The sequence below is a fragment of the Mastomys coucha genome, unplaced genomic scaffold (assembly GCF_008632895.1).
Source record: "Mastomys coucha isolate ucsf_1 unplaced genomic scaffold, UCSF_Mcou_1 pScaffold15, whole genome shotgun sequence".
Lineage (NCBI taxonomy): Eukaryota > Metazoa > Chordata > Mammalia > Rodentia > Muridae > Mastomys > Mastomys coucha.
Window position 1 is genome coordinate 11,823,228 of NW_022196897.1, and position 66,675 is coordinate 11,889,902.

The 66,675-nt window shown below is 41.2% G+C and overlaps 4 protein-coding genes across 7 annotated transcripts; 3 read left to right on the forward strand and 1 right to left on the reverse strand.

Moving 5' to 3' along the window:
- Positions 1-1,607: 1,607 nt before the first annotated feature.
- On the forward strand, positions 1,608-8,795 carry LOC116089781 (interleukin-37-like). Its single transcript, XM_031369224.1, has 6 exons — positions 1,608-1,651; positions 4,657-4,749; positions 5,975-6,031; positions 7,289-7,408; positions 7,779-7,921; positions 8,435-8,795. Exons 2-6 carry the CDS (start codon positions 4,665-4,667, stop codon positions 8,666-8,668), a joined length of 639 nt encoding a protein of 212 aa, XP_031225084.1. The 5' UTR covers positions 1,608-1,651; positions 4,657-4,664; the 3' UTR covers positions 8,669-8,795.
- Positions 8,796-28,104: 19,309 nt separating this feature from the next.
- On the reverse strand, positions 28,105-35,588 carry Il36b (interleukin 36 beta). Of its 3 annotated transcripts, none has more exons than XM_031373306.1 (5): positions 35,441-35,588; positions 34,345-34,430; positions 33,714-33,821; positions 30,154-30,293; positions 28,105-29,345 (listed from the first exon to the last, which is right to left on the reverse strand). In XM_031373306.1, exons 2-5 carry the CDS (start codon positions 34,421-34,423, stop codon positions 29,133-29,135), a joined length of 540 nt encoding a protein of 179 aa, XP_031229166.1. In that variant the 5' UTR covers positions 34,424-34,430; positions 35,441-35,588; the 3' UTR covers positions 28,105-29,132. The 3 variants fall into 3 exon arrangements, with proteins under 3 accessions (XP_031229166.1, XP_031229167.1, XP_031229165.1); XM_031373307.1 differs by having other exon boundaries at positions 34,345-34,426; positions 35,348-35,588; XM_031373305.1 differs by having other exon boundaries at positions 35,348-35,588.
- Positions 35,589-42,947: 7,359 nt separating this feature from the next.
- On the forward strand, positions 42,948-48,183 carry Il36rn (interleukin 36 receptor antagonist). 2 transcript variants are annotated; one of them, XM_031373309.1, is made up of 6 exons: positions 42,948-43,131; positions 43,257-43,381; positions 43,485-43,537; positions 45,638-45,723; positions 46,808-46,935; positions 47,146-48,183. In XM_031373309.1, exons 3-6 carry the CDS (start codon positions 43,506-43,508, stop codon positions 47,368-47,370), a joined length of 471 nt encoding a protein of 156 aa, XP_031229169.1. In that variant the 5' UTR covers positions 42,948-43,131; positions 43,257-43,381; positions 43,485-43,505; the 3' UTR covers positions 47,371-48,183. The 2 variants fall into 2 exon arrangements, with proteins under 2 accessions (XP_031229169.1, XP_031229168.1); XM_031373308.1 differs by lacking the exon at positions 43,257-43,381.
- A 4,635-nt stretch (positions 48,184-52,818) lies between these two features.
- Positions 52,819-59,975, forward strand: Il1f10 (interleukin 1 family member 10). The gene is made up of 5 exons (XM_031373310.1): positions 52,819-52,876; positions 57,286-57,345; positions 58,864-58,949; positions 59,275-59,402; positions 59,669-59,975. Exons 2-5 carry the CDS (start codon positions 57,314-57,316, stop codon positions 59,879-59,881), a joined length of 459 nt encoding a protein of 152 aa, XP_031229170.1. The 5' UTR covers positions 52,819-52,876; positions 57,286-57,313; the 3' UTR covers positions 59,882-59,975.
- Positions 59,976-66,675: the final 6,700 nt, after the last annotated feature.

Consider the following 66,675-nt stretch of genomic DNA (forward strand, 5'->3'; position numbering starts at 1 on the left):
TCAGTAGCCACTGTTGGCTCAAACTTCTAGAGTCTGAATGGACAGTTTATTTTAAGGATATTTAAGTATAATACAATTTGGAAAAAAATTTTCCTATTGTAACACAATCCTGTGCATACAAAAATGGCATAATTACACTGAAATTCTTTTCAACCATTGGACCGAGCACAGGGTTCCCAATGGAGGAGCTAGAGAAAGGACCCAAGGAGTTCAAGGGGTTTGCAGCCCCATAGGAGGAACAAAAATATGAACCAACCAGTACCCCCAGAGTTCCCAGGGACTAAGTCACCAACCAAAGAGTACATGTGGAGGGACCCATGGCTCCAGCCACATATGTAGCAGAGGATGGCCTTGTCGTACATCAATGGGAGGAGAGGACCTTGGTTCTGTGAAGCTCGATACCCCAGTGTCCCTACCAGGACTAGGAAGTGTGTGTGGATAGGCTGGTGAGCAGAGGAGGGGGAAAGGGGAAGGGGATTTTGGTGGAGGAAAACAGGAAAAGGGATAATATTTGAAATGTAAATAAAGAAAATATCTAATAAAAAATTCTTTTCAAAGTACATGTGCCGTCTTCCATAAAGATGAGTTCTGTAGGTAGACTACATGTGCCATCTTTAGGGACTGGGGGAGGATCTGGTATGGTATTGGTCATACAGATAGCACAAAGGTCATTAGGCTATTAATCAATTCCAGTACTGTTTATAAGGGTCTTGGGGAGGGAGCAAGGGTCTGGCTCTATAGAAAGCACAGAGGTCACTGAGACTATTAACCACCTCCATTCCCAGCCTTCTGGGAAGAAGACACGTTATACATAGCTCTTCCTTTGAAGAGACAACCTTGCATGTTTTAATTTGCTGGTTTTCATAGTGCTTATCTGTGGACACATGAACCACGATACCCCCAATAATCACCAACCCTTTGTATGATGTTAGGGGACCACAAAATTTCAATGGTTTCATTGAATGAATATTTATATCTGGTGATCAGCAGAAATTGATGTATTATGGGGCAAGTATTAATGATCTGGATTTGAACTTCAAGTCTTAACCATGGGGAGAGTTCTCAATTTCAGTTTCTTTACCTATAAAAGCACAATAAAAACTCTGCCTCTATGTTCTTTGAAGTCTCGCGATAAAAATTTGTTGACTCATTTATGCCAAAGGTTTTAAATTATTGTAGTGGCTATTCCTGGTTGTCAACTTGACTATATCTGAAATGAACTACAATCCAGAATTAGAAGGCTCACCTGTGGCCCTAATCTGGAGGCTGAGAGATACAAGTTTCTGACCTGAATCTTGGCATGGAGATCTTGAGGCATAGTGGCTATGAATCCCAGAAGATTAAGATAGGAAGATCTATGAGTTCAAGATCATCTGGGATTAAAGGTGTGGTGCCATAGTAGCTATGAATCCTAGAAGATTAAGATTGGAAGATCTAGTAGTTCAAGCAAGGTCATCTGGGATTAAAGGTGTGGTGGCACACATCTTTAATCTGGGCCACACCTTTTCCTGGAGACCTATATAAGGACATTGGAAGAAGGAAGTCTGGCTCTGCTTCACCTGCTTGCCTTGTGAGACTGAGCAACTGCTGGATCCTTGGGCTGCTGCTGACCATTGTTGGGAGTTGATTGTTGGGAGTTGGACTACAGACTGTAAGTCATCAATAAATTCCTTTACTACATAGAGACTACCATAAGTTCTGTGACTCTAGAGAACCCTGACTAATATAATTATTTATTTATTTTTATAATAAAATGAAATATGGTAATATAAAACCAAACCAAAATACATTGGAATTGGATGAGACAAACCCGCAGAAGGAAAAGAGCCCCAGGATCAGAGACCTACTTCTTCAAACACTCATAGCCAGAAATTATCAGAGTGTGAGAAACCTTGGAACTTTTAGCCCTAATTGGGATATTTCTATCAAATCCTTTCTCTTGGGGCTCAGGAACTGCATAAAAGAGGAAGCAAAAGAGTATAAGTGCTAGAGGGGATGAAGGATACCAAGAAAACAAAACCTTCTAAATCAATATGAACAAGCTCATATGAACTCATAAAGACTGAATCGGCCTATCCAGTGTATGAATGAGTCTGCACCAGGTCCTCTGCATTTATTTTATGGCTTCCAGTTTAGTGTTTTTTATGGGATTCCTAAGGCACTGATCCATGAATATTATTCATTTTTTTATTATAGAAATAGTGGTACAAAGTTTGCCACTATTGGCCTAGTGTATCTTGCAGGCAGGACACCATTTTATATGAGAGGATTTGTGTCTGGCTTGGTATCTATATTTCTTTTTTGGTAGCATGAAGAGTACCTTCTGGTACCAAAGACACTAGAATGTAAGGGCACTAGTTGAACTTTTCCGTGTTCAATGAGTTGTATAGGTGTTATCTTTAGCAATGGGGCCTTGCTGTCATTTTGTGAAGAGCAGCCTATAGTACTGTCAACAACCTGGATTACTTAAGGTTTCCCACAGGACTCAACAACTCAATATGGTTATATACAACCCAATTCCAGCACTACAAACTTCATTTGGTGGCAAGACATGGGCATCTGGGACTCTTGTCTCTCCCACTATTTGGCAATTTCATTTAAATCATTTTTGTATGTGTATATGGTTCAGAAAGCTTCTACTGTATTAGATTACATAGATTTCCCCACAAATGGCCCTTAATATTAGCTGTTATTAATGTACTCCCTCTTCTATTTCCCTTCTCCTCCCCACCTGAAACTCCAGTTCCAGCCTCACCACCATCTATCCCTAATCATCTATCCTATTTCCTCTTCCTAACAAGATCTATCTGCACACCCTAGTTTCTAAGTCTATACCTAACCTCTTGTTTTATAGACTGTAGAATGGTTATCATTGATGTAACAGCTAACATTCACACATAAAGCAAATGTGTAGCATATTTTTCATATTTGGCATTCTAGGTCTGGGTTACCTCACTGTAGTTGTATCCATTTATCTGTAATTTTCATGATTTCATTTTTTAAAATGGCTGAGTACTGCTCTGTGGTATGAATGTACATTTTCTTTATCCATTCATCTGTTGAGGAACATCTAGGTTGTTTCTAGTTTCTGGCTATTAGGAATAAAGCAGCAATAAACATGGTTAAACAAATGTTTCTGGGATAGAATGAAGCATCTTTTGGGGTATATGTCCCAGAATAAGATATAGCTGGATCTTGGGTAGATTAATTCCCATTTTCCTTGGGAACCACCACATTGGTGGTGGTCCATACTGACTGTTCAAGTTTGCAGCCCTACCAGTAGTGGATGAGCATCCCCTTATTCTATATTCTCTCCAGCATGAGCTGTCACTTGGGTTATTGATCTTAGACATTCTAACAGGTGTAAGATGAAATTTCAAAATGTTTTTCATTTTTATTTCCCTGATGGCTAAGGGTGCCAAACATTTCTTTAAGTGTTTCTCAGTCATTTGAGCTTTCTCTTTGAAAATTCTGTTTGGATCTGTACCCATTTGTTAATTGGGTTATTTGTTTCCTTGATATCTAGTTTTTTGAGTTATGTATATATTTTGGATATTAGCCCTCTTTTGGATGTCTAGGCTGCTGCTTTGTTCAAATGACAATGTCCTTTTGCCATACAGAAGCTTTCCAGTTTCATGAGGTCTCACTTATTAATTGTTCATCTTATGTTCAGATTGTTTCTTATGTTCAGAAAGTCTTTTCCTGTGCCAATGAATTCAAGTCTATTCCTCAGTTTCTCTTCTATCATGTTCACTGTATCTGATTTTATGTTGAGGATTTTGATCTATTTGAGTTTTGTGCAGGGAATTATGTATGGATCTATTCTACGTTCACCCTGTTTGACCAGCATCATTTTTTGAAGATATCTTTTTCCAGTGTATATTTCTGGCATCTTTATTTTAAAAATCAGGATTCTATAGGTGTGTGGATTTATATCTCTGTGTCCAATTAGATTCTATTGATCAATGTTTCTGTTTGTGTGCCAATACTATGCTCCCTCCCCATGCTGTACTAGAACTTGAAATTAGGTATAGTGATACCTCCAGCAATTCTGTTTATTTTTCACAGTTGCCAAGGGAATTTTTAATCTTCAACAATTTAATATGTACTATTTAGCTCCAAAGAAGTGAGATCCTGGACACCCACAACACTGGTATGATTATGAGCCTGATCTTTTCCAGGTCACTAGTAGTTGAGTCTTTTAGAGCCTTGCTACCTATCCAATCTGCCCTCTGATCTAGCAGCAGCAGTAGCAGCAGCAGCAGCAGTATGAATCTGTTAAAAAAAAAAAAGATTTCAGGACAGTTAATGGGAATTGACTCAGCTCCTGTGTTCAGGAAGACCCCCACATCATTCCTAGAAAATGAGCTCACATGAGAAAAACAAAATAATAAATGTCCAAAAATAAAGATTTATTTTTTTAAAAGATCCATAACTACCTTTTAAAGTAAAACTAAACTAGAATTGCATTATGAATTGGAACAAATCTGCCCTTTTGACATTAAGGCAACATTTCAAAGTGGAGACAAGGCTATCTCCTGCAGGTATTAGAGATGTGAGACTAGGCTTCCTAGGGTTGAAAGCTTCTATAATTAAATTCCTCCTATGTATGTTGGTCCTGCCTCCCTTTACCTCCCCAACTGTGTTCACTCTCAGCACAGACAATGTCATCTCCAGATAGCTGCCCAGACGTGAAAATATATCCTAAGTGCTCCAGAGACCCGGTTGAATTCCATACAGAGCCAGAAGGTAAGAAACCTCTTTAAACCCACCTCTGACCTTAAAACATAGTCTCCAAACACAGGGGATCATACTTAATTCTGCTTGCAGAAGCCACACACTTTCTCTGACCAACCTGTGAAACATCTGAGCTGCAAGAATTCCTCCAAGATGTTAGGTAGCAAGGATAGTGATGGAGATATACATACTACATACAGTTCAGGACTTTAAGTGTGTTGTCAGCAAATCATAGGATGATGATGATGATGATGATGATGATGATGATGATGATGATGATGATGATGATGATGATGATGGTGGTGGTGGTGGTGGTGGTGGTGGTGGTGGTGGTGGTGGTGGTGGTGGTGGTGATGATGATTATTATTATTACATTGTATTAATTGGTCAGAACCTCAGGTGGCATGGTGCATATGTAGAGGGCAGAGGACAACGTTTGGGAATCAGTTCTCTCCTTCTATTAAATACAGGGATCAAATTCAGGTCACCAGACTTGGCAGCAAGTACATTTACCCACTGAGATATATTGCTGGCCCTGTAGACAAAGTTTAGATACACATGTTCAGATGAAACTTGCAAAGCATTGCTTTTCCAGTGAACGGTTTGGCAGCTAACAAAACTTTAAAACAAACAAGCAAGCAAGCAAACAAACAAACAAACATATTATCAAAGCATATTACCTTTCAGACAAGAGGGATCTGACTAGGCCAGCAAATTATACATTTTCTTGTAATTGGAAAAATATTTTTAAATCTTTACTTTTTTTATCTTTTATGTGCAGGAGTGTTTTGGTTGCATATACACTGGTGTTCTGTGTATGCGGTGCCAGTGAAGGCCAGAAAGGGAATTTGATGCCCCTGGTATTGGAGTTAACAGCAATATTGAGTCTCTACATGGCTCCTGGGGATTGAACTCAGGTCTAATGGAAGAAAAAACAGTACTCTTTCCACCCCCAATTTTTATGATTCTTGTCAAAATATTTTAAAGAAAATGTATGTGAGAATTCCTGCTATAACATGATCTTCCTTCACATTATTGAAACTGAACCTTCCAAAATTAATGGATATAAAAATCTTTTAAAAAGCATTTACATATTAAAAACCTTCTACATATGTGCATATTAAACATGATTTGGAATCTGTAGACATTAGGAATGAAATAATTCCATAGTACAGTTAACTACAAACTTACCAGCTAATGGAACTGATTTGCTAATTTGTTTTCTTTGATTCAACAGCAAAATGCTCTCTGCTGTCAGATTCCAGCTGCGATTCTGTGGCTTTCAACCACTCAGGTGATCTTCAGAGGGATCCTGGGTCACAGGGAGGGGGTTGTTTAGCCTTCTCAACAAAGTAAGCAATTCTGTTCTGATGACATCTAAGGAACAAGTGGTGGGGCAACCAACCTTTCCTTTGCAACTTCAAAATATTAACATTTCAGAAAAAATGAATCCTGGAAGTTAGTGCAGGACTCTGCGCCCTCATGAGAGGACAGATTTCAGTAAGTGTTTATTGAAGAAGTACAGAGCAGATGGCAAACAGTACAAATCACAGGGTAGGCAGGATATGGGCAAAAAACAGGAAGGAGAGGACAAATTGGGAGTGCCAGCTGAAGGCATCATGTTTATGAGACAAGGGATAGCCCACATGTGCATGTTTGTATATATATATATGATAAATAATTATGTTTGATATAATTGTGCATATAATATATTTGCATATATTATACAACTGCTCAGCTATTACCCTCTCATCTGCTATTCTAAGTCAACTCAGTCCCATATTTGCCTCTTAATCATCCCTCATGTAAAATCTGACCTCAGTCACTCAGAGTCAAATCATCTGGTCTAATAGAGATGGTAACAAATTCCCAGTCCACAGTAAAGTCATATTCAGATGAATCCTCAGCCACAGCCACAGCTGGACCCGCCCACATAGAAAGCCTTAATAGGTGCAGGTATCTTCCTCAGGCAACCCCCCATCTCTGCTTCTTTTCATTGAGTTGCTGCTCCTGACTGCCTCCTGCCTCAGCCTATTACGCCAACCCTTCTTCCCTGTCCTTCTATTGACCTCAATCAGTACAGTGGGCACCTAACATGACAGAGGTCCGTGGCATGACAGCATTGCTGAAGGCATAGGCCCACAGGGACAGGATTCAGACAAGCAAATTATTAATACCACACTACTTAGAATAATCATGAGACTTTAAAGCTCCTTTATTCTTCATATCAACCTTATGAAAGATTGTTACCTTATATAATCCCCATTTTATTGGTCTGAAAAGTGGTATTTGGAGAAATGTAGTAACTTTTTATCTTGTGAATGACTGAAGAGAAAATTATCCCTGAGTCAGCATGGTCTCAGCACTCCAAAGTGTCCAGAGTTCCTGCATCAGTGAGCTAGGGTAAAACAAACAAACAAACAAACAAGTAAACAATCAAACAAACAAAAAACCAAGAGGACTATATGTTGTCTGAGCCTGCAGCATTAAGCAAATTTGTTGTTGAACTCAGACTGGTTCATTATTTTTAACCTCTGTTACTGTTTTCCAGGTCCAAGAATTAACCCCGTTGCCCCAAATAAGCATTTTATTCGTGATACAAACCAGCAGATTCTAGTTCTGGAAGGCACCAGCCTTGTGGCAGTTCCAGACAAGCTCAGCAAACATGGAGGTGACCCTCAAATTTTCCTTACCCAATGGAGATGATATGGTATCCACCCCCTGAGCCTTGGAGAGGGGGCTGCTTGACTCCTCCTCCTAAAAAAAAAAAAAAAAAAAAGGAGTTCTGAACTAGTGATAAGCACGGATGAGTGAGATAGGAGAGGGAACCAGGTATATCTGCAGCCAAAAGAAGTCTCTGTAGATAGGGGAGTGATCCAAACCAGAGATGGAGAGAGGGCAAATTCTGAGAATCAGTGTGAGTGCGCAAGCTTAACAAGCTTTCTGTGTTTGAAACTTCAACAGAAAAAGGAAGAAAGTAACAGAAGAAGGAGGGAAGAGAAGTTTTTAATTCTAAAGCTGATCCCGTTTTCTATTTCCAGAGACCTTTTATGTGTCAACTTTACCCAAAAAAAAAGCCAGTGGCTCAAAGGCAAATCACATTGTTTTGGCTGTATCTCAGGGAAAACTCTATCTCTGCTGTGATAGAGTCAAAGAGCCAAAGCGTCCCTCATTAGAATTAAAGGTAAGAACCAAGGAGATCTACCCTGTCCTTCAGCTCAGGGAAGTAGAAATCTTTAGTGCTAAGACTGATAGCCTAAGATAACCTTAATCTTTGCATATCCTTCCCTGTCCCCCCACAAAGAAGCCCGGTCATGGGTTAGCATTCTCAGTAACAGCAATAAAAACTCAAGACAATCACATTCTAAAAAGAACAAGATTTTGTTCACTGTCTTGGCCAATTAACCCTAATGTTTTGGAGCCTATGGTAGTATATTACAGTGGAAGGACATGGAGGTAAGGGGGATGCAGACTGCTCACTTAATGGCTAGGATGCAAAAGAGGAAGACAGGGATGAGGTCCCACAATTCCCTTTGAGGGTGCACTAGTTAACAACTAAACCCCTGTTTTTAATATTCTCATCACCTCCCAATAGTCCCAAGGTGAGGACCAAGGCTTTGACATACAGGCCTTTGGGGAACATTTCTAGATACAACTGTAGTAGCTACTAACGGATTCCCCTTTGTATTTCAAAAAGAAAATTAAAGAACTGAGTTCATTGAGCCACGAGAAGCTCCTGACCTTCACCTTCCTGAAGGAAAATGCTGGCTCCTACTTCACACTGGAATCAGCTGCTAATCGTGGGTACTTTGTCTACACCTCCAGTGTACCCAGGCAACCTGTTGGAGTGACAAAGGAGCTGGGGAAACAGAAAAATACCCATTTTGAATTTGTAAATGCAAATGTGGATCTCACTGATGTGGAAGACTGAAACACAACAGGACAGTGGCCAGGCCAGCTATAACAGCAATATCTGGTCTCAGCCTGGCACCAATCAAAAAATAGGAATATCTTCTCTTTATAAATGCTACCTGCAGTCAGTAAGCCTGAGGAATTGATTTGTGTGTGTGTGTGTTTAATTTTTTTAATGTGTGCGTAGTTAATTTTAATTTTCTAGGCTGAAATAACTTCTGAAGAAAAACAATCTTAATGTCTAGGCATTTCCTACTTTCTAAAACATATCTGACCTTCTCTGGGTGACTCTATATATTTCCTGATGTAACCAGCCTGTCGGTGAGTTATTTCTGCCAGAAGGTAACTGTACTAATGCTAGGCTTGCAGATCAGTCATGTGGCATGAGAAGTTAGGTGGAGTCTAGGGAAACTCACCAAGCTGCAAGCACAAACACAAAAGTTTCATTGGGGCCTGGGGCTCCTGGACCATGGCAAAGCACTGTTGATCTGAGTCTTCCGAGGGGAGAGCTGGGTCATCAAGAAAGACCAGAAGGGAAGATGGTCTGGAGCAGGTAGTAGTTAGAGACAACTCCTGAGAAGGCAGGTAGCAGGGCCCTTGTCATTCAGTGGAGCATTTTGGTCAGAAGAGATTGAGGCCTGGATCTTAAGTGGGATCAGATGCAAGGAAGGCAATTAGATTAGGAACTTAGAACACAGGCACAAAGTTGGAGGGAAGGCCTGTGTGCATTTAACTTGGAGGGATGCATGCAACATATTTAATGCTTTGATGTAGAAGATCCCTGTCTATCAAAAAACTGTCATCTGCAACTAGGAAAGCCCAGAGAAGATAGCATGCCCCTCTGTTATCTTGCCATTCTATATCCATTAGAGAGACAGACCGTCTGTGAGTTACCTTAAGACTGAAGTCAACCACTTCCCCAGTCTACAGCTGTGCCTTCTCTTATCAACCAGTGAGTCATGACAGTCACTATCTAGCTGGAAATGTTAATACTTATATTAGCTTAGTTACTCTTTGACTCATTTCCTGACTTACAGTTTAAAAAAAAAAATCCGTGACTAATACTACAGCTAAAACAGCTCTTGATGTTAAGATTTCAGTGAAAATCCATAATCAAACTGATTATACCTCAGCAGTGCATTAAAACATTCTGTGTTATATTGTTATAAATACTGTGTAAAATTTAAATGGCAAATTCCAGAAATTGATAAGAAACTTAGGAGTTTCTTATACCATTCAGAATACAATGGTGAAATCTCATGATCTTTTACCACATCCCCCTAACTTAAAAATTACTCCTTCTCCAGTGTATGCACATTGTACATACCATCCTCCTATTGCTTACTTACGAGTTGCCTCAATAGTTGGCTTTATCTTCATGGTATCCCAATGCTTGTGTTAAACTAGCACTTATTGTACTTCATGATGGCCTCATAGTCCTTGAGTTCTCAGTGATGCTGTTGATCTTTGTAATCAGATAACAAAACCAAAGCAGAGCTATAAAGTGCTTCCTTTGAGTGAGACACTTTCAATGTAATAGGAAAGGAAGGGAACGTATATGTTGAAGTTGCTGAAACATATGACAAATTATAATGTGTTTACTGAAAAAATAAACTTTGTGACAGGTATGCAGGTATATAAAAAGCCTAGTAGCATGTATCGGAATTGACACTAGGCGTAGCCTTAGACCTTTTCCTCAGAAAAATGAAAGTTTAACTGTTGATATTATCTACTATCCATAAATTCAGGCATACACAGTAAGTTGTAGAACATTTTCTCACAGAGAAGAAATGTTGGTACAGTTCACTATCTATAATTTCAGACATCTACCATAGGCCTAAGTCCTTGACCTCACAGATAAGAAGAATTTAACTGTTGTTAAAAGTCATAGCTTCAGGCATCTACCATAGACCTTAGACCATGTTTCACACAGAAGAGTTTAACTGTTGAATTTATCCACAGCTTCAGAAATCCTTCTTAGGCCTTAGACCTTGTCCTCACAGAGAAGTTGAGTTTAAATGTGTATGCTATTCTCAGCTTTAGATACCCACCATAGGCCTTAAACTTGCTCTCACAAAACAGGAGTGTATAACTGAAGATACTATGCAATATACACAAATTCAGGCATCCATGATAGGCTTTATTTCATTAGCATTTATTCACAGAGAAGGAGGGTTTAAATGTTCATACTACCCATTAATTTAGGCAGCTGCCATAGGCCTTATACCATGTCCTCATAGGGATGGAGAGTTTCACTGTTGGTACTATTCACAGCTGCACTCATCCACAGTAGGCCTTATACCATGTCCTCAGAGGCAAGGAGAGTTTCACTGTTGGTACTATTCACAACTTCACTCATCCACAGTAGGCCTTATACCATGTCCTCAGAGGCAAGATTTTGCCTACTGGTACTATCTGCAGCTTCAGTAATACCACATAAACTTTGGAAGATGTCCTCAAAGTGAAGGAGAGATTAGCAGTTGATATTATCCAGAGATTCAAGTATCCGTCATAGACCTTAGACCAAGTCCTCACAGCACAACTGTTGGTTAACTATTGATACTCTCCACATATTTATGCCTCTACCCTAGGACTAGGACCAAGTCTTCACAGGCAACTGTTGATTAACTGTTGGTACTATCCACGGCTTCATGTCTCTACCCTAGGACTAGGACCATGTCATCACAAAGTAGGAAAGTATAACTGTTGATACTATCTACAGCTTCAGGTATGCACTGTGGCTTTAGAATATGTCCTAACATATCATAAAACTTGTAGACAAATGGGTAGAACTAGGAAAAAAAATCATCCTGAGTGAGGTAACTCAGACCTAGAAAGATAAGTGTGGTATGTACTTACTTATAAGTGGATATTAACTATAAAGAACAATCATTTCCTAATCCACAGACCCAGAAAGGCTAAGTAACAAGGAGGGCTCAAAGGAGAATGCATGGATCTCCCTGGAAAGGGAAAATAGAATAGATATTGTGGGTTGACTGGAGGCTAGTGGGGATGGGAACAGGAGGAGTCAGCCGGGGAGAAGATGGAGGAAGAGAGTACTGGAGGAGACAACTGGAATTGGGGGCAAGGTATAAAGTTAGTGCAATGGAAGCTCTAGGAATCTGTTAGGGTGACTCTGGCTAAGACTCTTAGTAATGGAGGATATGGAGCCTGAACCAACCATCTCCTACAAGACAAGACTTCTAGTGTAGGGATTGAAACTCCGACCTAGCCACAAAACCTTTGGCCTACAATTTGTCCTGCTATCATGATATGCTCTGGTAAAGGTGTCACAGAGATTTTGGAAGTGGCTAACCAATAACTGGTCCAAGTTGAGACCCATACCAAAAGTTGGATGGCTTTGGAGACCTAGGAGAGAACCAAAATGTGCAGAAGGAAAAATAAGAAAGCAAATAAATGATTTAATGATACTTGTAGAGAATAGCCCAGCATAATGACTGTTAGAGAGCTCCATGCACCAACTGGTGGAAACAGATGCAGTGATCACAGCCAAACATTAGGCAGAACTCACTGATTGCTGTGAAAGAAGGGGAGCGGGGATGTAGGAAGGAACCGGAGAGGTCAAGGGCACCACAAGAAAATCTATGAAATCAACAAACCTGGACATATAGGGGCTCACTGACACCACAATGATAATCAGAAAGCCAGAATGGGTCTAACTTAGTCCCTCTGCATATATATTACAGTGGTATAGCTTGGTGTTTTTGTGGGATTTCTAAGAGAAGGAATGTGGACTGTTCTGTCATTATAAGCAGAAGAGTCAACACAGAGAAGTTGAAACTGACAAGATAGTGAGATTAGATGTTGTCTTTTCAAATAAACATGATAATGTATACACTTTCATTATGTGGTATAAGTTATAAAAACAGTAGTTTCATAATACACATTGGGAACATTTGTTTTTATGCCTTTATTTATTGTTTATTTTACAGTGCTTGTGTATGCTAGAGATGCTTTGTCATTGAGCATAAAATACTTTGAGACAGTGTCTTTGTGACTTTCCCAGGTTTTTCTAGTACTCACTTGGTATCCTAGGCAGATCCTGATCTTCTAATCCAGTGTATATTAACCTTATCCATTGCGAAAGGCATCACATTGTGGATTCTGTTTCCTATGAAGAAGACAGATGCTTTCCAATCAGAATCTCAAATAATAGAATTTGGAGTGAGCTTAGATAACAAGCTCTAGACCAGATGCAGACCAGAGCTTCTTCCAGAAAATTAGTATTTCTTTTATCCTGATGGCATCTAGCCATCACTAGTCTGAGTCTGTTCCTTGGTAGTAGCACTTTACTGGCTAAAGCAGGAAGTGACTAGCACTTACTAATATTTTGAAATTACCCAACTCTTTCAACTCCTTAGCAGCCTAGCATAGTATGTAGTCTGTGTGCCATTTTCTTTTGACTTAATGATCTCACAAAATGATTTAACACATATCTTCAGCTTGCATTGGCTAATAGCTACCCTCAAATGAACCTGGGTCAAATGATAGGTTCTGTTATTTTCAATACTTACTTCCCTACTGTCAGGTAGAAAAGTGTAGGCTGCAAGAGAATACACAAGCACAGGGTATTGCATGTGTCCTGAGTGTATTTGTTTCATGTGGTAAAAAGTCTTCAGGTAGGAAGTTCAGGACTGACAAAACAGCTCATGCTATTATATAAATGGTTCATCATTTTGCTTTCAAAATGAGAGTACATCTTCATGATGCTAAGTCAAGACTGAAGTTAAACTGAGGACTTGGATAAGATTGGGTAAATTGGCAGCATAATATTAATAGTTTAGCATTGATGGACCTAGAAAGGCAAGATGTGAGGGGTTCAAAAGCTTTGTGGATATAGATACATGATGTTTTCTATTGAAAATCTACATATCATTCAGTGTGTTCTGGAATACTAGTGTTATTATTTGAATTTGAAGTGTACCTCACAAACTCATTTTGAACATATATTATTCTAAGGGTGATGCTCTTGGAAGTTATAGAACCTTCAGGAAGTGGGGCCTAGCTGACTTCAGCAAGCTACCACTCTGGTCCCCCATTTTGGGACTCCATTTTGGAAAGAAGAATTCCTAGGCTGCTTCTCATTATGGCAAGTCTCTTATGGATCAGCTTTTGTAGCAGGAACAGCGGCAGGGTTGCCTTTATGGTAACACCAGGGGTGGAGAGGGCTGCACAGCCACAAAAGCATCTCCTGCAGGAGGACTTAATTGAGGACTGCCTGAGAGACCAAGGATTGCTGGTGTAGACGATGCCAGCCAACAGGGAACTGCTGTTTAGAAGGGATGCTTTCTTGGGACCAATGGGTGTGGGTGGAGGGTAATAAAGGAGCTTGCAACAGTGTTCAGATGAGCTTGCTGCAATGTTTCTCACTTGCTCCCTGAGACTGTGTTGCTGATTCTGCACCACCTCAGCTCCAACCTCCAAGGGCAGGTAGAGTCAGGCAGCAAGCAGTCCAAGGCACAGACAACAAGCTTTAAAGCATATTTTAGAGTCATTTCAGCAAATTGTTGAACAAATCAACTGCACGGTGTTCATTCTTGTAGGGTCACCAGTCTCTCATCTCTCTTATGATACCTGTTGTATCATCTGATGCTGAAGCTCAGAAAGACTGCACTGCCTGCCTCTCCCTCCTGAGAAGTACAAGGGACCCAAACTAGGATAGTCCAACAATTCATAGACTTTTCACAACCAAAGGTGGTAAAAATACTTCTGTGCCCCACTCCAACCTCAAACCATGCCATGGACTTGAGTACTAATCATATAAATACCATGTATACTAGATATCTAGCTTTTAGTATGAACCAGAAACTTCTTGTGACTATTTAAAATAATGAGGGTTATGTCAACATAAAAATGACCAGGACTTGAAGTGATACTTACATACTCATATAACTGCCAATCTAAAAGAAAAACAAATTAATGATAATTTAAAGAATGTTGACATTTATTTTAGAACATCAGAACATTGGTGTGGTAATATTCATGTCTCAGAAGACTAGAGATATACTCAAAGACATTGAACAAAGAGAAATTTTTAAGATAAAAATTGAGATTGTGTCAGCTATTTTGAAGCAATATTTCTTGGTCACAGTGATGAATAGCAATTTCTGTCTGAAATTTAATTAAACTCTCTAGACACATGTATTTGCTGAAGTACTTTTTATGAATGTTTACATTGACCAATATGCAAGTCTGTGGTTCTGATAGTCTCTTGTGACAGTTACTGTCAGACAATCTTTCATGGGAATTTGTCCTTCTTGATATCTGGCTGTATTTAATTTTTGTTAGTGTTGACACAAGCATTCTACTGGTTCTCAAAGCTCTGATGCTGTCCTATACATCAGTACAAGATAGTTTATGTCATTCCAGAAAAAGCAAAGAGAACTATTGAGTTGACTACCTGGGAGAACTCAAGGCAGTTAAATATGGGAATTCAGTTATGCAGTAAAATTTTGAAGAAAACATGAGTTCCTTACACTGTACCCATACTTTGAGGTTCATGGGATGAGGATCACTGTTACCCTGAGGTTGGATGAAGGGAAGGAGTCATGTCAGGTTGATGTGGAGGGCCATAGTTTCAGAGACCGGAACAAGCAGGAAGCAGCTCTGTAGCTGGACTTTTGTCTCCTTTATGGGTTTTCTACTCCAACCTTATCCCTTCAGTCCCCCAACACTATGTAGAATAGAAAGGAGGTTAAGGGGGAAAGAGGACATCAATATCATTAGATTATTTTCGGGTTAATGTTGCTGCTAATGTAGCTGCTGCTGCTGTCACAGCCTCTCAGGGCTCTGGCAATTTAATACCCTCTCAAGCATCCCCAGAATTCTCAAAGTAAACTATTTTCATGCGGTAGAATCACTCCCCATCAGAGCATGAGACAGTCATAGTTAGTTGCTGTGGGCATCTGAAGCAGCCCTATATCCCACACCTGGGATTAAAACAAAACATATTCATATAACATTTCTGTGTTTTTAAAGAAAACAAAATCCTCACTACATAGCTCTAGAGCTTAAATAACAGAAAAGCACACTCTATCCTCTAATGCCTAAAAATGAGGTGTGGCTGTCCCATGTCATTGTGTTACACAAAGATCATTCTCATTCATAGTTCTTTCTGCAAAACTTGCATTACCTGTGAGACAGAGACTGTGTTTAAGCATCCTAAGGCACATCTTGCACCTTTAAACTACTGCCCCTTCCATTTGCCCCTCAAAGGTATGGATGCATCCAGAGGCATATAGATGGATAGATGGAGACACTACCACCTGAGGTAAACCACTGTCACCAGAAAAGGAGTTATGGTTGGGGTCCATAATACCCATGTCTCCTCCTCTTATCTCCTCCACTTCCTCCTCTTTCTTTTTGTATTAATATAGAAAAGTCACAAAAACTCTTCAATGGTGGTAAAAAAAAAAATAAAGTAAAATAAAACAAAAACAAAAAAAAGAACAAAAAATCCCTCTTGCTCCTCAAGCTAATCTCTTCATTTCTAAATGCTGAACACTAATTCTCCATATACATTTGTTATTGACCAGACTATGATTGGCCTCCTTTAGGTCAGAATCTGTATCTAGGCTTATTCAGCCTTCCATCCTCAACCCTGACAGTGTTACCAGCAGAGTTCACTCAGCCTCCATTCTGTGGAGCTCCATGTTAGGAAGCCTTTCTCCACACTGTTTCTGCTGTGTCTCTTACTTAGGGAAAGTGTACACACACCACTGTGCCATGTGGTGGAACTCCTCTGTGGTTTGAGCTCATGTAATCTCTGTTTACATGAATATGTTTAGTATACTTTTTGGTAATCTTCTTTTTGTTTTAGTTTACACTTTGCTTAATTTAGCCTGAAGCAACTATCACTGCTTGCAACTGACAAGCCAGAAATAAAGCAGCTTATTTCTAAGTCTTCCCATTACTTTGATTCTAGACCCTGAGTTTCTGTTCTGCTAACACTTTTACCCTTTAGGAGAATCAGAACCTACTTAGATATAAGACTCTGTTTTGAGTGGCAGCATAGATGCTTAGAGGCTCTGTAATGCTCCTCTGTTACCAGGCCTCACTGCTCCATGCCTCAGATCCACCAATCCCTTCCCATTATATCTTGACTAGGTGGTAACTTACTATTGATCTGCTTCCTTGGATACTATACCTGGACATAGCCATTCCTATATACTTCTACTTAGAGCCTGTTCCCACAGTGTCAACCAAACACATCAGTATAGCTAACTCCAAACCCAGCTCTTATCCCTTTTTATTACAAGTGTCAGGTTAAATCATACAATATATCATATGCTCCACAGATGCCTGATAGTTCAAGGTAGCAAGAAGAATTGTCAAAAACGTAATGTTTGAATAAGAAATAAGACCCATAGCCACAGAAATTGATAGCTTTCATGCTCTGCTAATGATATGGGTTAGAGAAGATTCCAAGAAAGGCATTTATTTGATGGTGTATTTTCCTAATTGCTGTCAGTTTTGCTGGCCTCAAACAAAAACTCAATGTGTTTATTTTTGCCAACTTTATCTGTCACACCAACAGGATCACTTTCAAGAAGGGCAGATGAACCAGCCAAGGTAGGCATATGACTCTAAAGTGTGCTGAGGCCCACTGAAGCCTTGTAAAAGATGGAAGGGCTTAATGTAGCCTTCTGTCAGGACCGTTTCAGGGATGACTCCTTCTGGAAGGTAAAAATGCTTTCCATCAGGTTCTAGATTTTGACTTTCAGTGGGACAAGAGAATTGTCTTAGGCTTAAGCACATGGAAACTGGATTTTGATGTGCGGATTCAAATACAAGTTTTGATTATTACTGCTTTAGGACTTAGGACGAACCTCAGTGTTCTTATCTAAATGGGAATATTGCTAAAAGCACCTATCAAAGAAGGGTTGTAACAATTTTAATTCTTTTTCAAATGATTAGGACTGATGTGTTTCCTCGAGATTCCCCCTGCTGCTGGACTGTGGGAACTAATCGTGGAGTTGCTAGACAGCATTTACCCTGAGCAGCCATCAGGTGCTAGGCTCCAGGGAAGTGCCAATACATTTATGACCAGAGACTCCCAAACTCCTGGGCATCCAGACACCACTGGGCCATGGGGAGTTGGGAACCATGGAAAAGGTCCGACTGCTGAGGAGCCGAGGGCCCAGGGGAGGGGGAAACTCAGGCTCAGGTCATCAGAGGTTGTCTGAGAGCATGAAGGGGCCTTGGCAGGAGACTTAGGCTGCACAGCTCGGTAGGCAAAGGCTTTCTCCATGCTCCCTATGAGGTCCTTCATGGGAAAGACAGTCCTTGGTGCCAAACTGTTTATTGATTGTTCATCATGGAAAATGGTTACATATTACCTCCTCAGTATGGACCAGATATTAAGTACCTTAGAGGAATGTCTGGGAAGGGAAAATTATTGGCTAAACTCTCAGGGCCTCGAGGTACCTCATTAGCATGGAGAACTCTGTTCTGATCTACCTAACCATAGGTCACATTCCTATGTAGGGAGTGTGATCACAAGTGATAGGGTCCTGTTCTGAAGTTGGTTAAGCTCCTACCATCCTCTCATAGGGTACAGGGCTTCTAACCTACTAAACCTTACCAAGTTTCCTGGCATGGTCTACTGCACCACAGACTTAGTCCAAGCTAAGAAAAAGTGTAGAGAGAACCCAGGATATGTTAATTGTGTTCTTCTTAACCTTCATCTATGTATTAGCTAGCGGACACTATACCAACAACAATCACTGAGGAAGGGCAGAGCCAAGACGGAAGTAATGAAGACTGGGGGAAGAGCAGAGGCAGAGGGTACCCAGGAGCCCAGGTTGGTTCAATAAGAAATAGATATTACAGGGCCTCCTTCAAAAATTCACAGAGGTTGTCTCAAACCCTTAATTTCTTTGAATGTATAGTCCTAGCTATAACAGTGGCCAGGGGAGTTCCCTGTTGTTCCAAAAGCAGGGTCCTGGGCTGCGGCCCCAGCCTGAGGATCTCTCTCTCTCTCCTTCTGGAGGCAGGGGGCCTGCTGCTGAGGCCCGGGTCTCTCTCTCTCTCTCCCTGGGGCTGGCCTGTTGCTGAGGCCCAGGTCTCTCTCTCTCCCCAAGGGCTGACCTGTTTGCTGCACGGCACCTTAATTAAAAAGGAGGCAATGTATGAATGAGTTATTTTATTGTAGGAAGGAGAAATATGCTGGTTGAGTAGAGAGAAAGAAAGGAGAGGAAAGAGAAAGAGAGAGAGAGAAGGAGAGGGAGAAAGGCAGAGAAGAGAATAAAGAGCAGAGAGGAGAGAGAGAGAGAAAGAGAGAACAAGAGGAAGTAAGAGTGAGAGGAGAGAAGTAAGAAAGCAAGAGGGTGAGAGAGTAAGAGTTAGAGAGAAGAGTAGGACAGTAAGAGAGTGAGGAGGGAGCAAACCACCCCTTTTATTGTATGGGGTGTGGCATGCCTGGCTTGTGATCAGACGACTGTGTGTAAGACCCAGCTAGAATACTGGAAGTTTGAGGCAGTGTCTGCCTGATAGAGCACATATCTCCTGCAGGGGAAGCTGTGAGGGGTCTGGACTGAAATCTGAGCCATTGGTCTCAGGTACAAATCACCGAACGCCTACTGTCCCTTATGAACAAATTTACATTGCTCAGTGGGTCTCCAGGGTTCCAAGGTGGCTGCTCTCCTGGACTCTGGCTGTCAGAACTGCTCACTGCCCCACAGTTCCCTCTGTACTAGGTCAGATAAAGTATTTCAGATGTGCTAGTACAATACCTCCATCACATAATAATGTGTCTTTGGCCCAAAATTACAATGGAAAGTTATTCTAAGATCGTACTCCTCCCATGCATGAGCACAAGGCATGTGCCTGGTTCTTCTAGTTCCCTACTCAGAAAATGGGATGGAGCCTCCTGCTACACTGGTTCTCCTGCTGCCTCTTCCCTGAAGCCCTCCTTTCTAGTATGGGACTGCATCTTCTCTGGCTTTTGTACTAATGATTCAAACTTGCTTACAAATGTTCATGGCCCTATTTGATTGAACCTGTATCACAGTGCCAAATGTATCAGGTTGCTTTGTGTTTACAGTAGTGATGACTCCCTGACATGTAAGATCCTAATTAACTACAATGACATGGGCTACATGAGATCTGAGCTTCTCAGTCCTAGCTTATGCTAGATTCTCCTTGGAATCTTCTGGTCCCAGAGTCTGAATTCACAAGGTAGGTGTATGTTGATTGACAGCTACCAAGCTAAACTAAACCATTTTTTTCCTACTCTTACTATACCCTGAATCACCTGTAGATTATAGTTGGTATATTTGGCTTGGCCTAAGGTTCTGTCTTTTTGGTTGGCTACAAGATCCCATGATGTTTCCCTGAAGTCAGTATTTGAGTGGTCTGATCTAAAGCAGTGTTTCTTGACCTTGGTTGTGGACTGAGCACTGAAACTGTGATACATAGAGAGCATGAATGGCCAGGCCTCACATACCTCTTACGTCATATTTAACTGGACTAATTTGAGAACAGACATTGCCTTGGTAATACCAGTTTTGTGCTTCCACCTCCTAAATAGTTATTCTTAAACCTGCTTTTATTGTAACATGATTTTCAACCATCATGTCCTGACTTGATCACGAACATGTATAGTTGTACTCTCACTCTGACGCCTACTCTGTTCTTCAAACTTCCTTCCCAGGTTGAGGCACATATGGCTTTCAGGCTCTGATGACTATTACTATTTCCTATAGGGCAATTTTATCATTGTTGTGTATATCACCATAACCTAGAAGCTTATATATAAAACAGACCCTTGGTCCTTAATCTCAGAGTTTCTGATACAGGAAATCCATGCTGGAGCCTTAGAACTTATATTCTCAATACATTCCTAAGAGCTGTTGGGGTTGCTGGTCTTAGAGCTATACTTTGAGACACTTGCATATTGTAGATATCACAAAACTGACAAGGAGGCATCAGAACAGACCCAACAGGCAGGTGAAGTGGATTCTAGTCAAATAGGTTACACTATTAAGAAGTCAACAACCTTACAACTGCAAAACAAAAGCAGCAACAGTAGTAGACATGAGGGCTACAACAACAGTGAAAGAATGACAGCAAGCCTCTCCACAGGGATGGGAAGGAGCCAGTCACCCTTATGATTTGGTCCTCACTGTCTCATTTGACTTAGAAAGAAACAAGAGTTGGTTTTATCACATACTCCTATGACAGTTCTCTCCTAAACAGACATTCTTAATATGCCATCCTGGTCAGGCAAACCCCTGTAAGGCTAATTTTACCACCTAGACAGTGGGATATTAATAATTTCTTCCTGGGGTTGTTGTGATATGCACAAGGCAGTGTATCAAGGTTCTGGCTCAGGGATGGTTGTACTGAACACTCAAGGGCACCATCTGCTGGACATGCTTTTGCTTTTCATTAGAGCTATAAGGTCAGGTTGTTGCACCCTTCCAAAGATAAAAGGGTTCCTGAGCTCCAAGCCTGTCTTCCCTTGTACCAACTACTAGGTATGCACCTTCTGCTCCTCTCTGCAAAGGCCCACCTTCAGTTCATCTTTCTTATTATGTCTTAGTAGGATTCATCTTTGCAAAAGAAAAGCCCCAGCTCACTCAGCACCCTTAGATGTCCCCAGCCATTCCTAGCCCTCAACCTCTCAGCTCTCTTCTACCCTCTTGCTCCATCCAGTGACCTCACTTGGATGAGTAAAAACTCACTGGTGCTTGGGCCTGTCTCCAGAGGATTTTCTCAGAGTTTAGAAGGATGAAATAGGACATAGAAGAAAGACAGCAGCCATATTAAGAATAGATATAACATAAATATTGTAAAACAGAGATGAACCAGCCAGAGGGTTAGGTTATACCCTTCACATTCCACACACTGGGCAATCATGTGACCAAAGCCTCCTCTCATTGCCATCTTTAGTTGACAGTCAAGTTTCTTCCTCCATGAAAGTTCCAACTTGGCTTCAAAAAGTCTTTCTACCATCAGGCCCTATCATCTGCCTGGGCAGAGAGTCTGGTGAAAAATTTGTTTATTTATTTATTTATTTTCTTGATTACTTCTCCACTTTATTATTTTTAATTAATAATTCCACTCATTTACATCTCAAATGATATCCTACTTCCAAGTTACCCCCTCTACCAACCCCTCACATCTGCCCTCCCCTTTGCCTGTATGAGAGTGATCCCCCTCCCACCCATACTCTCCTGCCCCACTGCTCTAGCATCCTCCTACTCTGGGGCATCAAACCTCCCCAGGACCAAGGGCCTTCCTTCCCATTGTTGACAGGCAAGGCCATCCTCTGCTACATATGTATCTGGAGTCATGGACCCTTCCAGGTACACTCCTTGGTAGGTGGTCTAGATTCTGGGAGAACTGGGTGGTCATGGCAGCCGATGTTGTTCTTCCAGTGGGGTTGCAATCCCCCTCTGCTCCTTCAGTCCTTCCACCAGCTCCCCCATAAGGTTCTCCAAGCTCAGTCTGACGGTTGGCTCCAAGCATCCACATCTGCATTCGTCAGTTACTGGCCCAAGGAACTACCTCACCAGGTTCCTGTCAGCAAGTGCCTCTTGACCACAGCAACAGTGTTGGGTTTGCTTTCTGCAGACATAATGGATCCCCAGGTGGGGAAGTCCCCGGTTGGCCTTTCCTTCAGTCTCTGTTCCATACTTGGTCCCTGTTCTTTGGACAGGAACATTTCTAGGCTAAAAACTTTGAGATGGGTGGGTAGCTGCATCCCTTGACCAGGGGCAATGCCTATTCCATTCTCCCCCTTCTCTGTGCTTTTAAGCTAAAGTCATCCCCATTGGGTCCTGGGAGCCTCACGTTTCCCTGGTGTCTGGAACAATCCAGTTGCTATCTCCATTTCCTAATCCCACCTGCTACATATTTTTGTTCAATTTCCTGACCTTCTGTACCTCTCTCACATCTCCTCAAGATTGCGATACTGCTACCCTTATTTCCTCCCTCTCTCCTTTCCCTCCCTGCTCTCCCTCTCCCTGTACCTCCCACAATTGTCCTGTTCCCCCCTCAATGAAGGACTGAAGCATCCACACCCTGGTCTTCCTTCCTTTTAAGCTCCATATCATCTATGAGTTTTATCATGGGCATTGTGAGCTTTTGGAATAATTAGTGAGTACACTTATTAGTGAGTACATACCTTGTGTGCTCTTTTGTGTCTAAGTTACCTCACTCAGGATGATATTTTTTAGTTCCATCCATTTGCCTGTGAATTTCATGAAGTCATTGTTATTAATTGCTATATAGTACTCCACTGTGTATATGTACCACATTTTCTGTATTCATGCTTCAGTTGAGGGACATCTGGGTTGTTTCCAGCTTCTGGCTATTATAAATAAGGCTTCTATGAGCATAGTGGAGCATGTGTCCTTGTTATATGTTGGAGCATCTTTTGGGCATATGCCCAGGAGTGATATAGCTGGGTTCTCAGGTAGAACTATTTCCAATTTTCTTAGGAACCACCAGACTGATTTCCAAAGTGGTTTTTACTACCTTGCAATCCCACCAGCAAGGGAGGAGAGTTTCTCTTTCTCCACATCCTCATCAACATCTGCTGTCATGTGAGTTTTGGTTCTTAGACATTCTGACTGGTGTGAGGTGGAATCTCAGGGTTGTTTTGATTTGCATTTCCCTGATGACTAAGGAAGTTGAACATTTCTTTTAAGTGCTTCTCAACCATTCGAGATTCCTCAGTTGAGAATTCTCTGTTTAGCTCTGCACCCCAGTTTTTAAATAGGATTATTTGGTTCTCTGGAGTCTAACTTCTTGAGTTCTTTGTATATATTGGATATTGGCCATCTATCAGATATAGGATTGGTAAGATCTTTTCCAAATTTATTGGTTGCCGTTTTGTCCTATTGACAGTGTCTTTTGCCTTACAGAAGTTTTGCAACTTTATGAGGTCCCATTTGTCAATTCTTGATCTTAGAACATGTTATTGGTGTTCTGTTCAGAAAAATTTCCCCTGTGCCCATGTGCTTGAGGCACTTCCCCACTTTCTTTTCTATTAGTTTCAGTGTATCCGGTTTTATGTGGCGGTCCTTGGTCCACTTGGACTTGAGCTTTGAACAAGGAGATAAGAATGGATAGATCTGCGTTCTTCTGCTTGCTAACCGCCAGTTGAGCCAGCACCATTTGTTGAAAATGCTATCTTTTTCCACTAGATAATTTAGCTCCTTTGTCAAAGATCAAGTGACCATAGGTGTGTGGGCTCATTCCTGGGTCTTCAATTCTATTCCATTGATCTATCTGCCTGTCACTGTACCAATACCATGCACTTTTAATCACTATTGCTCTGTAGTACAGCTTGAGGTCAGGAATGGTGATTCCACCAGAAGTTCTTTTATTGTTGAGAATAGTTTTCAATATTGTATTTTTTTGTTATTACAGATGAATTTGAGAATTGCTCTTTTTAACTCTATGAAGAATTGATTTGGACTTTTGATGGGGATTGCACTGAATCTGTAGATTGCTTTTGGCAAGATGGCCATTTTTACTATATTAATCCTGCTAACCCATGAGCATGGGAGATCTTTCCATCTTCTGAGATCTTCTTAGATTTCTTTCATAGAGACTTGAAGTTCTTTTTTTTCCCCATTTTTAAAATTAGATATTTGATTTATTTACATTTAAAAAGTTACCATCTTTCCTGGTTTCACCCACCTCCCAGAATCCCCCTATCCTATCCACCCTCCCCATACACCTATGAAAGTGTTCCCCCACCCACCCACCCACTCCTGCCTCAGTGTCCTGGCATTCCCCTACACTGCGACATAGAACCTTCACAGTACCAAGGGCCTCTCCTCCCATTGATGCCTGACAAGGCCATCCTCTGCTACATATGTGGCTGGAGCCATCAGTCCCTCCATGTGTACTTTTTGGTTGGTGGCTTAGTCCCCGGAAGCTCTGGGGAGGGGGTTCTAGTTGGTTGATATTGTTGTTCTTCCTATGAGGTGGCAAACTCCTTCAGCTCCTTGGGTTCTTTCTCTAACTCCTCTATTGGAGTCCCCATGCTTAGTCCTATGGTTGGCTGTGAGCCTCTGCTTCTGTATTTGTCAGACTCTGGCAGTGCCTCTCAGGAGACAACTATATCAGTTTCCTGTCATCAAGCACTTCTTGGTATCTGCAATAGTGTCTGTGTTTGGTGACTGTCTATGGGATGGAACACCATGTGGGGCAGTCTCTGGATGTCCTTTTCTTCAGTCTCTGCTCCACAACTTTTCTCCATATTTCCTCCTGTGAGTATTTTGTTCCCCCTTTTAAGGAGAACCAAAACATCCATACTTTGGTCTTCCTTCTTCTTGAGCTTCATGTGGCCTATGAATTTTTTCTTGGGTATTCTGAGCTTTCGGAAACATTTCTTGAGGAACTGTTATGCAGCAGTCAAGAATAGTACAAAGCCATACAAAGATTTCAAAAGAAATCTTCCACAAAAAAGTAAAATTGTTATGACTTCAAAGAAGAGAAGGTATTGCCTTTGGCTGCAGAGATAAACTGTGGCCTCAAATACTTCAGATATAGGATGTTAAGACATAACAGAGCCAGGCATAGCGGTATACACCTTTCCCAACACTGGGAAGCAGAGGCAGACAGATCTCTGAATTCAAGGCTAGCAAGCCTGGTCTACAGATCAAGTTCTAAGACAACTAGGTTTATACATAAAAAGAAATCTGTCTCAGAAGAAGGAGGAGGAGGGCTATGCAGTCATGTGCATGCCAGAGTCTCATAAAGGCATTGAAAGAAATACAGAGGAAAGAAATGCATTACAGTGATCAGTAGAGAAGAGAGATGCTTGCTTTGGTAGAATATGTTTTCCTAGGGCAGATCCTGAGATACAGGCATGCATGTGTGGCATCTTGTTCCAGGGAACAAGAGTTGGAGCTGGGGAACTGAAGAAGGGAAATGAGGAAGATAAATGCATGGAGGAGTTCTTAGATGTGTGACTGTCTTACTCCTGCTGAGACCTTTGGGGGAACAACATAGAGCACATGGTAGAATTGTGTTGGTGAGGGAAAGGAAAGAGTAGCTATGACTGACCCCCTCACATGTATGCTGGCTGGGGGGTCTTCATGTTTCTGCAAGTGTGAGTACCAAGTAGATCCTTTAACCATCCTTCCTCAGATGTCCTATGGAACAGGAAGAGTTAACCAATGGGACTGGTTTGAATAAGCTAGATAGCAAGCTGTCATATAATATCTTCTTGAAGCTTGTTGCATGGAAATGACAAGACTAAGAGGTAAGCAAGATGTAAGACAGGATTCAAAGAATATCCCAAATGGAATCATTGCTGGTGACATTACAGGAGATAATTTCAGGACAGATGTTGGAACATATTTCACCTGATCAAGAACTTTTAATTCAGCAGTGGGTTTGCAGCATAAACCCTAATTTCTGCTTTGCATATGTGAGGTCTGAAGGGGAAGAAGTTATCATGCTTATGTTTTTAGTCAGGATCTCATAGTGTACTGCAAACCATGTGGCTTTTAGCTAAAGTAACCCTCTGCCTCAGTCACTGTTCTATTGCTGTTAAGAGACACCATGACTACAGAAACTCTTAAAAGAGGAAGCACTTAACTGGGGGCTTGCTTACTGTTTCAGAAGTTAAATCCATTAACAATCATCATTGCAGGGAGGATGGTGGCACACAGGCAAACATGATGCTGGAAAAGTAGCTAAGTATTGTAAATACTGATCCATAGGCAGAGAGGAAGACTCTGGGCCTGGCATAGGCTCTTAAAACCTCAAAGTGTCAGGAGCCACAATGGGACAAGCTAATAACTAGCAGGTGATCATCCTGAAATGGCTTGCTTCAGATTTTTATATAATCTGTGATGGGTGCACTCTTATTAAGCAAAGCTGTAAGGGATTCATTTTAGGAAAGATTCCTGCTAATAATATGCTTTACCTGTTATTATATATATATAATAATCACTAAGTAATAACACACACCTTTGGAGCAGATCTCTACAGATCTATGAAGATGTACTATCTTATATTGATGCTATATAGATAAATAGATGACTTAAAACCTTATGATGATCCTATAAGAATTCCTAAAATTATATCAATGATTATTAACCTCATTTATTGTGGGATTGCTAGTAGGTCCTTTTCTGATAGTCAAAACTGCGATGAGAACTCTGCCAGTCTCCCGTGTCAGCAGTTAATTGCTCTTATATATTAACCAGACTTTCCCTGCTCAGAGCACATTCCAAGAGGTTGTAAAACAATTAACCAAAGGTCATAAAAAGGGAACTAACAATTTATTATAGGTGTTAGAACAGAAGATAAAATATGGACCAGGTTTATCTATACAAAACTTTACTTATAACTTAGTTATGGCTTTAAACCTTTGGTGAACCTGTGGAGCTGAGACAGGTGATGGATGTTTAGCTAGATAATTACTCCTAATGGATGTACATGTAAACATTCTCTATTGTAAACTTCTATTTCAAGTTGTGATTTAATTTTCTGTGTAAATTTTGATGAACTTTTAAACATGTGATCATGTATTCGGAAAGATACTTAAAGGCTAAGGACAAAAGAGTCAGAACTGGGACTGAGGTGAGAGGCTTAGAGGTGAGAAGACATGAGCTGAGAGAAGAACTTAGCTGAGAGAGGAACTAAGCTGAGGAGAAGTTTTTGGACAGAACACCTTTTAGATTAGAAGGAGAATGCAGCATGGAATAACTTAGATAGGAACTATAGGTAACATAAAAAACTAATAGAGCAATGTGCAGAATGCAGAGGGAAGGAGGAAAAAAGAAGATGCTGCAGAGAGCTCAAGGAGCAGGCAGGCTTCTCCTTACCATGGGACAGAAGAGGTCCCATGGTAAAGGACAAGGCAGGCTTAGTCTTATTAAAGAAACAAAGCTTTTTTTTCTTACAAACATGGGTTTAATTCATTTAGCATTAAAAGGGTAGAAGCCTTTTCTTTCTCTATGTAATAAAGACTGGAGCTCCATTTTTCATCTAGAATGAGTGAGTTCTTTCTGCACCAGTGCTTGGTCCTTTGCTCCATATGCATAAGTATGGATGTGTGTATAAGCATGTAATTGTGAGAATGTATGCATGTGTGTGTGTGTGTAAGTGTGTAATTGTGAGAATGCATGCAAACTGGGCCCAATTGGGTATGAATGGAAATATATGAATGAATAAAATGAGCATGCATGAATCTGTATATAATTTTTGTGAGATTATGCATATTTACTGATGTAAAAGTTTTTCCTTGTGTGAGTGTTATTCTTTCCTGGTTCAACAGAAGTTTATTGCTCCAAACTTCCCCATAGCCCACAAGAAAGAGGCATCTGGACAATAGGGAAAAGGCTCTAGCAATTAATCCTTTACTTAATCTCCTGCTATTTTAGGATAAGATGCTAAACTGCAGTTTCTGGCCTCAGAGAATCACAGAAGGCAGGTCAGCTATAAAAGCGTAGTGACTTAGACTTAGATAAGTAAACTTTTTATTATACAGCAACTCTAAATTTCTCTTAAGACAATGTCTTAGCCTTCACCAATGCTCTTCCCCCTCTGCTGCCACAGGAAGAAAGGAAAAGAAAGAAGACACACACCCTTGGGGCTGGCCCCTGGCATCAAAGCCCAATCCCAGTGACACAATTCCTCCAAGAAGACCACACCTACTCCAACAAAACCACACCTCCTAAGCCTTGTAATCCTTTCAAACATTCCATTCCCTGATACCTAACCACTCAAATATGAGTCTACAGGACCATTCTTATTCAAACCACCACACTCTCACAAAATAAACAACTTACTTAAAAGTATCCACATAAATATTTCTAAAATTCCAGACAACACAAGAAATTATCTGAGCTGACCCTTCAATTTCCAAACACATTATAAAGGAAAATAAAGACAGTATAATTAATTTGAAATTCTAATTGATGTGAATGACTCCTTGAAATTTGGATTCATTTTATATTCACTTTGGTTAACAGTCACTACAGTGCAAGTATACACTGTGTGTCAGATTATTAACTGATGATGTTCTGAATTTACCTCAATTACCAAGACATAGGATATGTCTTTTATGTTGCCTCATTCTTGACATTTACCTTTTAGTTATTTATCATCCGTTTAAATATACATAATGTATTACAATAAGCATACATAAAATGAAGAAGGAAGAACCTTGCATTGAGGATTTGGAATCCACATGTCTGCTCCATTGGCTGCTGTGAGAAGAGGGAGAGAGAGTTGCATGTAAGAAGACTATGACTTGACTGGACTCGGTAGCTGGATGGATGGTGGACATGATCAGAAAAGAATGAAAGTGATTGTTGGGCTTCATGCTGGAATGATGTTCAAAGGAATGGCATTTTGGACATGGATGTCTGGAGAAGGGGTGGCATGGTTGTCATCTAAGATGCCTTGCTATGTTTTCAAGTAAAAGCTTCTCCAACAGTTTGATTCTTTGGCCTGGAACTCGCCACATGTGGCCCACTCTGGATTTAATTCTCAGACTCTAAGTAGAAGTTAGTGTTATTAGCTTCACCCCTCTGCTGTGTGAGGATGATTGTCTGTCTTGCTGTGGAAGAGCTGGCTATAAACCAGCCAGGATAGAAGACTGACTGAAAGACAGAAGTGGAGCCCTCTATGCCATGGTAGAAGAGAAAGGCTTTCTGTGCTTTTCCCTCATTGTACAAATTCATGATGTCTATATCCTAGGGATAAAACAAAAAGAGGCTTGTTAATTAAGAGTACCAGTGAGAGGGGCCCCAGTAACTGAGCAGTGGGTGCACATCATGGGAGTAACTATTATCCAATTGGAGGGATAGGGATTAGGGATTCAGACAGATGAAACATAATAAGCTATCAAAACAGGCACACACAATTTCCAATAACCCGTCTTTCTCCCAAGATCCTGTGATACAGAGAGTTACTGATTCTTTGAAGCATTGTGTTCCCTAGAACAGAATGGGGTAAGGGTGGGTATGCATCCTGGTGTGCATCCATCTACAGGTTCATGCCAGCCAGCCTAGAGTCCCAACCTCTGGGTGAATTTATGCATTATAATTTCCATCATTAGTAAAGGATTTGGGTTTTAATTATAAATCTTTTCTTTTAGCACACCAATATGGACATGTACTATTAAAAAATCCAGATTAGCGATCCTTTGCTAACTGTGGCATATTAGCATCTCTGAGAATATCTAAGAGGAAGTTATCCAGGACTAAGGATGGAGAAGGCACTGTTCCTTAACTTTGAAGAGACATTTCCATGGCTTTGATACTCTGATTTCACAATATCTTTGCCCTGGAGTTTAAAAAAAAAAAAAATGTTATATCTATTATCTATTCAGCAGCATTGTTATTTATTTAGGGACCAGGCAAGAGGAAGTTCCTTCCTTACTGGGAATGATACAAGCTTGCATGGCTATACTGTTATACTCTACTATAGTAGGGCAAGTGGTAAGTCGCCTTAGACAGAAGACTACGTGACTTATTTCAGTCAGTGACTGCATCTACTCACCTTAAGCTGCAAAGTTGGTTTGCCCTCGATCTCAGCACAAAAGAGGCAGAGACTTCTGCCCTTGATTCCCAGGAAAACTAGATTACCTTTCTCTTCATCTTGGAATTCCGTGTCTCTACATGCTATCAAGCTAAGAATGACTAGAAACACAAGAAAAATTGGGAAGATGTCAGACTTCAAGCACAGATAAATCCAGTCTCTCACCTCCCACCCTGACATCCCTCTAAATCAGGGATGGTGAGAATCTTTCTCCATCCAAGCTCCCATGTTAGCCACATAATAGTGATTCTTCATTGCTTTCCTGAGACTTTTTTCTTCTTGATACCAGAACCTCAGTTATCACCTGGGTCCATTGTTTCTCCAATATCAAATAAAATATCTTGTTATCCTTGCATCTAAAATAGTAATATAGTCATGCACTTATGTGGCCTACTATTTATGAGTAGAAGTATGCCATAGGGTTTCTAAAATTGCTCCTTAAGACTAGACTCACCTAAAAATACTTTGTCACCTTTAGTGTCATCTTGTTACCTCATCAAACACTTAAATGATAGCTTAGGTAAATTTGAGGTTGCTGAGGCATAAAGGTAGGATCCTTGGCCTCTGGTGGCATCATGGAACCAACATGGGACCCAGCCTGAGCTGGCCCACTGGTTTTATATATATGGAAGAAATATACCACTGTGTCATTGGAGTTCTCATTGTGTGAGTTTTCTTTGATTCTTGGTTGAATTTAACTATTTAATAATTTAGGATGAGATTCCCAAGAGTTTTGGTATTCTGTATCTATTTCTTAATAGAGGACAGGAAAAAAATCCATTCAAGAACTACTTAATACCCACCCATGTAAGGCAAAGCACTATGTGGGCACTAGAGATTTGGCTTAGGGCAAGACACACATCATCATTTCCTATAAAAGGTATAAACTATTGAGAAAATTGGAAGATATGTAAAAAGAAAAATAACCAAAAACTCTGTTTGGGGAGAAGTGACCAAAGCCTGGAAAAACAAAAGTAAGACCAGATTTAGAATACTTCTCTGAAGAAGTGGATTTCAAGTCCAGATAGTAAGGCTAAGAGAGAGAACACCCATATGAAAAAATGGAAACTGGACAGTGGAGGGGTTGGAGAGAGATCACAACATGAAAAGGAAGTCCCTTGCATGCAAAAGAGCTTCTATGTTCAAGGATCTGAAAGCAGAATGGTGCACTTAGGCCTCTTCCTCTCCTCCCGTGCTCTCCCATGAGCAGACACTCAGACATGACCATATTCAATCATATGTATTAAGAGGGTTGTTCAAAGTTCTGCTATGTAGGGAATAGATGAAACTACCCAAATTATATGGGGATGGGAGGCAGTGAGGGAGTGATGATGGTGACCCAGGTTGTAGGAGGTTGTATCTCACAAATGAGGTATATTGTCCACAGAATCATTAGTATGTACCAGTGGGTTGAATCATCCCTGAATCATCAAGGGTGCCTCCTATTCTTGAGGTGTGAGTGAACAAAGTGGGTGGTAGTTACATTAATAAATCTTCTCAGCAATTTTCAGAAGATAGATCCATGATTTGTTTTGAGGACACACAAAACTAAAGATGTTGGAAAGGACAGGAGTAAAACATTCAGAGGACTTTGTTGGGAACATAAGTGGCAGAGTGATGAGCATAGAAGTCACATACTAAACCAAGAGATAACTTGCCGTCCCTTCACAGGCATTGTATTACAGCAGATAGAGCTTTGAGGAATCCAATCATTCAGATATCTCCAAGAGACTATGAACCAAAAAAGTCTAAAAGAGAAGACAGTAACATACACAAGAATAATTGTTCTTATAGAAGAGAAGGTGAAGGCTGTTCAAGACTAAGTAATCCATCATTTTCCAAGTTCTTCAAGAACAGAGGTGTGTTCTTTAGGTGTGGGTGCTAGAGGTGGCCTTGGAAAAATGAACTGAAGAAAATGAGACTGAAATCTAGATGTCAAACTTCTTTGTAAAATACCATATATAGATTTTTTACTCATGTATATAGCAATATCTTTGAGGAATAATAACATGTATGATTTATCATGAAATTAAAGAAGTAGTTTAAAAACAGTTCATTTGAAATTTTTGTAGCATGTAATACTGTATGTAATAATACTATGTATATGATATTTGTAGAAAAATTGTTAATAGTAATTATATTTAAGGAAGGAGTTCATATAATATTTATTATTATCTTTCTCTTCTTGAAAATAAGGGTACAGATTATGTAACAAATTTAAAAGATGACTTTAAATTGTTTAATAAAAACTATGGAAATTACACATGCTAATTATATATTTTAAGTATATGCAGGTATATATACCAAAGCAGGAAGGAATACCAGCAAACTCTATTCTCTTTCCAAGAGGAAGAGTAGCCAGTATTAACAATTTGTAGTATATTCTTCCAAATAGAAAGTTTTGTATAGCACATGTGCAAACAGAATGGACTATGTTATAATTGTGTCCAAGAATCAAAGAAGGCAAGTTGTATGAACAATCTTCCATTGAAATGTGTCTGTGATTGTCACAAGCAAACAGAACATTGTTGTGCTTTGAATATGAAATAATCCCTCAAAATCTTGTATACTGAAGGTTTGAAGCCCACCTAGTGGCACTATTGAGATGTGATCAGATCATCAGAGTTCTAACCTCACCAATGCACTAATCCATTAGTGAGTTCATAGTTGAATGAGGTAATGGACACAGGACCTAACTGATCACTGTTGATGTTTCTTTAAAGCAAGAAGATTGGAACCTTCCCCTTACTTTCTGTCCACCATGAGATGAGTAACTCTTTCCTACATACCATGTGTCTGTCTTTACATGGACCTAACAAATAAAGGAGCCAGTAGAAGGCTCTGAAAACTCTGAAATTATGGACCCAAATCAACCTTTAGGTAGTTTTAAAATTATTTAGGTGGTGGTGAGGATAGTCTGTCCTACTATGAAAATCTGACTAAAACAAGTGGTGGTAGGGATAGGGTGGTGGTGGGAATCAATAGGTTGTCTTAGTATTAAGACTGGGAATATGATCTAAGAGGTCTGTTGGGGGTGGACAAGGTAAAGTGAGGAGACAAATAAAATATGAAAGTTTTAAAGAAATGAGACACGGCTGAGATGGATTGATTGCCTTTCGATGGAAAAAAGGAATGTTTCACCATTATTAGAAGAGGATATAACAAGAGAGAAGAGTGTGTAAGCTTGACGGTGGAAAGATGAGAGAATCTGAATCTATAAACATGTGTAGATACTAGTTGGAATTTAGAGGAACACCATTCTAAAAAGAAGCAGTGATTGTGGGAAGACAAATCTTTCCTATCTGAAGATGCTTTTGTGAGGGGAATTCCTGGCTCCCTGCACTGTCATTTCTATGTATAGGCTTTCCTATACATAGAAGGGGAACCACCATTTTCTTCTTGCCTCTCCTCTGAACATAAGATTGGTGACCAGGGAAGGAGCACCACAAGGTTTGTGCAGGCTGATGTCCACTCCCAGTGGAACTGGTGGCTCTTTACCTGCACCATCACATACCACCTACCAGGCTTGACATTGTTGCTAGCAGGAACTGCTGTTAAAGAATTTCCAGTCAGGACCCACACCATCTGTTGTGAGTCATGAACTCTGAAGGTTCTGGGATATTCCTGAACTGCCAGATAACAGAAAAACATAAGACCCATTAGTCTTAATGTTTAGGGTCCACTCTAATAACAATGAATTCTGAATTTCTGTGATAGGTATTGCTTTGAGAAGACATGGCCATAAAAACAAAGGAAAAGGAAATAGGGCAGCCTGATTTATAGATCAAGGCACAGAAAAGAACTGAATACACTCCTGGTTGCAAGACATGTTCAACACTTGCCAGTTCTTATGGAGTTATCTTTTCCTTATTTATAAAGTCTCTACATGGCAACAATAATCAAAAACTATTAACCAAGCATAAGTATGTTGTTTAATTTTTTTCTTTACTATTTTAGTCAAAATGAACAAACAATTCTAAATACAACTAATGAGGAAAGATCTAAGTGCCTTGAGATTTCAATATTATACCTCTGAGTATTTTAGCCAGAGTAAATAGATTTGTGGCTAAGAAAATGAAGCAGGACCCTTAAACCTTATTGTCCTCGGTGAGATTAGGAGATGGTCCAAATTGATTTGTGATTTCTACTTACGCTCTTTTTGGGTATCCTTTGACTCAGACCTCTTTGAAGAAGTATAATGTATACGAGATTGTGGAGGGGAAGCCATCATTACCTGTCTGAGAAAGAAAGAGAAAAGAAAAACATTTTTTTTCTTAGATGTTCCTAGAATCTTATGAAATTCTTTAGTGAGAACTTCCCTAAGTCCTCACCCCATATTCACATTAAAATGTTTTAATGACTTGTCTGTTGTATTTATGTACATGAATATTTTGCTTGCCTGTATGTACATGCACCATGTGTGTGCCTGTTACCTGTGAAGGTCAAAGTAGTCTGATCTTCTGGAACTAGAGTCTCAGACAGTTGTAAGTTGCCCACTGTGAGTGCTAGGTTTGAAACCCTGAGCTTCCACAGGAGCAGCAAGTGCTCTTAAACACTGAGCCATCTTTGTAGCATACGAATTACTATTTAAAGTGTACTAAGAATATATTTCAAGGACAGTAATCCCTAAGTGGAATTTCCCATCCCTTTATTCACTGGTCTCCAGGCTATGATGCTTTTGAAATGCCATCCACTGCCACATCTGGATGGTACTTCTCACAGGTACTTCTTTTGCATTGAATCACCAGGCTTAGGTGAAAGCAGAGTGTACTTGTCCATCTCTGTTCTAGCTCTCCCCACAGCTAGTGAATGACAGTTCTTCCTGATTTTAAACTGAGAATTCCTGTGCATCTGGCAGCAAACCTGTCCCTCTGATTTCTATATTCCTTCACTCATCTCCCAAGAGACACCACCAAGGATTCTGCATGTGGTATCCATAACCCCATCAGAAGTTTGTCTCTCTAGACATGTCTAAGTATTAGATTCTGGTTAATAACACCAGGTATAAGAAGTACATATGCTTTTATAATGGCAACCAATTGTTCACCTTCCTGTAACCAAACCTTGCTTGAGAGTTGTCTTTAGGCAGGGAATAAGAACATTACAAGCAGCACTCTAATTATAAGAAACTCTACATTTCTCCATTCTCCAGTACCTTGTATCTTAGGTGAAGGCCACAGAAGCACCAAGGGCTGGACGGAAAGCAGGGAACGTTTTCCCTTACAAGGCTCTGAACAGCAGAAATTACCTTGGTCCAAAGAGGTCTTGTCTCTGGGATCAAAGTTTTGACTGCAGTTCTATATGCAGGCACTGAGGCCAGTCTGGGACTCCAGACCTTTTCATTATTAGCAAGGCAGTATGACTATTTTCTAACCCTGGGTGTGCCCACTTTAGCAAGAAACCTAGGCTGGCAAGAAGGGCCTGTGAGTCTCTGGAGGTGGGGCATGGAAGCAATATAGGTGTGGCTTGTCTAGGCTCCTGGGGCAATGAAAGCAGCAATCACAGCAGCAAGCAATTATGAAGAAACACAGGCTAGAAGTTGAGTCACGGTGGAGAACGTAGGTTCTGGACTGCCTTGAGTTACAGGTGTGGCTGTCTTGACTCGGTGAACAGCTTAACACCAAAGCCCTGTTTACATTGATCTGTGGCAAAGTCTAGTCCTGATCTCAGACATTTTACATATTTAATATGCTGCAACTCCTGACAGCTTCTTGTGTTTTGGATAAAGGTGTAAGAGCTCCAAATTACTGAGCAATCTTTTAATTCTTACACTAGTGTTTTACAGGCCGTCTATCTTCCTCATATCAGTAAACAAGCCCCAAGAGACAACAAAAAGATCAGGCAGCCAGGCATACTGTGCAGCCAAGTGTGAGGGCCAGTGTTTCTGCTGTTGGGTGCTGTGTGATGCGTTCACATTGGGTCTTGATCTTCTGCATACTGTATTAACAGAAACACAAAGGAGGCCTTGGGATTCACTCTGTGTGCACGTGCCAGACAAAGGTGCTATGGAAGACTTTCAGGTTTGTGAGTGCCTAACTCTGCAGGTCAAGTCATACTAGAAGGAAATCTTCCCCCTTTAGTAAACTTTGCTCTCAGGGAACTCTCAAATGTGGGTCATGGTCAGATTCTCTGACATCCACCATCATGTCTTCCCCTCATATTCTCTAACTACATTCCCTGTCTGTCCCTAGCTGTACCCACTTAGCCAAGAAACCTGGGCTAGCCCTGAGGACCTCTGAGGATTTGAAGGGAAGGAAGGCAGGGAAGCAATCCAGGTGTGACTGTTTTGGGCTCTTGGAGAAACTAAAGCAGCACAAAACACCAGAAAACTCTTTCTCCTTGGACTTAAATATCCACTCCTGTTCTGTGTGAGACTGGGAGCTCTGCATGCCTTTCAATCTAGTTGGCAGAGACAGGCCAGACCAAAATGAATGGAGCCAGACTCACACATTTCCTGATCCAGCAGCTTTTGTCTTTAACTTATGGATCATTTCAGTTCAATGTTAGTTTCTTCCCAGCAATGGACAAACCTTACAATCTATGAACATGGAAGGTCGTGTTTGGTCATGAAACCTGCCTCGGATTTAGGTCAAAGTAAGTTTGGCCTCTGCCATATTGTCTTTACTATTGGGACAGATGCAGAAGAGGTGGGTAAACAGAGAGCAGGAATTTTGACCATAATTGGTACTATGTGCTGACCCAGCTCTTCCTAGGCTCTGCCTCATTCAGTCCTTAAATCTCAGTGGGGAGGGAATTGTCATCCTCTACACAAAGAAACAGAAGTTAGGCAGGATGGCATGTTGTATGAGAGATATGAAAGAAATCCCCCAAGACTGATGGAAATAGTGAAGGCTATGCTGGTGCTGATGCTAGTGATGGTGAAGCTCTGCTTTGGGCAATAATGATGTAATTGGCACTCAAGTTCCTGCCATGTGCCAGGAACTAAACATGTATTAACTCATTCAATAATATTATTTTCATTTTTAATTTTCACTTTATATATAGAAATCCTAAAATCCATAAATGTCTTAGGGTTTCTATGGCTGTGAAGAGACTCCATGGTGACAATGGCCTAAACCTCTGAACCATAAGCCAGTCCCCCATTAAATGCTTTCATTTATAAGAGTTGCTGTGGTCATGGTGTCTGTAGAAGGAGCTGAGAGTTCTACGTCTGGATTGGCAGGCAGCAGGAAGAGAGATTAACACTGGGCCTGATTTGAGCACCTGAGTCCTCAAGGCCTGCCCCCAGTGATACACTCCCTCCAACAAAGCCACAATTTCCTAATAGTGTCATCCCTTTGAGTCTATGGGGCCAATCTCTTTCAAACTACTACAATAAAGATTATGTAACTTGACCAATATTCTAGAAAGAGACAGGTTTAGACTTGATCTGATGTAGCTTGTACATACAAATGTTTATTAATTATGTAAATAGTAGTAAGTACTTTTTTGCACATAACAGTGTCAGTCACAAATATTTATTATCTGCTTTCATAATGTAAATGCAGCTATAGGCAATATTTCAACAAATAAACTTGATTGTATTACAGTAAAACTCGATTCATAAAATAAGAAGTACTGGGCTGATCTTGGCCCAAAATACAAGTTTTCTTTTTTTTATTAGATGTTTTCTTTATTTACAATATCTCCCTTCCCAGGTTCCCCTCCAAAACAAAGAAAAAATAATAAAATAAAATAAAAAGAAACAAAAATTAAAACAAACCCCTGTTCCCCCCACCCCCATCCCCTGCTCACCATCCCATCCCCTCCTGCTTACTGGCCCTGGCATTCCCCTACACTGAGGCATAGAACCTTCACAGAGCCAAGGGCCTCTCCTCCCATTGATGACCGACTTGGCCATCCTCTACTATACATATGCTGCTGGAGCCATTAGTCCCGCCATGTGTACTCTTTGGTTGGTGGTTTAGTCCCTGGGAGCTCTGAGGGTACTAGTTAGTTCATATTGTTGTTCGTCCTAAGGGGCTGCAAACCCTTCAGCTCCTTGGGTCCTTTCTCTAGCTCCTTTGTTGGGGACCCTGTACTCAGTCCAGTGGATGGCTGTGAGCCTCTACTTTTGTATTAGTCGGGTTCTGTCAGAACCTTTCAGAAGATAGCTATATCAGGCTCCTGTCATCCAGAACTTGCTGGCATTCACAATAGTGTCTAGATTTGATGACTGAATATGAGAAGGATTCCCAGGTGGAGCAGTCTCTGAATTATCCTTCCTTTAGTCTCGGCTCCATAGTGAGTCTCTAAAACCCCTTCCATAGGTATTTTGTTCCCCCTTTTAAGAAGGAACGAAGTCTCTACACTTTGATCTTCCTTCTTCTTGAGTTTCTTATGGTTTGTGGCTTGTACTTTGTGTATTCCGATCTTCCGGGCTAATATCCACTTATCAGAGAATGCATACCATGTGTGTTCTTTTGTGATTGGGTTATCTCACTCAGGATGATATTTTCCAGGTCTATCCATTTCCCCAAGAATTTCATAAATTCATTGTTTTTAATAGCTGAGTAGTACTCCATTGTGTAAAGGTACCACATTTCTGTATCCATTCCTCTGTTGAAGGACATCTGGTTGTTTCCAGTTTCTGGCTATTATAAATAAGGCTGCTATGAACATATGATCTTTAAAAAAAAATGGAGGAGGGAGTGTCTTAGTCAGGGTTTCTATTGCTACACAAAACATCATGACCAAGAAGCAAGTTGGTGAGGAAATGGTTACTGTTCATCACCAAAGTCAGGACTGGAACTCACATAGGGCAGAAACCTGGAGGCAAGAACTGATGCAGAGGCCATGGAAGGATGCTGTTTACTGGCTTGCTTTCCCTGGCTTGCTTAGCTTACCTTCTTATAGAACCCAGGACCACCAGCCCAGGGATGGCACTACTCACAATGGCCCGTCCCACCTTGATCAGCAATTGAGAAAATGCCTTACAGCTGGATCTTATAGAGACATTTCTTCAACAGAGGCTCCTTTCTCTGTAATAACTCCAGCTTATGTCAAGTTGACACACAAAACCAGCCAGTACAGTGGTGCAAGTCTTCAATCCTACAACTTGGAAGGCAAAGGTAGACAGATATTTATGAGTTTGGGTCAGCCTAGTCTACAAATAAATTTCAGTAAAGTTCGGGCTACATAGCAAAATTCTGTCTCAAACAAACAAAAAGAATTTGTGTGTGTGTGTTCCTGAATGTATATATGTGAATCATTTAAGTACAGTGACCATGGATTTTAGAATTCAGCATTAGATCCCATGGAACTGGAATTACAGTAGTTATAAGCTGCCTGATACAGGTGCTAAAAACTAAACTCTGGTCAGTTGCAAGAGGAACAAATGCTCTTAACTACCAAGACATCTCTCCAGTTCCCTAATCCATGTTCTTAACTACCACATCAAAAAAATATCTATAAGCATCAAATCTCTCTGGGAAATGAAATAATGATAAAGTATCAGACAGCTTCTTAGTGTTTGTAATGTGAGAAAAGATATCATTCATTCTGGTTCAGTATCTGTGTATAGAAATATTCTATACTAGGATGATCCAAAGGCCTGGGTTTCATTCATCTACAGAATTGACAGAGGAAAACTCCCCTATTGTGAGGTTTATTAGCTACAGCTGAGCAGGGAGGCAAGTTTACGGTACATAGCCACAGAGGAGAGACAGTTAGCTAATCTCAGCAGGAGTCATTCTAGGGGAGCAGTCCCAGGCTGCAGTCATCTGAGATGAGGGACCTGTGATTGATACTTTCTGAACATACTGGTTTTAGCTAAATGTCAACTGTCCATCAATATCCATATTAGGCCAGGAGAAGACCTTGCCATTTCCATGAGTCTGAAGGTTTTGATCCATGACATGGCTGTGCTTATGGCAACAAAACACATTCACCTGGGACATCATTTCTCCACAGTGTGGGCCTCTCTGTGGGGTCACTTGAATGTCCTTGTCATATGACAGCTGACTTCCACCAGGTGAATAATCCAAGAATAAGCAAGGAAAGTTGCAGCCCCCTCTATGCCCTAGCTGCAGAATTGATGCAGTGTTTGCCACCACAGAACCTGTTTACTGGAAACAAGCCACCAGGGTCAGCCTCCTCTCAAAGGAAGACAAATTAAACAACATCTCTTGTAAGATTATACAATAGTTTTTTTTTTTTATTTTAGTTACCATATAGTTTCTATATGACATCTTCATGTGTGTATATTGCTATATTAGCTCGTGGTCACTTTCTTAGATTATCTCTCCCCCTATGACAAGCCCCTCTGAAATAGTCAAGAAACCATGGACATGTTTTAAGTCTATCCAATCCACTATTGTTTCCTTGATTTATAAGAAAAAGAGAATTATTTCACTCAACTCCAAAGCCTGGACAGTCAAGGGTGGCACTTTCACCTGATTTAGTCCTCATCACTAGTGAAGATTCTTCAGAAACCAAAGAAGGCAGGTTAGGGCACTGCCCACTGAAAGAAGCATATGCAGGAGATCGAGCCAAGTTGGCTTTACAGTGGATCCACAGCCCAGATGAACTTGATAATCTCATGAACGTGATAATCCTAACTAAATTAACTCATCCTCTAATTTCAGCATGTGTTTGCACTTCATATATGTTCGTTAAGTATGTAAAGTAATGGGTTCCATCATAGCATTTACACACATGCATACGAATATGCTTTAATCATAATAATTCTCTCTATGACTCCTTATGATCTCTTCTCCCTCTTTTCTGCTTCCATATCCTTAATAATTGTTCCCTTAATCATTCTTGTTCTTTTGTCCTAGCTATATTTCACAAGTGAGAGAAGTTATACATTACTTGTCTTTATGAGATTAGCTTATTACATTTAACATGAAGAGCCCCAGTTCCATTTTTCCTAAAGTAACAAAATTTTATTATTGTTTATGGCAGAATAAGACTTCATAGGATGTGTACACCACATTTTCTTCATCCATTCACTCACTCATGAGGACCTAGGCTGATTCTATAGCTCGGATATTGTGAATAGTGTAGAGATGAACACCAGCATAAGTTTCAATGGAGATACTAAACCATGGGCATATATTGGGACCTAATACATATTAATCAGCCACTCAGACCAAGGGATATGTTCTGGAGCTATCTAATTGTTAGTGAAGTTGTTGTACCAGAAGAGATCTGAGCCCTATACTGATATCACTTTCATTTTATGTGTGGAGACTTTGATAATAAAGGTTGTGTGCATCCTTCCATTTATGCATGCTTGTATGGGTCTTTACATTTCACAGCTCAATTCACAGTAGCAATGCTGGAAGAAACATCTCTTCTTGCACATCCCAGCAAGCTTGCCAGATCCCTGCAGGCCATCCACACACAGAGACATCATTCTGTCTCAGGAAGAAGGTAGAGATAGCAGTATTTGGGCCTCATGGCACTGTTCACTAGACACTTGGACACAATTCACATGATACAAGGAGTCAGGGAAGGTGCCTGGGCAGATGATATTTTGCCCAGTTTAAAAAAAAATTTAACTTTATATTTTTGAGAATTTCATACATGAGTACTGTATTTATACCATGTCTATAACTATTCCTATATAACTTCTGTTCTCTTTCAAAACCATAACCATTTCTTCTATAACTTTTATTTTTACACACATGTGAGTGCACACACTAGCACACACATACACACAAGATACTTAGTCCATTTTGTGTTGGCTGTTTGTACATGTTTTCAGAGCTGACCATTAGGGAACTCATCCCTAGAGAATTCTCCATTTCTCATCAGTAGGGCCTTGTGAATTTCCTCATCCACAATGGCATGTCAACTGGTGTAGTTACTATGTATGTCTTGCTTAGGTAAGCACATCACTTGAGGTTTTTTTAGTACAGTATCCCTGTCATGTCTAGAAGACACTAGCTTACAGTAGGTGTCCTAGTTGTCTGGCTTTTTTAATGAAACAATATTGTCTTCTCTGACAGATAAGAACAATCTTGCTTAAAACTCTACTTTCTGTACAGGCTGATTCTTCCTAAAACTCTGTTGTTTTTGCAAATACTATATAGTGTTATTTCTACTTAATCAACTAATAGTCCATCTGACAATTTTGCATAAGACAGCTCTACATTCAATTTACTTTCCTGAAAGACCTTTGCCACAGTAGCAATCAATAGTTTGCAGGAGGATTCAAAACTTGAACATTTTTGTTATGTACTGATGCTTATGTTTAATTCTGTTAGTCTGTAGAGGTATTAAAAACATATTAATTATTTTATATAATTACATATTATTTTACTAACTAAGTATTTAAGACAGGCAAAGTATAGAATCGTAGCAGTTTGTCACACATAATCTTCTATAGCAAAAGCAAGCAAGCAAACAAGCCCAGTTATAGGAAGAACCAATACAAAAATAAGTGAATGAGTAAATGTGAATGATGCTATGGTTATACTCTATAGAAGACTATAGAGCTATGCAGACTTACAATGTCATTATCATGTTTGGTATAGGAAAAGATTCTGCTAAGTTCCTACATAAAAATGGGGGTGAAAACATATAGTTTCTTTGTTATTGTTGTATGGAAAGCTGCCTGTGGTTAAATGTGTTCTAAGGAAAAGGTGTTGACACTGTTGGTTTTTTTTTTTCTTAATGCATCCAAAGGCAAGTAAGTATGCATATTTTTCTTTATTGCTTGTCTGGATTTTCTGGTTTTTCTACAACTATTGCCTAAACATTCCTAAGCACATCTCCGCCTCCAATAGCTCCACAAGTCTGGCAAAGGCAGGAAGAAGGGACTGAAGCAAGGGAAGGAGAAAGGGAGAGAAGAAAGAAGGTTGCTCTGGCTTTCTGGATCTACTTCCTGAAGCAGTTGAGTGGGCCTGGCGAGTTGGGAAGGCCAGAGGTAGTGCTCCCAAGTCCTTGGAAGAAGGCTGACTGTTGAAGCTTTCTTCACTGAGAGATAAGGTGAGAGCAACAGCAGATGCTTTTGGAAGTTTGGGATGGTGTGAAACCATTCTGGGAAAACCTGCTCCTCCCTAGTGAGTTTCAGGCTCCTCCCTGGATCATTAGTGTATTTCATGTACTTAAAGGACTACGGCATCTTGGAGGAGCAAGCAGACAGCTACAGGCTTCTACCTGGAGAAAGGGGAGATCTGATGGATGCTTTGTCAGCTCTTTCCTGACTTCCAGATCCAGAATCTCCTGCTTCACACAGGCTGCTCATATACTGACGGGCTCTGGAGCTGGCTTTCTACTTAGGCCTCAGATTTTCCAGCCTTGTCTTTGCCTAAAATTTCCTGCTGTTTATTTCAAAATAGGGTCTACATACTGTGAAGCTCATGATGGTCCTGAGTGGGGCACTGTGCTTCCGGTGAGTATTTGGTCATCTGATTTGGTGGTGTCCTCAGAAAAGTGAGTTTCAGGTAGACAAGAAGGGTTGTCACAGGTAGCTGGGAAGATGGGACCAATACTGTCCTTAGAGCTCTTCTGGCCTTCTTCACACTGGGGAAGAACTGAACAGGATCTTCACAGGTTCCTGATTCTAAGTGTATGGGATAAGGGATGGGACAATTAACTAGACAGTCTAGAGCTGCAGCCTGTCATCTTTGGTGCGGAGAGTCAGGTGTCCTTTAGAGAACTCCACTATTGCCTCCCATGACAATGAATTGCCATCAGCCCAGTCACTGTACTAATTCCTCCATGATCCTTGCTTGGGATGGAAATAACAGTCCCTCCCTGGCTCAGAATGTTACTACAGATTTTACAGCAGCAGATGACGATGCTCCTTACTTTCACTGGACTCAGTTTATAGCTTGCCAGCCTTCTGTATCTGTGGTTTCTACAATCACATATTCAACAAACTGAATTGAAAATATTAGGAAAAAATTGCATATGTGGTGAGCATATGCAGATCTCCCTTAAATAGCAACATAACTATTTCTATAGTATTTGAATGGCATTAAATATTGCAGTACTATAGAAATGGTTAAAGTATTCAGGAGGATGTATATCGTTTATAACCATTTTATCTAATGGCCTTAGCTCCTGTGGTTTTTAGTATCTGCAGGGGTCACAGAACCAATTCTTATGCTACCAAAGTATTGGAGAATTTCCTGAAGTGTATCCTCTGAGGCTCAGCCCCATGAGATGGTTTGTGCAATAGTGTTCTCTGAGTGAGTGAGGGTGTGGAATGATACCTCATCACCATGTTTGGATGGGAAGATGGCTCCACAGAAGATGAAAGAAGTTCATGCTGGGAAAATGTAACTTCCAGAATTCATACCCTCAGAATGCACATAAAAGCCTGGTGGTTGACTGAAGCCAGCCTCTAATCGCAGCACCTAGATGGAGAGACAGGAGATCTCTGGGGCAAGCTGACTAGACTAGTCAAATTGGCAAGCTCCAGGTTCAACAAGAGTCCCTGCCTCAGTAAATAAAGTGGTTTAGGGTTAAGAAAGATATCCAAGGTAGAACTGTGGCCTTCATGTATATGCTCAAACTTGTGGGCATGCATACTCATACACCAACACATTCATGAACATGAAGACACACATGCACACTACACATGCACACACACTCACAGAGATGCAAAAAATGTTTGACTAGACATCAAGACAGTTTTACACTGCCTTGAGATCTATTATAGAATAAAATTTCATCTTAACAATCTCAGAAAATCAGCTGAGAAGCAACTTTGAAAAATAAAACTTTAAAGAAAGTCCTCAGGATAGAATATATGGCCAAATTGATGCAAATATGCTTTGAAGTATTCAGTCAGATTAGAAGTGAGAGGTAGAGTTGGTGGAACTATGAGTGTGAGGCCAGCTTAGTCTACATAAGGAGTTTCAGGCCAGTTAGGACTACACAATAAGATCCTGTCTCAAAAACAAAACAAAACAAAAAGCTGAGCATCAGATTAATTAGGAAGAGGCCTGGTGTTATTTAACCTACTGTCGTGGTTTAGCAATGAAGAGAGTCATACACAGAGCAAGCAAGAATTGTGTTTGTTCCAGCTCATCTCCAAACCTTCTTGGTCAGAATTAGCACAGGAAAGACCCTCTTCTGCTCACGGAGGCCCCACAGGAGTTAAACATGTCCAAACAACTTTCAGGTCATCAAGACAGGCTTAAGATAAGAAGCCTGTGAATTAGAGTCAATGAAGGTTGAAGAAGAGGTGTCCTGGCTTTGACAAGCCCAAGGCTCCAACTCATAGAGTCCCAAGAGAGCAGAGAGAATATAAAAGATTTAATATGGTGAAAGAACAGACCTCAGACACAGATGGAAGGAAGGGGGAGGGTCAGTCATCTTGCAGAGCTAGGACCAAAAGCTGTGTATGACTATGTCTGTAACAGTAGAAATAGAGGGAGACAAAACACCTGAATTTTGGGGACCCTTCTGGAGCCAAGGCAAGGAAGGATGCCTTTCCGTATCCTTTATGGAATCCGTATCTTATCCCTTCCTGGTGTTTCAGAATGAAGGATTCAGCCTTGAAGGTATTGTATCTGCATAATAACCAGCTGCTGGCTGGAGGACTGCACGCAGGGAAGGTCATTAAAGGTTAGTATCTATGAGTCCTATGTCTCTGTGCTCTCTAAGGGTATGTGCTTAGCATCTCTTAAATTGTTCTGTAAACCAATGGCAGCTCTGCAGATCACAGGACCACCAAGTCAGATAGGGAGTCACAAAACAGGCTTTAAACAAAGCATAGGCCCCGGTGAAGCTTCTGTGTAGAGGTAGAATATTTTCCAGGACAAATGACCTGGTTCTGTCATAGGCTTTTGAATATTCTGCCTCTCTAGGAGCCAATACTGAGCAGAAGACTAGAGTAGATCTTCATTCCCAAGTAGGTGGGCTCTGCTCTTCCACCCTGCTCTCTAGAGATCCCACAGTGGGGAGACTTGGACAGTAGCTGCCACCCTCTGGCCTCCTGCTTACTTATGGTGCCCTCAGATTTTGGCAGGCCTTTCTAGAACATTGCATACATGTTTACTTGGGCATCCTTATGAGGTCTGAAGGCTATACATACCCCTTTGTTGCACTGTGTATACATGTGTCTATGAGAACACTATGTGAGGGTTTATCTGTATGTGAATGCATGCATAAGCTCATGTGTATAAATAGGTGTATAAGTATGTGTGTGCATACAATATGCACATAAGCATTGTATTATGTGTGCCTATGAATGTGTACATATTTTGATTATGTGTAATATGTATAGGGGTACATACATATGTGTAAGTATATCTATGTATATAGTAATGTATGTGTGTGTGCATATGTATACGGTGTGATGAGTGATATACAGCGAAGAGTTAAATCCTTTTCTGTTCACAGGAGCTATATAACTCTAACAGGACAAGACAAGATGCAGAAAAGAGACCTGGGAGCCGAGAGAGTGGTGGGAGAGGTGGAATTTAGAGAATTTCTCAAAGTTTGGCTTTAGAAAAGAGAGACTAAATGGGAGGTTTTACCTGTATTCCTATGCTTTTGTTTCTTGTCTGGGCCAGGTGGGAGGAGATTAGTCTTATCCATGTCTTGGAAAGCAGGATGCTTCACTCTGGTTCCATTACCCTTAAGTCCCTACTCAGAGACAGTGGACAGAAAGAAACCCAAGCTCCTACACCTTAGCTTTTTCCTCTAGGTGAGGAGATCAGCGTTGTCCCAAATCGGACACTGGATGCCACTCTGTCCCCTGTCATCCTGGGTGTTCAAGGAGGAAGCCAGTGCCTAACTTGTGGAACAGAGAAAGAGCCAATTCTGAAACTTGAGGTGAGTCTTACTGCAGCATCTTTGTGTTCTGGGCCTCGGCTAGGAAATGGCAGAGAACACTGGGGCTGCCACGAAGTCTAAGTACATTTGGATGCTGGTGAAGGAACTGCTGATCCAGCACTCTCTCCTCTCTAAGGATCTTTCTCTTGCCCAGCTTAGCCTTTCCGTTTGCCCACTCCCGTGTCTCATCCTCATGTTCCCTTTGTACAGCCAGTGAATATTATGGAACTCTACCTCGGGACCAAGGAGTCAAAGAGCTTCACCTTCTACCGGCGTGATATGGGCCTTACCTCCAGCTTTGAATCCGCTGCCTACCCAGGCTGGTTCCTCTGCACCTCAACGGAAGCTGACCAGCCTGTCAGGCTCACTCAGATCCCTGAGGACCCCGCCTGGGATGCTCCCATCACAGACTTCTACTTTCAGCAGTGTGACTAGGGCTGCATCTTCCCCAAAACTTCCTTAGCAGAGGCAGAGTAGACAGTGGTGACAATAGAGGAGCTCCACTCCTCTCCTTCCCTACAGGACTCCTGCTTTTGACTTATAAGGTACACAGACACTCTCTTCTCCTGCATCCCAGTGCTGGTAAATCTTCTGGTATTTGGAGCTCAATGTGTAGATTCTTTCCAATTGGATAGTACTACCTCTGGTGTGGAATCCAATAGAAACCACATAGGACCAACAAAGAGCAGCATAAAAGATTCTTGGGGGAGGAAGAGGTAGGAATTGTTCATGCATAGTAAGATCTGACACAGTACCTCAGAAGTCCTGCCATTCCCTATTGTTTGAGAGAACGGGTGTCACCAAAACTTTCTCTGGCTGACTGGGCCCTTTCCCTCAATCTTGTTGATAACTGCAGCCTCTCTCATCTTTGCCTTTATTCTCTGGCCTGGGACTGAGAGGGTGATGTGATGTCAAGATAGCTGACAGAAGATGGCTAGGCACACTGTCCTGGTTTGAAACTAGAGGGACAATAAAAATCCCTATTTCTGGTCTCTACTCACATAAAAAGAAGCTTGTGAACATTAAGTGGGAAGAGATTGCTACTAAATAACATCTTGTAATTTCATCTTAATTAAAATATACTTCTCTATATTATATATTTTAAAAAGGATCTGGAGTGTTTAAATCAATTGCAGCCATGTCCAGGTTGGGGCAAGATAGGTGACTTTTCTTTTTATTTGTGCCTATTACCTTTTCCATTATGGAGGTGGGTTATTTGCATAATAATAAAAAGTAATCAATATGGAAGGAAGTGAAGCAGACATAGTTTCTGGTCATCCTCACCATCTGCTGGAGTTAAATCCAAACTGAGCTCATCTGCTGTAAGTGGCAGGAGCAGGGAGCAAGCCCCAGAAAATCTAGGAAGAATGTGAAGGTTTGTGCTAGAATCTCCTGGGTAAGGGATTTACAGAAGAAATAAAAGAAAGAAGAAAGGAGTACAGGGAGGGAGGGAGAAAGAGAAGGAAGAAGGGAGGGAGGAAGGGGAGGAGGAAGAGAAGGGAGGGAGAAGAAATGGAGTAATGGAGGGAGGAAGAAGGAAGGGAAGGAAAAGAAAGGGGAAAAGTTACCTTTGCTTTAACCTGGGATGGTGACAACCCCTGGGATTCCAAGGAGTTACAGCCAACTTCTGAGGGGGGCTACTGAAAGTTTCCTCCTCAAATTCATGTCCCTCCAAAATCTACTATGATCTTACCTAGGCAGAGTCTTTACAGGTAAAGTGCTGGACTAAATCTCACTTTAAAAATGAGGATGTAGACACATAAAGAGGCACAGGGGAAATGCCCGTGTGAGACCAAGGCAAAGGTTAAAGTGACTCAGCTGCCACCAGCCAGAGGGCCAGAGACGATGTGGATCACCAGAAGCAAGAAAGAAGGGAGGAAAGATTCCTTCCTAGGGCATCTGAGAGAGAAGCTTGCTGACACCTTGGTCTCAACCTTCTGGTCCTCTGCACTGTCACAGAATACATTTCCACTGTTGTAAGTTACCAAGTAATTGGTGCTAGCAACTGGAGGGACTGCATGGAGCTGCTAGTAGTCTCCACTTCCTCATGTTCACTCCCCCTGATGCTCTACCAGATTTACTTCTGGACTAGTGAAATATGGCAGAGGTGATAGCAGGCTACTACAGAGAGTGAATTATAAAAGACACTTTTATAGAGTGTCTTTTAAGAGTGGCTTTGGGGAGCCTGCTCTTTCTCTTTACACTGGGGCAAGCCAGTTTCTATGCGGTAAGCAGCCCCTTAAAGAGATCATATGAGGGAAGCTAGTTTCCCATGGACAACAGATGAATGTGTGAGCTCAGAAGCATGGCCTGCCCCAGAGCTATTGCCAGCCAGATGCTGTCTTGATAAGCATAAGAAACTGACGCAGAACTGCCCCACCAAGCTGCTCCACATTCCTGCCCCACATAAACCCTGTGAACTAACTATGTTGCTTTTGGATTCTACAGTAAGTTGATAAGCTATAGTAAGTAATAGTCAATGAAAGAGAAACAGGCGCAGTTACTTTATTATGATCAAAACTTTATTTCTCCAGTCTTTCCATTTTCCTTCTCAGAATTGACACTAGCCTTCACTAACCCAAATAACCTGTGTAAATGCTGATCATACTTCACTCATTAACTATTGCCTGTTCCCATACGGTCCGATTCCCTTTCGACCACAGCTGCATCTCCCACCTGCATACCAGATGTCTTTCATATTTCTACCTACAACATTGAGGACCAAGAGTGAAAGTAAAAAAAGAGGTCCATATCAGAACCCCAGGTGTTTAGCTGTAAAACTCACTCATCAAGCCAGCTTGACAGGTTCACAGTTTGTAGAAGGACCAGCAAGAAGGTGGACAGGACAGAAGAGGCAACTTCCACTTGTCCTAGAACTTTCAGTTCAGATGCATCTAAGCTCCCTGAGCAACAAGCAGCATCATTTCTATAACAGGCCTCTCCGAGATACTGAGCATGCAGACTCCAGGACATAGACCTCAGTCACTAGGCTGTGTTTCTGCACACCCCCTTCATACCACCTGTCTGTGAGTTAGTCTCACAGTGCATTCCTATCTTGGGATGCTGTACCCATCCCCTCCACCTACAGAAATCATTCACTTCTCAATGTCATCTCCTATAGGAAGTATTTGAAAAGATGAGAATCATGGTCATTTGCTATAACAATACTCTGTGCTTATCTCCCTGTAAAGAGTTGGCTTAAGGTCTCTGGCATGCACCTGACCTTAAGGTTGGATCAGCACCAATGTGTTTTTAAGCACCTAGCATAATGCTTCAAAATTTTCAGAACATGGCTTGTACAGAAGGTGTAAACTCACAATTCTGGGGCATCCGTTCACTTTCCTTTACACACACAAACCCTTGTAAAAGAGTAGTTTGAATCCCAACTCATTTTTGAAGGCCATCTTTTGTAGGGTGTCAGAATTTAAAAATACTTTAGCCCAGGTAAGCTCACATTTCCAAATCCAGAGTGAAAGAAGAAATAGAAACATCCTTGTGGTGGTAGTGATGGTGGTGGTGTGGAGGTGGTGGAGGAGGTGGTGGAGGAGGTGGTGGTGGTGGAGGTGGTGGTGGAGGTGGTGGTGATGGTGGTGGTGGTGGTGGAGGTAGTGGTGGTGGTGGAGGCAGTGGTGGAGGTGGCTGGAGAATATTTTTGAATTATCTCACAAATCTTAACCATAAAAATAATGAATTTCATTTGTGCTTCTCCCATGGCCTATAAAGCCCCTGATCTTGGAGTTGTTGGGGCAAAACCTGACCTTTGAAGTAGTTACCTTTGAAAATGCCATACCATACATTTGGCCACTTGTAGAGAAAGTTTGATGTCACATCTAAAGAGTTACTCTGATGCTCTTGTATCTCACATGCCCTTGACTTACAGCTAAGTATGACCCAGCTAAACTATAAAGTTCCTTGGCAATAGAGATGGCACCCTATGTGTCTTTGATGCAGCAGTATAAATGTTTGGTGAGCATTACTGATGTCCTGACAGGACACCTCACACTTTGGTACTTTCAAAAGAGGGATGAAAACTTGTGAAGAACATTGAAGAATGAATACTGGCAATAAAAGCAAAACTTGGTTAACCCAATTCTAGCTCTGAAACCATTTCCAGGGGTGGGAAGTCTTTTGTTTTGTTATTCACGTTACATCCTAATTACTGTCCTCCCGCCCAGGTCCTCCACCACCACAGACCTTTCCCCCTCCCCTTCTTCTCTGAGAGAATGGAGATCCCTCCTTGATATTCCCCCATCATGACACATCAAGTCTCTTCAGGGCTAGACACTTCTCCCACTGAGGCCAATCAGGGCAGCCCAGCTAGAAAAAACATATTCCACAGACAGACAACAGCTTTTGATATAGCCCTGTTCGAGTTGTTTAGGATCCACATGAAGGCTAAGCTGCACATCTGCTACACATGACTGAGAAGGCCTAGGTCCAGCCTGTGTAAGATCTTTGGTTCATGGTTCAGAGATCTTTGGTTGGTGGTTCAGACTCTGAGAGCCCCAAGGGTCCAGGTTAGTTGACTCTGTTGGTCTTCCTGTGGAGTCCCTGTCCCCTTCCGGTCCACAATCCTTTCCCCAACTCTTCCATAAGAGTGTGAGGAGTCTTTAAAAACATGAAGTGTTTATCTCCCCAGAGCAACACATGGAAATGAAAGATTGTGAAATGTAATTCAAAAAAAAAAAAAAAAGGAGAAAATTTAACAAGAAATAAGAATTTTCGTTCTCTGAAAATGCTTAAGAGTGTGGAAAACATAAACTGGATTCTAATAGAATGTAATTGAATTATTAATGAAAACCTATCAAAATTCTTTCACTACCTTGCATTAAAAAAATCTCTTGACATATGTGTTGTTGGCAAATTTTGTTGTTAGTTTAAAACCACAACAATAACAACAAAATAGCAAAATATGGGTCTCAGCCCCATCCATCTTTCCTCATTTCTTGTTCTGTGGTCATCTGGGTCTTGAGCTGACCCCCCACTAATTCCTCATCAAGTCCTTTGTGGAAATTTGCAGATGTCCCAAAAAGGAGAATTACAATAAGCCAGTTAATCTCCAGAGAACATTCTGTCGAATTATTTATCCCTAACAGTGGATGAGTAAAGGATGTATAATGGATGGATAAAAGGATTGATGTACAGATAAATGAAGGAATATGTAGATGATTAGATGGATAGATAACTTACTCAACAGATAAATAGAAGGATGAGGAAATAAATGAACAGATGGACAGAAGCATGTTATGTCAACTAGAGAACTGAGTCTCTTGGCCCTGCACTGTCCTTATATGTCTCATACCCCCTAGTAGCCAAGGGCCCATGGCTCCTGTGCCATCCGCATGCAAATCTAAGGCTGATACATTCTACAGCTGAGTTTCCTTAGATACTGTGTCTCAGTAAGTTTGTATCAACTAATTAAATCTGAAAAGCAAAGAGTTCCTTCTGATCTTAACAAACAGAGCCACACTCATGATGAAGTCAGTCCCTGCTTCATTGTGGTTCTCTGGATGCATCTGTCTTCCATCAGCAGTAATCTTTCCACTCTTGGTCCTTCTGACCTCTCCAGGTCTCAGACAGAACCTCATGGAGCATCAAAGATGTTTGACCCCAGCATTGTTTATCTAGCTGCAAAACCACTAATAACAGAGTCAATAACAGTAGCTACAGAGACAGCAGGTCAGTGTCTGGCCTCTGTCAAGGCTTTATGGGTGACTCTCTCCCCTTCCTGCAAATACTCATTAATCTCCCCACCTCCTTATTATTTGGACTGTGTCGAAGATATTATGAAATCTCTGGCTCTTCTTCCCTGATCTAGAGCCAATTACAGATTGTTGTAGGCTTGACCCACCCTGACCAGACATTATAAACACAGGGCTGATGCCCTGAAGAAAATAGTTGGAGACTCCAGGCATCAGAATCCAGGCACCAGGATCTACAGGTCAGTGGTGACAGTCGGTCTCTCTGTGTCTCTTGTGTATCTCTTACATACACACACACACACAACACACACACATACAACACACACACCACATACCACACACCACATACCACACACCACATACCACACACACATACAACACACACACACACACACACACACACACACACACACACAAACCACTTTCTGTAATGTCTCCAAAATGCTCAGGCTCTAGGGAATAAGAAATGCCTTTTAGAGAATGTGGTGTGATGTCCTATAAGTCTAGAAACACTTGATAGAATTTAATGAGAAGTATAGATTATGTCAAAGCAAGGGTATTGGAAGCACAGAGTTTTGAAAGTCATCTCAAAAGAAATCATCTAGGCCAGAGATGTTCAAACAATGTTTTGTTCGTGACACATGGAAGCTCTGTGGATACATTCTGTGATTCATATCAATAGACAATAGGGATGCCACCAAGGTGTTAGTGTCTTCTTCACCCCATCATCTATCATACATCCAAATGGTTTCTTTGAAAACAAACTGCTTGTGAAACTTAAATAGCCTCAAAAATATAATAATCTTGTCCAACCTTCCACTTCAATGGGAATAGATTGAAGGCCTAGGGACTACAAAAAAACAACAAACAAAAACACCAAAAAAAAAAAATCACAAAATTAATGAGTAGCCAAGTTACTTCTAGAACCCAGCCTTTCAGTCAAAGCTTGATCCATGCATATCTGTTCTGTTCTCAAGGTGCTGTGTCTGTCAATTATGTAGTTGGATAGAGGTTCAGATGAGCTATATACATCACGCTTCAAGATTTCAGGATCTTATCACTTTTATAAAGCAAACAATTTGTCTTAACGCACACTAATAAACAATATAGTAAAGTTTAACAGGAGCTCAGAATACTGTTACAAAAGTGAAGGGAAGAATTTTGTTATGATAGTAAAGGGGAGAATCGTGGAATCATACATAGTTTGACCCAGAAAGAACCTTGGCAACCATATAATCTAATGCATGAACCTGAGAACTGGCCATGAGAGGACTTAACCCTGTGTTTTAAGCTCTGATTCTCAGCTGTTATGTAGTTGAACAGACAAGATACCGAGCCCAAGTATAGTGAAGCCATGTCCAATGATCTTAATAGGAGTGACGTGAATGGTTGATGATGAACAGGGGTGGATTTTGAGCAGGAATACCAAAAGCAATGCTGAGTGTGCCCTTGGAGAGGATTGTATGAGTCCTTGTGAAAGAAATGAGATGCTATTGCACAAGCAAACTAAGGCCAGATGGTGTCAAAATAGGTGGCCATTGTGGATTTTAGAACCTGGCAGGTGCTAGTGTCTTCGTCACCCCATCATCTATCATACATTCAAATGGTTTCTTTGAAAACAAACTGCTTGTGAAACTTAAAATAGCCTTGAAAATATAATAATCTTGTCCAACCTTCCACTTCAATAGGAATAGATTGATGGCAGGAATGAGGTCAAAGATGTACTTAAATATTGAATTCCAAATGCTTTACATAGGTTGGATTTGATTGAAGGTTCAGCAACCAGGAGGGCTAGCATGTTCACAATGGTGACTAAGAACAAACACAAGGTTGTACTTTAGAGAAATAGTCTCTGAAAAGAAGGGAAGTATATTCTCAGTGCCAGCAGGAGGAATATTATGAAAAGAAGAAAGAGAAGTGGATTGGCAGGGGCAGATACTTAACTCACCAGGACCCCAGGGCTCCTGTGTAAGCACAAAATAACACAAGCTCTAGAGCTTCTCTGTCTTCTCTCACAACCTAGCTAGACCCTACACAGAGACCATATATGGGAGTCTATAGGAAACTGGAAGTCTGGGCTGTGCCAAGTTTAGAGAGTTTCAAATCCCTGAGGATCCAACTTGACTAGACCAATACTGAATTGCTGTTTCCTGTTTGAGCTGACATTGACCAGAGTTGAAGTCATCAGCCTGGGTATGCAGCTTCACACTCATCTCTCTACTTCCCTGGCCCTGCTTGGACCCCAGTCCAGCTTCCTGGCTACTCATACTTCCTTTGCCACAACCAAAAGAGCCTCAGAGATTTGGCTCAGAAGGAACATCATCAAACAGACTTGCCTTGAGGCTGTATTGTTATTCGTCTACCTTGAATAGAGGAATTCACTATTCTTTTATACTTCAAGTGTGGTCTGGGGACCAGCAGCGTTATTAAGACCTGGTTGCATGTTTGTAATGCAGTCTCAGATTTTATCCCAGACCTAGAGAACAACACTCACTATTTTAATGAGGATACAAGATCAAGAAATATGCATCAGCGAGTAATTGGCTAAATGGGTAAATGTCATGCAAGCGTGAGGATCTAAATTTGAATCCCCAGAACCCACACAGTACCCATACAGTAGAGCACATCTATAATCACAGTAGGCGTATGGTGAAATGGAAAGTAAATCAAGAGAATCTCTGCCCTACACAGCAGTTAATAAGGCAGGGACCAATACCTGAAGTTGTCCCATGACCTTCACATGCATACCATGGCATGTGTGTGCTTATATTCACATACACAAACACACACACACATGCACACATACAAAACTCAGAGATTAAGGACAATTGACCTGACATATCAGTTCCCAAGCCTGGTTCATTGCTTGCATCACTTCAAGCAGTATTGAATAAGGATAGGGGAGAAAACATTTACCGAATGATTCAGAAGTGGGGGCCTGCTTTGAAGCCTATGACTTTAACCAAATGGTTCATATTTTTAAATAATAACACTTAGATTACAAAATAAATTTACTACATGAAAATGTTAGGAACTATCAACAGCCATTGACGAGACCGTCAGCCACAAATGAGTGTTATAACAAGCACCAGCCATCCTTGTTCCCATGTGTGTGCCTCTACTCGGCTATGAATTTAATTGGGATTATAATGTGCATATTATTTATGGCTTGCAGTTTTCACTTCATGTATTTGAAATGTTTGTGCCACAATGTCATCTTTAAGGAGCATATCATTATTTATCATTATTACTCTTATTCCTGGATTTATCATTACTCTTCAGCCAATTGGACATTGGGAGCATTTCGAACTTTTTCAACCTTGTAAAAATAACTAATTGAACTATTTTATAACTAAGCATTTGAGCAATCCGTTGATTCGCTCTCCCTGGAACGGGGCAGGGGGCAATAACACATGCAAGCACAGGATAGCCAGGCTGCTGCTGTCTGATCTGTAGCCCTGGCATTCATGCAGATTCCTCACATGCAAGCACGGGGAAGCTAGGATGCTGCTGTCTGAGCCCTAGCATTTGTGCAGAGCCTCACTCTTATCCATGCCCTGTTATCCTTCACTCTCAAGTCTTTTTCCCAGTGTCATTCAAATGCAACAGAATCATATAGCCAGTAATGAAAGCTACTTGGTCTATAGCCATGTTTCTTATAATACCAGCCCATGGATCTCAGTGTCACTGAAGTGGTCTGAACTCCAGCCATCTTCCTTATTAGCCTCCCTCTGTATCACTTCATCCATCTCTCAGTCCTATTTCTTTCTTCCTACAGTCTTCGTTTCTATCTCATTTTCTGCTTTCTTACACAATCATTTCTCTCCCTCCACCTCCTTCTTGCTTGCCAAGAATCAGATCTACTCTGGAAGCCTCAGCCCTGATCATCCCAGCATTTACTTTTACAAGCTGTTCTCCTGCTTTGGTCTGTTCTGAATTTCTCATGTGTTGTTCTGGATTGGACATTCTGGGTGATCATTTCAGGGAGGAGCTCTGGGATAGGACAGTCCTCTGAGAAGGAACACGGTCCTGCAAGGGAAGCTTTGTGGCTTGGGGTTATCTAGGTCAGTGTCTTCACTTCAGAACACTCAGTTTCTAAAGCTCAAGTATCTCAATCCTGCTCTGATTTTCACCTTTTAAAAAGAGGAATGGCAGATGTTTGGACAGACTCCTCATGTGTCTTAGTAATTCCAGGTCCCAGGAGTGATACTTCCTAACCTCCAAACTCTGCCTATTCTCCCCAGCTAAGGTGTTCTTCCCTAAGTACTGAGTGCTAAGTATCTTCCTCCTCCCAGCTAGTTAAGGAGGTCAGACCAGGGTGGCCTTCTTGCAGGCCAGGTTGGAAAATGAGACTGGATCTGTCCTGAGGTTATCCCAGGGCACCCACCCCCAAGCCTGGGAAGTAAGCTGGTAGGCTATTTGGGTGAATCTGTTTTCTAGAGTCTAAGAACCAGCTTCAGCCCACAAGGCAGACCCTATCTAAAGACCAGGAACAAGGAAACGATGGGCTGCCTGTGGCTGGGAAGGCTGAGGATTCTGTAATACCTAGGGGTGGGGTACAGCTTGTGGCTGGGTAATTCTTAGCCCCAGCATGTCTGCCCCCAGATACACTCTGTTTTTCTGAAAGCCTTTTTCTTCTTTGCCTCAGTGAAGACCAGACACTCCCAACTGCAGGAATGTGCTCTCTTCCTATGGCAAGATACTACATGTAAGTAATCTTGGTGATCTCTCAGCCCAGGGGCCTGGAGATCACATGAGAAGGGAAAAGGCTAAGTCAAAAGAACAAAGCTCCTTCTAGTCACAGAAATCTCAATCACTGAACAATTGATCTTCCTCTTTGTCAATCACCACAGCCCTCTTTCCTGGTGGCAGACTGAAACAAATGTAAGAGTGGCATTGCTTAGTCCATTTTACAGACCTGGAAACTGAAGCTCCATGAAGCTATATAATTTTCCTCATGCCATACAGCTACTCAAAAGCAGAGAGTGGAATCAGACTCCCTGTTCTCTCAACTGATATAGCTAGTTCTTAGAAAGCTCAAACAATCCTGAGTCCTAAGGACAGCACCTTTATGGTGACCTTGATTGATACCTGGATCAAAAAAAAAAAAAAAGTCTCACTATATAGCCCTGGCTACCCTGGAACTCTCACTATGTACATTTAGGTGACCACGAACTCGCAGAGATCTCGCAGAGATCTGCCTCCCAAGTGCTGGGACTAAATTATGTTCCACCACACCTGCATCTTTGACAGTAACTGAGTGATATCTAAATGCTTCCAGCGGGTGAACTGTTAAGTCCTAGTTCCCAAAGTCTGAGAAAAATGCCAGGTGGAGAGATATGTACAGACCTTTGTTCTTAATGTACAAGTGACCCTGCTTTAAAAACAATACACCAGCTGTTTTTGCTATTGCTAGCTGTTGCAGAGACAGAAAAGGCTCCCAGAGGTGGTCCAGAGTTTCTGCTCTCAAATGCATTGTGAGCTCCCAGGGCTCTGAGAGCAACTGATGGGCATCTCTGAAACCAGCTGGGCAACTAGGCTAATACCAGGCATAATTTTAATGTTTCACGTGCATGAAAGTTTCTTCCTAGCTTCTCTGGTATATATTTACCCTCCCAGGCAGGTCATTAGATCCATAGGTATAACCAGTGACTAATCAAGTCCTGATCTAGTTCTGGGTTGGCCTCCTATATGTGCTTCACCCAGAATGAACCTCACCATGGCAGGAGTGGGCCCAGAGTCTATGGACATAGACATTTTTATTGTCCAATTTCTGATTTGTGAATTTTCTACAAAAAGTTTTTATTTTAATTTTGTAAAACAAATCACAGTTATTACATCTTCAGCACCTTCATTAATTAGTGTTACTATTTATTTAAAAATTAAGTCAAGCCCAGGAACATCGTGGATAGAGCTCATTGTATCTCCAGGATACCTGAGACTCAAAGCAACTCCTCAGGCAGCCATGAAAGCATCCTCAATTCCCTCATGAGAATTCCCTCATGAGAAATCCACAGCTTATTGTCACTTCCAGAGCCTCTGACAATCCTGAGCCTAGGAAGCTTTGGGATGAAACAATTTCTACTCTTTTTGGAACAGTGTCCCTCTCCTCTCTGGAAACAGTTCACCAAAGGCTCCATGTGCTTGTCCAGTAAGGTGGTATGGAAACTGAAGGGCACAATGATCCCTGAGGGCAGTGTGCCACTAACCTTGAATCCTATTTCAGAATCAAAGATGCACAGCAAAAGGCTTTGTACACACGGAATGGCCAGCTCCTGGTGGGAGACCCTGATTCAGACAACTATAGTCCAGGTGATCTTCTGGTGGTGGGGGGTAGAGGGGTGGGTGTTTGAGGGGGCTCTCTTCCAGGAGTTGCTCAGTGTCCATCTGCCATGGGCCCTTGATTCTTTCCTTCAATTGCATCTCTAGAGAAATGAGAATATTGTCCCAGTGATAAGAAGAAGAAGTAGGGCAGTTTCTGCCTGTCCAAGTGAATTCCATTTACCCTGCAGTCTCCATACAGAAACAGGCCAAATGGGGCCAGACCCAGCAGCTTCTAGCTGAGCCTTACCTCACTAAAAAACCTGCTATCTGTGCTCCCCTCACTGACTGAATTGCATTCTGTCTTACCTCCCAGAGAAGGTCTGTATCCTTCCTAACCGAGGCCTGGACCGCTCCAAGGTCCCCATCTTCCTGGGGATGCAAGGAGGAAGTTGCTGCCTGGCATGTGTGAAGACAAGAGAGGGGCCTCTCCTGCAGCTGGAGGTGAGACACCCCTCCTTATTACAGAGTCAGTCCTGCCACTGGGACATAGTGACATCTTTGTGCCCTCATGTCCCCTCTCTTGTTTCCCATCTATCTCTTTGCCTCCAGCTGAGGGACTCTATCTAGCCTTTGGGGATCTACAGAAAGAACATCTCTTCAGAAAAACTCTTCCCTATTGAGTCCTTCTTTGGCCAAGCCCCTGAGGCACTAAGGGCTGCCATCCCAACCAGAACACTCATCTCACAACTGTCTCCCTTTCCCCACAGGATGTGAACATCGAGGACCTATACAAGGGAGGTGAACAAACCACCCGTTTCACCTTTTTCCAGAGAAGCTTGGGCTCTGCCTTCAGGCTTGAGGCTGCTGCCTGCCCTGGCTGGTTTCTCTGTGGCCCAGCTGAGCCCCAGCAGCCAGTGCAGCTCACAAAAGAGAGTGAACCCTCGACCCATACTGAATTCTACTTTGAGCAGAGTCGGTAAGGAGGCATGAGGCTGGTGTCTAGCCTAGTGCCCCCAAACTGAGATCTTCTTGCTCAGCATCTCTGGAAAGTAGAATAAAGAAGGATCCACCAAAGATGTTTAGGTCTTACTCCTCAGAATCTGTGACTGTGTTGCATTAAGTGACAAAGGGGCTCTTCCTTCATGGTCCATTTGAGTCCATTGGAATCATAAGAAGAAGGAAAGAAGGAGTCAGAAGGAGACTGGGACAAACTTTGGTATAAAAATAAAGATGGGGATAGGGACCATAAGCTAATGGGTAACAGTGGTTTCTAAAAACTGGAAATGGTGAGAGCTCTCCTGACACAGGTTCTGGATTTTTCTGAACTACAGAACTGTAAAATAATACAATTCCATTGGGTTTTTTTTTTATTGATTTAAGTTTTATTACATTATGATGAGAAAAGATACATGATTTCAATTTATCTGAATTTGTTAACATTTAAAAACATATTTTAAGTAGATAGAATAAAATCACATTCTTGTTTCCCTTTTGTACCCCAACTCCTCCCAGAGACCCCCTGTTCAATACCTGCAATACCTTTTTTGTCATATACTTTAAAATCTATAAAATATTATAACAATAAAAATGAGCATTATAGAAGTTGTTTGATATAAAACAATAATCAGTTTAACAGTCTTCTGAAGATGCTTGTGTACAGCAATATTGAAAATACATGTTTTTCTCAATATATATTTTAAATAACACCAAACATATTAACTGTATATTTTAAAATAATACATCACTACTAGTGGTTTTTTTTTTAAAGATTTTTATTTATTTATTTTATGTGAGTACAGTATAGCTGTCTTCAGACACACCAGAAGAAGGCATCAGATCTCATTACAGATGGTTGTGAGCCACCATGTGGTTGCTGGGATTTGAACTCAGGACCTTCGGAAGAGCAGTCTGTGCTCTTAACCGCTGAGCCATCTCTCCAGCCCCAGTGTTTTTTTAATGAACACAAATAGATAAAATCTTTTTGTTTGTTTATTTATTTGTTTGTTTTATATGTAGTAGAGCTTAAAAATCTTGCCTCTTACAATGGTACAAGCCCAAAATAAGAACAATTTTTAGACATTGGATTTCATTGTAATAAGGCTGTACTTCAATGACCCTCATATCACCAAAGAATTTTACCTCCATTGTAGCTAAGCTGAGAGATGACAGTTCTGCTGCGCCAAGGAATGAATTCTAGGCACGATTTTTGGATAGGGACTTCCTGCTATGGTCAAAACTAATTGACTTGAGTGAGTGACTTTATTCTCAGCCAAAGAGAACAAGTTACATTCATTTAAGAAATGGTGTGTGTATTAAGATGGTCTATCCATAAAGTCATTCACCAACTGTTTTAATGAACAATGGTTCTGCTTGGAGGGTGGCACAGACATTAGGTGAGGGTAAGAATCTGGTTCATTGGCTGTAATAATTTGGAAAAGCATTCATTTCAGAGAAAAAGTAACTTATAAAGTCCTCTTCTTCAAACTTGATACAATAGTTACAAATGTCAAGCAAAGCATTCAGTCTCACTCTTTGTTCTCTTACAAGCCACCTCCCAAGTTAATTGTCTACGTTTCTTTTGGATGTATAAATACATTTGAAATATGTAAACTGTTCTGAAAACCATAGTATAGTGTAAAAACATGAAATAAACAATACTACTAATAGAGAGGCTGAGATAGGAGAAACATGATTTCAAGACCATTATGTGGTACATAGCAAGACACTGTTACTTACAAACAAGCAAAAAGAGGATGTGGATTTACAATATTAGACCTATTTCTCCAATTACCAAATTAGAGAGACCATTGGATGGCAGTCAACAAATTTCTAATTCCTCATATTTTTGGATTTCAATCAATTAGAATATGTAGATAATATGAATTTTCATATTAAGATATTAAGAAAAAGTGATTGTTACTTCCTGTTGTTTTTGTTGTAAGAAGTGGAATTAGGTTTGTGTGGGTTTATTGAAAGATGACTTTCTTGCTTCTTCTAGGGCTTAGTTTTCCTCCTTATGTTGGTGTTTTCCATCTATTATCCTTTTGTAGAGCTGGATTTGTGGAAAGATATTGTGTAAATTTTGTTTTGTCATGGAATATCTTGTTTTCTCCATCTATGGTAATTGAGAGTCTTGCTGGGTATAGTAGCCTGAGCTGGCATTTGTGTTCTCTTAGGGTCTGTATGACATCTTCCCAGGATCTTCTAGCTTTCATAGACTCTAGTGAGAAGTCTGATGTAATTCTGATAGGCCTGCCTTTATATGTTACTTGACATTTTTCCTTTACTGCTTTTAAAATTCTTTCTTTGTTTAGTGTATTTGGTGTTTTTATTTTTATATGACAGGAGGAATTTCTTTTTTGGTCTAATCTACTTGGAGTTCTGTAGGCTTCTTGTATGTTCATGGGCATCTCTTTCTTTAGGTTAAGGAAGTTTTCTTCTATAATTTTGTTGAAGATATTTACTGGCCCATTACATTGGGAGTCTTCACTCTCTTCTATACCTATTATCCTTAGGTTTGGTCTTCTCACTGCATCCTGTATTTCCTGGATGCTTTGGGTTAGGAGCTTTTTGCTTTTTACAATTTCTTTGACTGTTGTGTCAATGTTTTCTATGGTGTCTTCTGCCCTTGAGATTCTCTCTTCTATCTCTTGTATTCTATTGGTGATTCTTGCATCTACGACTCCTGATTTCTTTCCTAGGTTTTCTATCTCCAGGGTTGTCTCCCTTTCTGATTTCTTTATTGTTTCTATTTCCATTTTTAGATTCTGGATGGTTTTGTTCATTTTCTTCACCTGTTTGATTGTGTTTTCCTGTAGTTCTTTAAGGGATTTTTGTGTTTCCTCTTGAAGGACTTCTAGATGTTTACCTGTGTTCTCCTGTATTTCTTTGAGGGAGTTATTTATGTCTTTCTTAAAGTCCAGTATCATCATCATGAGAAGTGATTTCAGATCTGAATCTTGCTTTTCCGGTGTGATAGTGTGTCCAGGACTTGCTATGGTGGGAGAATTAGGTTCTGCTGATGCCATGTAACCTTGATTTGTGTTGTTTACTTTCTTACGCTTGCCCCTCGCCATCTGGTTATCTCTAGTGCTACCTGCCCTTGCTAGATCTGACTGGAGCCCATCCTTCCTGTGATCCTGGTTGTGTCAGAACTCCTCAAAGTAAAGCTGTCTCTGTGATCCTGTGATTCTGGGATCCTGGGATCCTGAGCTTGTTAGAGCGCCTGGTAGTGGAACTTCCTCTGGGTGTTGTGGGACTGGCTTCGAAGTTTGTGCCCAAGGTCTGCTCAAGGCACAGGCCCAGAGAGACCAAAAGGAACCAGTGCCACTGGGCTGGCGGAGTTCCTTTGTTGCCTGGGTCCCGCAGGTCCCAGCCGCTACCAGTGGTGGGACAGATGTGTCCTCCTCATCTCTGATCCTCTGATCCTGAGCGTATCAGAGTGCCTAGGAGGGGAGCCGCCTCTGGATGCTGTGGGACTGGCTGCAAAATTTGGGCCCAAGGTCTGCTTAGGGCACTGACTCAGACAGACTGGCTACACTTCCATTGTTTTAAGCCACTAAGTTTGAGATCATTCATTGAAGCTGTCATAATAAAATCTGTGCTTCACATACAATTCAATATTGGTAGGTACCCTAGTGATTTCTTGGAAAGACATCCACAGATTCTCCTGGATGTGGAGTCCAGGGTCCAGTGGAATCCCTGAGTTGAAGGGATTTCACAACCCAGAATATCAGACTCGACTCCTCTGAAAGTTTGTAGTTGCACTCTTTGCCTGAGAGCAGCAGCAATTTCCATTTCATAGGAAATCTGGGTCCCTGCTCATGCTAAAGCAGGGAGCCTGTGCTGTCCTGATTTAGTGAGGGGTGAGCTGCTGGCATTTTTTTGTGTCACCAGTGTCTAGAGCAGTGGTGGATGTTTACTGAGAAGATGACCATGGAGCTCTAGCTAGACACTAAGAATATGATATAAGCAGAGCTACAGCACAAGGTAAGCTGATGAGAAGAGCTACTCAGGGAGGCTAAGCAGGGCTTCAGAAAAGGACAACTGACCCTGGACTCAAATGAAAAGGAGTTTTCCTGGCAGAGAACATGGGTCAAGCATTCTAGGCAGAATCAGCAATTCAGAAAGGTGTGAGGGAGGCATGGAAAGCTCCGGGCATGTCTGCGCTATGGTGTGTCATCCATGTGGCAAGAGTCCAAGGCTTGTGGTTAAGGAGTTGCTGAAAATTAAAATAGGAAAATGGGTAGAGTCCAATTGTGAATGACTTGTAAAGGAGTTTAGGCCATAAGTGGGAGGCTCAGAGGAGTCATCCAAGTATTGCAAGCAGGGGCCCTGTGATCATTGCCAGACCAGCCTAAGTGCTACATAGCCTACCTTCAGTCCCACATCCTCACCCACAGCAAAGTACCTTTAGAGGTACTGTGCTCTGTGTTCTGGTTCCATGGGTAACCTGACCCTGCTTCATCTTCTTGTATAAACTTAGCACATAAGCTTAGGCATTGGTAGAGTTTACTTGAGTGATTAGTGAATCAGGCAGCACCAAACTACAAATTGTTCAGGGCTTTACTAAGGGTGGCTGATTGGAGAATTGAAATGAGGGTGATGAGAATGCATTCAGGAAACAAGAGGAAGAAAAATTTGATTGCTTAAAGTGGAAAGTCCCAACTTAAATGTTAGTCAGTAGTTTCTAATTACTTGAGTCTCTAATTAGAGGTTAGTTGGCAGTTTCTGGTTAGTTAATCTAAGTTTCATTTTCTTAGACTATGACCATTGTCTGAGTCACATGTTAGCAATGCAGTAGGAACTCAAGACCTAGAATAGCCTCTGTTAATTATTTTAGCAATGATCACTCATTTCTGCTGCCTCCTATTGAGATCTGTTCCCATGGGCCACCCAGGCATATCAGGCCTCCTAGCACCAACATAATAATGATTGTGGCACAGACAAAATATTCTTTCAGTATCTGGTATTTGCTACATCTCCATTAGTGCTGGAGGGAGGCTACAAAGACCATGATGGCATGGCCCCTGCCCTCTAAGTACATACAATGTAATAGAAGGAGACCTGACATTATAAAGTGGATCACCTTGTTTCAAACTGAGCAGAACTGAGCTGAGGGCTTAGCTTAGTGGTAGGTCACTCGCCAGACCTGTCCAGTGCAAGGAAAAACACATTCTGGGGCTAGTTAAACAGCTTAGAGGAAAAAGGCATTCATTTGCCAAGAAGCCCAATGATCGGACTTTCAATTTCTGGAACCCATGCGGTGGAAGAGAGAACCAACTTCTTACCATTTGGGCCATGGCAAATCCCCTACCACCACAAAAACACACCAAAAAATAAGTAAATAAATTATAAAAATCAAGAAAAACTCATATTCTAGAGGGCTCTGGTAGAATGAGCAGCAGGCACTTGGGATTTGAAGCCCAAAAATGGAAGAAGCTACTTGTGACAGTTCAAGACTCCAGGGAGGCTTCTCTGGCACATCCCAAGACTCAGGCTTAAATTCCTTCTCCTCCCTAGAAGACCACACCATCTTCTCAACCAGGCCAAAGATGCTATAATTATGTAAACGTGTGGGAGAGCACACTTTAGATCTTATCCACTATTCTACATATCAGAAAGACAGGTATGGGGACAGGATGAGTAAGTGGTACACAGTATGAAGACCTTAGGTGGCACTCAGGAACTTAGTGAGTGAGCTCAGAAATGCATGTGGCCATGTGTGTATAGTGTACAGTGTGTGTGTGTGTGTGTGTGTGTGTGTGTGTGTGTCCTCTTATGCATGTGTGTATATCTGTCATAGGATTTAATGTGTTCAACAGTTCATTTAGTTGGCTTTCTTTCAAGATGATCTAGAACAACTTTACCCAATGGCTGTATGTTCAAAGCAGTCTAAGATCTGCATATCCTAAATCATTCAAACCAAGATTAAAGTTTTACATTGACTGGCATTCCTCTTTGAACCATATTTTTAAGATACCAGCTTGAGCATCCCCATAGACCCAATGAACAACTGCCCAAAGCATCACACACACACACCCCAGATACATGACACCTGTTAGTTCAAGTAAAGGCAACTCAGGTCTAGGGAAGGAAAATATGCAGAGGAGAGTGGATAAAACATTAATGGGCATCATTTTTTCCTAGTAACTGTCAGCAAAAATCAAAAAGTTAATGCACTGGCATTTGGATTATTTGACCATATTTTAGGTTGAATTTCACATTTACATAACTAGTTTCTGTTATTCTGTCTCAACAAGTAGTCTACCTCCTAGAGAATGGAAATTCCCATCTATACCTAGCAAGGGGCAGACTCCAAGCAAGTCTCTGGTGGGACCCTGGAAGCTTATTTCTAATAGGGAACTTGCAATGTACCATTTGGACTGAAGGTGGTGACAGAGTTCAGCTTTACATTTTGAGGTTGTGAGCTCTGGTGAGCAAATTCATCAAATTTCATTTGAATGCTTCATATCGCCTGTCCACCAGCCTCTGTACCCCATCTTTGCCTTACTTTCAAACAGAACATGTAGCTCTGCATGGCTGAAGAGGTTCTATCTGTTTCTTCCATTAAGAAGTTTTACAACTTGCCTATGACAAGAGACCATGGGCCCTGCTCTCTAGAAGCTTGGAGCCCCTTGTGCACGTGTGCTTGTGCCTGGGCTATGTTAAAATACACACCCAGGATAAAGAGGCGGAGAAAGAAGTTAGGGAAACAACATCCTTCACAATAGTTACAAATAATATAAAATACCTTGGTGTAACTCTAACTAAG

Excerpts from the sequence above, each read along its gene's own strand:
- LOC116089781 (XM_031369224.1), top strand. The coding sequence starts at position 4,665 with ATGTCATCTCCAGATAGCTGCCCAGACGTGAAAATATATCCTAAGTGC. Across the intron at positions 6,032-7,288 it reads TGTGGCTTTCAACCACTCAG|GTCCAAGAATTAACCCCGTT; the intron begins GTGATCTTCAGA and ends ACTGTTTTCCAG. Across the intron at positions 7,409-7,778 it reads CAAGCTCAGCAAACATGGAG|AGACCTTTTATGTGTCAACT; the intron begins GTGACCCTCAAA and ends TTCTATTTCCAG.
- Il36b (XM_031373306.1), bottom strand. The coding sequence starts at position 34,423 with ATGATGGCTTCCCCTCCACAATCTCGTATACATTATACTTCTTCAAAG. Across the intron at positions 33,822-34,344 it reads AAAGGATACCCAAAAAGAGC|TTCAGGAATATCCCAGAACC; the intron begins GTAAGTAGAAAT and ends GTTATCTGGCAG. Across the intron at positions 29,346-30,153 it reads AACCAACTTTGCAGCTTAAG|GATATAGACATCATGAATTT; the intron begins GTGAGTAGATGC and ends TTTTATCCCTAG.
- Il36rn (XM_031373309.1), top strand. The coding sequence starts at position 43,506 with ATGATGGTCCTGAGTGGGGCACTGTGCTTCCG. Across the intron at positions 43,538-45,637 it reads AGTGGGGCACTGTGCTTCCG|AATGAAGGATTCAGCCTTGA; the intron begins GTGAGTATTTGG and ends CTGGTGTTTCAG. Across the intron at positions 45,724-46,807 it reads CGCAGGGAAGGTCATTAAAG|GTGAGGAGATCAGCGTTGTC; the intron begins GTTAGTATCTAT and ends TTTTTCCTCTAG.
- Il1f10 (XM_031373310.1), top strand. The coding sequence starts at position 57,314 with ATGTGCTCTCTTCCTATGGCAAGATACTACAT. Across the intron at positions 58,950-59,274 it reads TTCAGACAACTATAGTCCAG|AGAAGGTCTGTATCCTTCCT; the intron begins GTGATCTTCTGG and ends CTTACCTCCCAG. Across the intron at positions 59,403-59,668 it reads GGCCTCTCCTGCAGCTGGAG|GATGTGAACATCGAGGACCT; the intron begins GTGAGACACCCC and ends CTTTCCCCACAG.